Source organism: Lactuca serriola, chromosome 5 (genome assembly GCF_051521515.1).
Source record: "Lactuca serriola cultivar US96UC23 chromosome 5, Lser_US96UC23_V15, whole genome shotgun sequence".
NCBI lineage: Eukaryota > Viridiplantae > Streptophyta > Magnoliopsida > Asterales > Asteraceae > Lactuca > Lactuca serriola.
In genome coordinates, this window is record NC_136412.1 from 177,252,145 (window position 1) to 177,324,233 (window position 72,089).

A 72,089-nucleotide genomic window follows, 5' to 3' on the forward strand; every position below is an offset into this window, starting at 1 on the left:
GACACTTATGGTTATTAATATATTATAAGTTCTAGTATATTAATAATAAGTATAATAAGATTATTTAATTAGTATTGATCAAGAATTAATCTATGATTAATTAAGTGATCAAAAGAAGACTAATTAAATATATGGGTTGATTGTGTAAATCATCCATACTTATATAGTGGGCTATTCCTCCATGGATTATCTAGTTGAGCTAAAACTCATATGATGCTTCATGGATGCTCCATGGTGTTTTTGTACCCATGGATCATGGAAATGAAAGGCGATGTCAATTAGGGTTGACATGGTGTAACCCTAACTATATATGCATCTTATTCTTGACCAAAATCGGCCAGTAGTGTGTATAATAGAAGGGCTAGCCGATTTTAGGATTGTTCAAGTTTCTCTCAAGTTATTCCAAGTGTATGTGGTGTTGTGTGAACCATTTGAGGTGTCACACTTGAGGCACTGGGCACTCAAGCTTCATGAAGAAATTCTACATCAAAAAGGTATGTATTCTATCTTGTTATATTCATTGCTTTGTATGCTAGATTAGGATAATACCTTGGAAGTTCATATTTGCATGTATAATAGAGAAAACATAGATCCAAGGTATTTATGGTTGCATGTACACTTAGGAGTGTTAGAATGATCAAAACCCAACATATTGAACATGGCATGTTCTTGACATTTGAGTTCTCCTTTAAGACCCTAGAGGGGTCTTAGGTCATAAAAATGAGTTCCATGTGGTTAGTTTTGTTTCATGCATCTTGTAGAATGGCTTAATGGAATAAGACGTTGTGTTAAGCACTAATTGGACATGCTAGGTCATACAATTGGAGAATTTATGACTCCTAAGAGTATTTTGGCCGTGGATCTGAAGTTTGGACATAAGATCTTAAACCTTTAAGCTCTTAAAATTGATTTTTGGGCTTGTGAGGAAACGCCCCACATACTTGGAGTATGTTTAGCATACGAGGTCAACCACCTCGATGGTGGTCAACCTACGAGGCCTTATGTACGCCTAGCGTACCCCCATATTAGGCCCCACGTATGCAGTCTAGATTGACTCGATTGAGTTGATTCGGTTGGATTGACTCGGTTAACTTATGGAGTTTGACCAAGTTTGACCTTAAGGGTATTTTGGTATTTTGATGGATATTGGTCACTTGGATGGATAGGTGTTGGTTGGAGCCGAGATTCGGAGTTGGGACCTCATTAGCTATGGATCAAATCGAGAGGTGAGTTTTCCTCACTATACTTTCTTGTCGAAGGCACCACGGTCGACCCATTAGATTGTTATCCTGGTTTATCGCATGTTGGTATGCTTTAGTGATATGTTAGATCTGTATCCTGGTATATAGGATAATGCTATGCTTAGTGATCTGTAAAATTTGTTTGATTGTCTGTTGATTGGTTATATGTTGGTTGGTGGTTGAGGTTTTTACTGCTATGTGTGTGATCTAACAGATCATGGGCATTCCAACTCAATGGTTAATTAAGCCCAATGGTATTCCACCCCGAGGATGATTGTACTCGTTGTATATTGTCATTCCAACCCGATGGTTGATTGGGCCTAGGGTATTCCAACCCGATAGTTGATTGGACCCAATATGATAGTATGGCATATGGTGAAACTGGACTGTGTTATGCATCAGTCAATAGGCTAAGGGTATTCCAACCTGATGGTTGATTGATCCTGACATGTTTGGTTTTCCAACCCGATGGTTGAATGGATGGAATTATTTATGACGCAACGGTATTCCATCCCAAGAATGATTGGACCCATTGTAGACATGCCGGGTATTCTAGCCTGAGCTTGATTTGGCCAGTCATTAGTATTTGAGAAGCTAGTTGTATATGTTATCTGTTTGTGTGGTGGTATTTTGTAAGAAACTCACTAAGCTTCGCACTTACGATTTTGGTTTATGGTTTTAGGTACTTCAGTGGACTGTGGCAGGACGAAGGCGTGACCGTACACATCCTTGGTTTTTGACTGATTTGATCTTGGGATACTTTGATTTTAAATAATGTTTTGAAAACAAAGGTTTTTTAACACTTCTATTAGACATTATGGTTGTTTTGAAAAGTTTTAAATTTTTTGAATTCTTGGGATGTTACAAGTTGGTATCAGACTAAGGCCTTGGTTTGAGTGAATTAGAAGAACACTTGTGTGAATCTAGTCTCAAACTAAGGAAAAAGGGTTTTAAAAATGATTTTCAAATTGTTTTCAGAATAATCAAAGATGATGTGATGTGTACGATTAGTCGGAGCCAATAAGTTGACCCCAAGTTAGCAAACTATTATTTGATATTGTGATATGTTAGAGCAGCATGCTATTGATAAGCTAGGGATCTTCAGGAATTGCATGATAAAATTGCCTGATTATATGATGCCAGGTAGCCTAGGGTTCTTATTTTTATTTTTGTGAAATTGACATCATTACTATAGTTGCTTAGTGTATGCATCATAGTTGTACATAAATAAGATTTTATAGCCTAAGAATGTTTGGTTTAGCCTTATTTCTTGTTCCTGTTTGATTAAGGGATTATGGTAGGATCAAGTATCTGACTGTCTATACGATCATATGTTATGTATGACTAGCATACACGAGTGTTGCGGGGTTGATGGAAGTTTCATGAGTAAGGTGCAGTTCATAGCGGGTCAACGCAAGGAATGGTTAGCCACTCTTAAGAGAGAGTGAGGGCAGGTCGAAGGAGTACCCAAGATGCTGGGAGATGGAGATCAAGAATTTTGTACGACGATCTGTCTGATTTTATTGTTTCTTAGTTCCAGTAGACTCCACTGCTCGAATGTTGCTTGCTTTGTGCTTTGTGGGACTCATATTAATATGTGTTGACCATAAAATGAATACACTAATTTACATGCTATGAAGGTTAAATACTCTTAGAGTGACGGATTCGGCCCTATTACGCAACTCTTGTTTGAGTCTAACCGTTGTAGAGTTGGGTCCTTTAGTCGAAAGATTAATTAAGTTTTGTTGTATGTAATCGTATTCATGAAGTGGTTGGCTAACATTGATTGGAGTTATTTATCACCTGATGGAAAGGGGTGGGGGAATCCTAGGAGAGAGCCTAGGAAGTATTTTAGTGCAGTTGTTTCCCTGCTGAGTGCATTGTAACTTCCCAAATTTTGAGTCCAAAAAATTTGATTTTTATTAACTAATTATAAAAACATTCATAAGAAAACTACGTAACAATATATCATTTTGTAAATCAATGTATCATGTTTGAAAACTAAAATCATATAATAGCAACATGTCAGAGTACAATCCAAAAATATCTCAAGTGCGGAAAATCAATACGTGTGTGTATGATGTGCTGCTACCGTGCCAGCTCCTTCCCCTTCACTAAAGAGATACTTGAAACCAAAACTGTAAACTGTAAGCACGAAGCTTAGTGAGTTCCCACATCGTACCACATGCCATACAATCACATAGCATACATACTATAAGGCAATTCTGGGGTGCCCGACCTACCTGGTACTGCCATTCTAGGGTACCGACCTACCCGTACGACCGTTCTGGGGTGCCGACCTACCCGTGTCAAGCCATTCTGGGGTGCTGACCTACCCGTCGGTCTTAACAACCGACCCTCGGGGACTTTTCCACCCCCTACTTCTACTATCACATATATCATAACATAAGCATACTATCAAACATATATGGGGTGTCCAAACTACCCTTCGGTCCTAACAACTGAACTCGGGGACTATTCTCCTCCTACTACCACTATCACATATAACATATCATGTTAGCACATAACCATACCATCACATACTGTCAGACATATCTGGGGTGTCCGACCTACCCTTCGGTCCTAACAACCGAACTCTACTATTATCACATATAACATATCATGCCAACATTTAACATATCAGGTAGTAGCAAACCTAGATGATATCACAAAGATAATCATCTAACATACAAATCATACTGGTGGACCGACATTGTGTCCGTAGACCCACCTCTACTGGAAGGTAACTCACCTCGTACGAGTAGCTGCTGATAATCTGTGCGGGAAACCTCCGTCTGTTGTTGCTCCGAAAATCCTCGGACTATAATCCCCACAAAACACTCAGTCAGAATCTGATATCTATTCTTAGGGTAAAATGACTATTTTACCCCTAACCAAGTCCAAGTCAAAGTCAACTTCCAGTTGACCCGAATCGCCGAGTTGGGCCGTCAACTCGTCGAGTCCCTAACCCTTTACTTGTCCTTATCCACGACTCTACTCGTCGAGTTTAGCAACGACTCGACGAGTTCCCCTTCTATATGAACATCGAATGAACCTTCATCTGACTGGACGAGTTGTATGAATAACTCGTCAAGTTCACCTTCATCTGATAAACAAGTCTTGTCCTTGACTCGCTGAGTTGTATGAACAACTCGTTGGGTTCATCTTCAACTATTAGGAGATTGCCTTGGACTCGCCGAGTCTGTTCTAGCACTCGTCGAGTCCCATGAACTCCAGGTCTAAGGCTAAGTCCAATATGTTGGGTCACTCCTTTGGACCCTCTAACACCCTTCTAACAGTCAACTGGGTTCCTTGGAACCCAAACAGAAAAGGTGAGTCAAACCTTGGACTCGCCGAGTCCTAAGAACAACTCGTCGAGTCGAGGTTGTCCAAGTCTCATTTCTCAATTTCTGATGTACAACACTTGTCCAGAAGGTAGATCCAGGCTCCTACGATCGATATAGCATTTAAAGTTACAAACTTTATGTGCATGTATGGGACTTTGAGCTCCAAAAAGGTTCCATAGAAGCTCTTAGGTTGCATAGAGCCTTCCATGGGTGCAAAAGCAACCCTCTCCTGCCTTGTGACCCCTCAAAGGTCCTAGATCCGGAGTTTGACCCCCAACCATGCTTGCAATCATGGTTGGTTTCCACATATGGCTTATAAAAGCCCTAAATCTCCCCAAAAAGGGATCTAACAAATGAACAAGCAAGGTATAGACTTTATACCTTCTGGAAACTGCAAAGGAAGCACCAACTCGAACTCCTCTGGTCCTCCTTCGATCCTCTAAGCTTTTCCCTTCTTCCTTGACACCACAAAACACCAAGATCACTCAAAAGCTCTTAAATCTCTCTACACACAGTTAGGGTTCGCTATGAAGGGTTTTTGGAAGCTCTAGGGATGAATGGGGGTGGAGTGAGATGATTATATAGGGTGCAAGCCCTTAGATTAGGGTTTTGTACAGTCAGAGTCTACTCATCGAGTGTCGGCGCCGACTCTACGAGTCCAATACTTATGTCCCGCATCCCATCCTGCTCCTAATCGACGAGTTGGGCCTTCAACTCGCTGAGTCCCATGCCAAAATGCAAAATACTTAAATAAACATACGTACCAAGAAATAGGTGCTACATGCGTATTGGGAAGTATTATGAGTAGATCTTGGAGGACCCGAGATGATCATTAAGGAAAGTATGGATAGATGTGGAAGGTTGTATTGTGCCCGTACTACCGGAATCATAGGATCCATACTCGAATAAAGGAAAGTTTTAAGGATTCTAAAAGTTGGCCAGTGGAAAATAGCATGGTTGGATACCATGATTCATGGCAGTAGCTCCGTATCTGTCGATCTTTGGTTATGGTTGCTCGAGCATGACGTTGGTTCTAGTAATTGTTCGACCCTAGTAGTGATATCAGTTTGGATTGATGGGTGCAGACCTGGATGAGCTTGTTGGTTTCAAGGTCTCAAGGGAGTTGGCTTGAGGCCGTGAATTCGAGTTACATGACTCAAGAATGGAACAACCGTTATGAACGACTTGGAAATTGCAATTAGAAGTAGAATGGTTGATTAATGGTTTCGTATGTCGCTATCTTTAGTGGATTTTTCCAATTCAGTTTTATGAGTTTGGGGAAGGAGTGAGCAGGTTTTCGACCTTTAAAGTTGGGATGTAAGCCCAGCTTGGGGTCTGTTGGTTGTAGGGTTTTAGAGACAATATGTCAGTGCAGGAGTGCGTAGGTGTGTTGATATGTTATGAATGCTATGTGATGTGATTAAGGATCCGCGTTCTTGGGTTATTCTAGGACGAGTATGGGATCATCGGTTGGGATTGCAGGCAAGGAGGGTGCATTTTGGATCGTATGTCTGTAATTGCTTATGCTTTTGTGTGAAATCCTAAATGTTAAAATGGTTATGATTGGAAATTTCAGAGTTCTTCATCTAAAATTCATTATTCTCCTATGATTAATTTGATCCCTATCTGGAAGGTCATCTTGTGTGTGTTGTGCATTCCAGGGTCAAGAATAGTTGCACCTGGTTAAGCCAGTTTGAGTTAGTGTTTGGTTACAACACCAGTGAGTGGTAGTTCGAACCCTAAGTTGGGGAGAACTGGGTATTCTTCTTGGAAGATCATCGATCTGTTCGGATTCGTGGTTTGGAGGAAGGGTTTTAGGGATATGTGGTGCGAGTATGTGAGATATTAGCTCACGGTTTGGCCTAGGAAGGGGTATGTAGTAGGTGGTGATTTTATACATGTGTTCAAGAGACACATGGGTTGTTACTATACAAGAAGTGAGTAATCAAGGAGCAGGTTGCAACTATTATTTCCTTTTTGGGGTTCCAATGAATAAATGAGGATCCGTTGTGATTGATCAGGTTGAGAATTAGTGGCAGAGGGAAATTGTCAGTTGGTGGTATGGATTTCTAGTTATAGTCTAGCTTGGGCAGAGATAGATCAGGGAATCAGTTTCAAAACTTGGTACGTTCAACTCCGTGAGGGTCTAGGTTCATTAGATGTTATGGCAATGTGTCCTCGATGAATCCAAGGCAATCTCCCAACCCGTGAAGACGGGCTCGACGAGTTGTTTATATAACTCGGCGAGCCACATACTTGTAACACTTATGATGAAGATGAACTCAACGATTTCAAGGTTGAACTCGGCGAGTCAGTTGAAGATTGTCCCGATATTAGTTGAAGGAGAACTCGTCGAGTTCTTGCTAGACTCGACAAGTAGAGTCGGGTTGGGGGTAGGGAAAATAATAAGGACTCGACGAGTTGAGTCAACTGGATGTTGACTTTGACAATGATGATTGACTTTAGCCAGGGGTAAAATAGTCATTTTACCTTGAGATCAGTTATCAGTTATTGACTAAGTGTATTTATGGAATCTATAGCCGGGGAGTCGTCGGAGCAGCAGATAGAAATTTCTCACCGAGAGTGGCAGCAGTCAGTCACACGAGGTGAGTTTTCCTCCAGTAGGAATGAGTCTAAGGCACCAATGTCAGCCCGTTTAAGTAGTAGTGTATGATGGGGTAATCCCGATGCAGTTTATATGTTTTCGGACTTTGGTACGATGTCGAGTCGTTCCCGAGAAGTAGCTATGTATGCTTGATGTCTTTGTGATTCATGCATGTTTATGTGTTATGTGTTATATGTTCCGGACCTTGATCCGATCCCGGGAAAGCCCGATGCAGTATATGCGATTATGTTGTATGTTATTTTTTCCGAGGTAAGCCCGATGCCTGGGCAAGCCCGATGTATGTTAGTAATTATGCCATGTATTACATATTCGGGGCAAGCCCGATGTATGCTAGTTTATGTGTTATATGTTCCGGACTTCGGTCCGATGCCGGGGCAAGCACGATACAGTTTACGTGATTATGTTATGTGTTTATGGTATATATATGTGTTATGTTGAGTATGTGTCGGGGTAAGCCCGATGCCGGAGTGAGCCCGATGCCTGATGCGGTCGAACGCCGGGGTGAGCTTGATGCCGGACAGGAGTCCGATGTCGGGATTCATCCCGATGCAGTTAGGAAGAGTCCCAGAGTTATGTTATTTTTTATGTGTGCTTTGTATGGTATGTGGTAGTTTGGGGGAGCTCACTAAGCTTCGTGCTTACAGTTTCAGTTTTTGTTTCAGGTACTTCAGCTAGTAAATGGAAGGGCTCGAGCTGATAGCATGGCGCACACACACACACACCATAGTTGATTAGCCTGGCAGTTTACTTTGATATTTGTTATGAGACTGTATATGTTATCAAATTTTATGTGTTTTAATTTTGAGATACATGTTTTATGGTTTACACTATGGTAATGATACCTATGTTTGATAAATGATTTTCGAAAATGAAATTTTTGGCTTGTATTTTTGGGATGTTTCAAGTTGGTATCAGAGCCTTGGTTTGAGGGATTCGGGCACACTTTCGGGTTTGTGTGATCTCAAACTAAGGAAGTGGTATAAAAGCTTTCAAATGAAAATAGTTTTAGAAAAAAGCGAAAGAATTTTTAGAAAGAAAAGAACTTTGAAAAGAGGAAAAGGTGTGGTGCATGCAATCAGCTGAGCTCAAGTAAGTACTCCCAAATTACCTATACAAGTTATGCTATGATATGAGTACTAGATTATGACCCGCGTTAAACGCGGGGAACACATAAATAAAATGCAAATTTATACAGATATTACAAAATAGTTATAAAAAAAGTAGGGTTATTGGCATTATTGAAATGTGTTGAAATTACACTAAAATAGGTAAATATATATAGCGTTGAATGACCTCTTTATAGACAACATTTTTTGTTTTATTAGTTCAATGACCTTGTTTGTCACATATAAGTACCTTCAAACATTTTTACTTGTGACACGGAAAACAACTATATATAGCCAACCATGCATGAAAATGAGTCTACACAAGTATAATCCAACATTTAACAATGTACTTTCAAAATACATTGTTATTTTATGGCTATATTGCGAAATATAACTGTTAATTTCAAAAAATAGCAACTTGTTTATGTTCCTTCAAAATGTACCACATAAAACCCCCCACAATATTAAATATAAAGAAACTATAACCAATAAATCTGCAACGAAGCTAATCATCTCCCTCCACTTCATCTCTAATATCATATCTTTTTTTTCTTAATCTGAGTTATTGTCACTATCATCGACAATGTTAAGATTCATTGATGGCTTCTTTTTTATTTTAGGGATAATATGGCAAAAATCATTTATCAGGTCCATCATTTATGTTTATATCTTCGTTTTTTTTTGTTGATTTTGATATGTCTTCTTCGGTTTACCACCATCTTTTTTTTTTCAGGCTCCTTTTTTATGAAATAACATTTTTTTGTGAAATTCTTTCTACGGTTTTGAGTATGTGCAAGTATGTTGATTTTTTTTGAAGTAAAGAAAGTAGGGTTTTTGTTCGATGTTGGTTCCTAGGTTTGGTTCTTATTTTTTATGATTTCTCATAATCCATTGCGTTTTATTTTCCATATTTATCTACAATCTTTATGTATAGAACACTTTATCCATATAGTCAATCCCTATAGAGTTTAATGAAGGAAAAACGAAACACCCCTTTAGTTTTATTTACGTTGAAAATTATCGAGCCTCCATGCAAAACTTACAACATAATGAAAAAAACAAAAAACCATTATGAGGTAAATGCCAATTACGATTCTACCCCTTTTCCACTTGTAACAATTATCTCACTTCAAAACATCTACTTTTGTGTTTCAGCATATTATTGATAGCATGAAAGATCCAAGCATTGTTGTATTTTGGTTAATCACAATGCCTCAAATTATGGGACAATTTAAATATGGTGATGAGTTCAAACATAAAATATGGTGGTAATACAAGGCTCTTCTATTTCTTATTTATTTTTTTACATATTTTTTAATTCAACTTTATTACGAATTTAAATAGCTTCTTTTGTTGATATTAGTGTTTCTTATTTAGAAAAATATACGATATGATCAACTTCGTGATGCTATAGCAATGAGAAAACTTGGATGAGCAGGAAGTGAGATAAATTTATAATTTATTAACTTCAATGAAAAATTAATTAATTACAATTTTGTTATTGAATTTGAAATACAACAGGGATTATTTCAATGGATCCTGAACGTGCAATAAATGATCCAGTGGTAGTAAAGAACATTCCTTACTATAAAACAAAGAGCAAATTAAGGGCAGAAGTGATGAAGCTCAATCTACCACCATATTTTTATTGATTTACATATTTGGTCCTTGTGTTTAGTTGATTTTTTTTTTGTTTTGGTCCCTAAAAGAATTTGGTTGTAGTTTTTGGACCTTGTTTTAGTGTTTCATAAAACTTTTATGATTGCCTAAGTTAACAGCCTAACTATTAGTTTTTTTTTAAATCACCATTTTGCCTTTTAACCAAAACTAAAAAATATATAGCATAACAACAAAATTTATATTTTTTTTCTTACTTAAGTTTAGAGTAGATTACATTTTTGGTCCTTGAGTATACCTGATTTTTTTTTCAGAAGGTTCTGAGGGGCGTTTTTGGTATTTCAGGGTCAAATGCTGACTCTAGTTGAGTGCACACTTCTATTATACCGTGCATTCTTACCTGCCCATGTATGGTACCGATTCTTTTTGAAAAAAGAATACGGGAACCTATTTTCATCTTTCACAACATGCTTATATTTAACTTTAAAGCTCACATCAATTGTTGAGAAGATATATTTCTTATTCTTATTATGTTACTACCGGAGATATAAAAAAACTTTCTAATGAGGGCGTTCATGTCTTTTGTACAACCCGTCTGTTATATTATGTCATGTCATCTCTTGTCTTGTCTATTGATTTTTTTACAAAGGTATACACACACATGTAACATCATAATTTCATTATATATAACATCCAATTTTAACATTGAGTTTACTGTTTTCGAAAATAGGATCATAGTTACCGATTAAAAAGATGGAACCAAGAACCGAACACAACATCAAAAAATAATTTCAAAAACAACATTATACATCAAATTTATAAGTATTCAACAAAGAACCATACGAATGAGTAAAAACGTATAATTTCGAAAACAATATCAAACTTACAGATCAAAATGATTTAAGGGAGAAATACATACATTTATACGACTAATCAGATTGATGGGAAGGTTGAAGTTTTTTTTGCATTTCTTTTCTACGTGAGAATTATGACATAATGTTTGTATAAATCGATTATTAAAAAGGTTTAATATATATATACAAGTCAATATGATGAAAATTAGCAGGCAATCAATTGAAATCTCATTTAAACTTAAAATAGAAGATATCATGCTTGAAAGTGTATTGGTTCATAAAAATATCCGAAACTTTTGAAATTTGAAATTAATAGTTTCCAAAATTTCAACGTATAATGTATTTGGAAAGCAATTTTGAATGGAAATAGAGCCTAAATTTAAGGTTTACATTAATAAGGAACCAATTTTGTAGTTGTAAGTTCGGAAAGAATTCAAGTATCATTTTCATTCAATTCCGACATTTAATTTCCTAATATAACGGACTGACTTCTTGTTTGATCAAGGTGATGTAAGCAAATTGATCTAAGGGTGTAAAACCTATAAAGAAAACACAATCAACGGTCCAGATTGTTTTAGATGATGTCATAAGGTTTCTCTTTTAATAATATTTAGAGATTAGCTTATTTAGAACAACATGATAGATTAGGACCAAGGATCTAAGAAGATGCCTTATGTGCCTGTTATATTTGTTTCAGCTTTATGAGAACTACATGCTAGTACATAATTGTCAGTATGATAGCCAGAATAGTATGTGCTTGATTATGTGTACTTGATGCTCGAATGTTGCTTGCTTTGTGATTTTAGGAGTCTTAGTTATCTTTCACTAACTAGTAAATGAATATGTTACATTACATATTGCGAGGATTAAATAATTTCATAAGGTTAGGTCTAGCTCTATTTCGAAGCTCTTGTTTGAGTCCAACTGTTGTAGGGTAGGATCTCTCATTCAAAGAAAATTTTAGTACGAATAATATGTAATAGTATTCACGAGCTAGTTAGGGGAAGAAAACAGGGACTTCTTGTGCAACTGATGGCGGAGAGTGGTTTGGTGAATACCCTAGGGCAAGCCTAGGATGAGAGTAGCAGAGAGCAGTAGTGGTAGAAGGGACTTGGTGGAGTCAAGGCAATTCTTGAGGAAAGTATGGATAGATGTGGAAGGTAGTGTGGGACCGTACTACTGAAAGCAGAGGATTCGTACTCGAATTAATGAAGGCTGAGACAAGACCAGGAAACTTGTAAGATCCCTCGAGTTATAGTAGTATTCTGACGTTTGTCATTATGTGTTTTCAGAATGGTGGTTTTACGCCCGAGACCAGCAGTTGGCAGTTTAGGTGCCAGGGAGGGATCAGGATCAGACTCTGGAGTTGAGCACTTGGATGAGCAGACTAGGGAGTTTATCTCCTCAGAGATCACGCGTAGCATACTTGAGCAGACTCCTGTGATCTTCGGTTCGATTAAGGAGGGTATTCTAGAGCTTATGGATGAGAGGTTGGCTGTGTTTCGCACTAAGGTGGAGACCATGATGGGGTCGCGGACGCTTACATTCAGAGAGTTCAGAGCATGTGGAGCTCCTGATTATGAGGGGGCCCGAGACCCTATTGCTAGTACCCTATGGTTGGCAGATGTCGCCAATGCATTCTGCACCAGCAGATGTCCCGAGGGGGGCAAGGTTAGGCTCGCGTCCTGTTTTCTGAAGGGTCGGGCACGTGATTGGTAGGAGGAGGTCGGAAGAGCCATTAGAGATAAAGTTGTGTTGGATGCCATGACCTAGAGTGATTTTATGACCAGGTTCAGAGCCGAGTTCGCACCTGTTATTGAGGTGCAGCAGCTTGCCAGGGAGTTCCAGGATCTCCGGCAGACGACAGAGACTGTAGCGGAGATTACCACTATGACAACCTGAAATTTCTATCTTGTACAAACCATTCACTTCAATCAAAGTCAAAAAAAATTCTGCTAACTTTTAGCATTGTTTAGAGTCTGTTTGAGCATTCTGAGCTTAGTACACCAAAGGAATGAGTGAAAGAAAGTGCCAATTGAAGTTGTAAACTATCAAGCAAGCCATAAACCCTCAAATGAGGAGTTTACGACCATGAACCATGAGTTTACAACCGTAAACTCATGGTGGCCGTAAACTCCATGCTATATATATGGCGCTTAGTCATCTTCAATCACTTTTCACCCTTTCAAGCCTAGAAATCGGATTTCTCTCCCAAGGATCATAAGGTTTTTTGCTTCCAAACTTCAAAAAATGTAAGTGATTCCTTCCCACGATGAGTTTACGGTCGTAAACTCATGGTGGCCGTAAACTCCATGCTATATAAATGGCCCTTAGTCATTTTCAATCACTTTTCACCCTTTCAAGCCTAGAAATCGGATTTCTCTCCCAAGGATCATAAGGTTTTTTGCTTCCAAACTTCAAAAAATGTAAGTGATTCCTTCCCTTTGTGAGTTAATACATCACTTCTTCTTGATTCACTCTTGACTTCATCCATGGATTTCATCTTTAAGTCTAGATCTTCAAAGATTCTCAAGAACATCAAGAACACTTAAGTGTTTTGGGCCGAAAACACCCTCATTTGCCTTCAAATCGTAAGTACACTACCCTTAGCTTGTTATATACTTGAATCACATGTTAAACACCTTGAAAACATCAAGAAATCAAGAAGAAAAGGGTGTTTACGGCCAAGGCAATCTCCCTTGGCCGTAAACCCTAATTAGTGGTGCAATGTTGCCACTACTCCTTCCTAAGCCTTGGAACTAAGTCTAGAACACTTCCAAGAAGACCATAGGACCTTAACACACAAAATGGTACAAGATACCATGAGTTTACGATCATAAACCCATGGGCCGTAAACTCATGGGGGTCTTACCATTGGGCCGTAAACTCTTATGTGAGGCCCTACAACCCTTAGATGAAACCCTTTGTACTTCTAGCACTTGAATTAAAGTGTTTTCCATGTCCTAGGGTGTCTTTACTTGCTTAATTAGCTGTTTAATCACTAATTAGATGCATATATGTGTCATTATATGTTAAATAGGATCCGTGTATGCTCAAGTCTTCACTTGACACTTAGCATCCTATAGCAATCTTTCATTCTCATCACTCACTACACGTGAGTTCACACCCCTTAATCTACCTTTTAAATGATTTTATGGGGGGGGATACAAGTTGAAACATTATAGTTATTATATCAATCACATGTGATTAATAACTATCAAACAGATGGATTTACTATACTTTTAACTGTTTTATCAAACAAACTACTTCAAAATGTTTATAAAACTCTTTTACATACTAAACACTTTTAAAACTTGTTCTTATATGCCAAACCTTTTCTTTTAACTCTTTCAAACTTATATATTGTCAAAATCATGTGTAATGCATATATAGTTATATAAGTAAGGTTTGAAGGACTTAGGACTGATAACTCACTTTATTTCATGTTCCTTGTTTGGTTGTGGACTTAGAGTACCTTGTTGTTTGTCCGAGTGTCGTTTGATCCTTAGTTATATATTTTGTATATATGTATAGACATAAAAGCTTTTATCTCAGTTCAACGTACTCAGTCATACAAACAACTCTACTAGTAAACTATAATAGGTATAGTTTAGGAAATCACTACTCACTATTTTCTAGTACAATGAAACATACAAAGAGTCAGTTCATACATGAGTTAATACTTACTATAACAAGAAACAGATAAAGAATACTATAATGAGACACACTACTTACTATAACAAGAAAAAGATAGAGAATACTATAACGAGAAATAATACATACTATACACTATACAAGAGAACATACTATGATGAGAAACAAAGAGAACATACTACATATAAGACAGAGAGAACATACACTACACTAGTACATACAATACATATACAAGAATACTATAACATAAATGTGAGTCACTACTTCGGGGCATGGCATCACTGCTATGGCTCGTTTTGTAACCAGAGTCTCCTGGAGGGAGAGCGTGAATTTTTGTATAGATCTATACTGGACTGACCATCCTACACCTTGCTGCTAGCTACAGTGGAACCTGCAGGTCTAGGGGTGATGAATGTCATACCATTTCGACGTCTTCGAGCGTCATGTTTTACTAAGTCAATCAAGTATGGTTACAATGATATCACATTATACATTAATTAACAATTAGTTTAAGGTAGTTAGTACAACAGTAGTTACTATAATACAACAATACATTACTTTATTATTTTCCCATTGCATTCACATTGTGATCTTCTCACATGAGCGGTAATGTATAAAATATATTTTGTTAATGATAGTCACACTTGGGAAAAATACACACTTTTACAAGAACAAACATACAAAACATTGGATGCCTTGGTAGAAGGCTACTTTTAGTAGAAAATATAGGATTTTCTAGGAGATACAAACATTTATTACAAACTTATACATCAAACACTTACAAAAAAAATTTCCATACAAACAATGACACTAAAATGCTTATGAACTCACCAGCTTTAAAGCTGATAAACTCTTTCAAAATAACTTATATTCTCAGGACATCAGTAGACAGGTACCGATGCCAGCTTTTGAGAATATGGAGCACATTCAAGACTCATCTTTTATTTTGATTCATATTTTTGGTGTCTTATAAACTATACAAAACACATTGTATTAAATTATATTATTAATGCAATGGATGATGTTGTTGGTTGTTTACTATTATGCTTTGTTGTGATATTGTACATGACGTCCTCCGCCCCAGAACATTTCTGTCGTTCCGGTTTTGGGGTGTGACAAACGCCATGTTTAGGGAGAGGGCCCTCCTTGTTCTGTAGTATGCGGTGGACAAGGAGATGAAAAAGGCCCAATATGATGAGATGTTGCAGAGTGACATCCACCAGTTTGTGAGCCGATCCAGCTGCAAGACGCTGGAAGATATGATAGCGAGGGCTCGAGAGAGGGAGTTGGATTTAGAGATGGAGAGGAAGAGGAAGCCAGAGGGAGTTCAGAAGGGGAGTTCGGGCAAGAAGCTCAAGGTATCATATCACAGTTCTCGAAGTCAGCATGGCCATAGTCGTTGTGGCAAGTGTGGCAGGATGCACGAGGGGGCGTGCAAGGCAGGGAGTTCGGGCTGCTATAAGTGCGGCCGAACTAGTCACATGATCCGATATTGTACAACTACTACCACCACCATATCAGCATTAGATCTGATTTGCTTTCAGTGCAATCAGAGGGGACACAAGCGGTCCCAGTGCCCGAGCTTAGCAGCAGCAGGGAAGGTGGTAGCACCTTCTCCTACCACTTTTAGGATTACAGATGGCGATCAGGTTCGGGCTAAGGCGTCGACAGCACGGAGCAGGGCTTTTCAGCTTACTGCAGAGGAGGCACGATCAGCTCCTGACATGGTGACGCGTACGTATTTTCCTCCTATCTCTGTATTTGATATGGTTTATGTCTCATGTTTATGTGTTGTTTATAGGGTCGTTCTTAGTGAACGAAATTTCAGCTATGGTATTGTTTGATTCGGGGGCTACCTGATCATTCGGGTCGCTCGCACTTAGAAAGAGATATAGCAGAATTCTAGGGGAGCTGGATTGTCCACTCGATGTTGAGATAGCTCATGACAGGACCGTCAGGGTCACGAGAGTTCATAGAGGATGTACTTTGTGGTTATTTGATGAGCAGTTCCCAGTGGATTTGGTTCCTGTTCCCCTCCGACAGAACAAGGTTATAGTAGGTATGGACTAGTTGAGCCCTAATGGGGAAGTGATAGATTGTGAGCAGTAGTTGTTAGATTTCGCACTTCCAGTGGGGGAGAGTTAGTGATTCAGGGAGAGAGGCCACAACACAGACCGGTTTTCTGCTCTATCGGCAAGAGCAAGACGTCACATTCAGTAGGGTTGTGCGGGATATGTCGCGTATGTCATGGATTCCCGGGATAAGGATAAGGCGATAGTTGATGATGTACCGGTGGTATGAGAGTATCCAGACGTATTCCCGGAGGATTTTCCTGGGATACCTTCGGAGAGACAGGTTGAGTTCCGGATTGACCTGGTCCCTGGTGTGGCTTCGATAGCCAAGGCACCGTATCGGTTGGCTCCTCCCGAGATGCAGGATTTGTCTATGCAGCTGTAAGTGCTGCTAGACAAAGGTTTTATCAGGCTGAGCAGTTCGGCATGGGGAGCCCCAATCCTGTTTGTGAAGAAGAAGGACGGGAGGCACCGTATGTGCATAGATTACCGGGAGTCAAATAAGGTAACAGTGAAGAACCGTTACCCACACCCAAGGATAGATGATTTGTTCGACCAACTTCAGGGAGCATCTTGGTTTTCCAAGATTGATCTGTGGTTCGTATATCACCATATGCGGGTTAGAGATGATGATGTGCAGAAGACTGCTTTTATAACCCACTATGGTCATTATGACTTTGTGGTGATGCCGTTTGGTCTCACCAATGCTCCAGCCGCGTTCATGGATCTCATGAATCGCATGTGCAGACCGATGCTGGATCGGTCTGTAATAGTATTCATTGATGACATCTTGGTTTATTCCAAAACTGAAGAGTAGCATGAGGAACACCTGAGGGAGGTGCTAGAGACCTTGGGGAGGGAGAGACTTTTCGCATTGTTCTCGAAGTGCGAGTTCTGGTTGTGCGAGGTGCAATATCTGGGGCACCTTGTCAACCAAAAGGGTATATTAGTAGATCCGGCCAAGACAGAGAACGTGATGCAATGGGAGGTCCTGAGGTCTCCATCTAAGATTCGAAGTTTCCTGGGTTTGGCATGGTATTACAAGAGATTTATCTAGGATTTCTTCAAGATAGCAGTTCCGCTGACCCGACTGACGAAGAAGTTGGTAGTGTTTCACTGGGGTCCTGAGCAGCAGACAGCCTTTGAGACGCTCATGCAATGACTGTGCGAGGCACCGATTCTCACCCTGCCAAAGTGAATAGATGACTTTTGTAGTCTACTGTGACGCTTCGATCATAGGTATGGGAGTAGTATTAATGCAGCGGGGGCATGTGATAGCCCATGCCTCGAGACAGTTGAAGCCTCACGAGGCTAACTACACGATACATGATTTAGAGCTGGGGGTAGTGGTGTTCGCCCTCAAGATTTGGTGGCATTACCCTTATGGGGTCCGGTGTACTATCTACACGGACCACAAGATTCTGAGGTACCTCATGGATTAGCCGAGCTTGAACATGAGGTAGCGCTGGTGGTTAGATGTGGTAAAAGACTACGACTATGAGATCCTTTTACCACCCAGGTAAGGCCAACGTAGTGGCCGACGCCCTGAGCCACAAGGTGGTAGCGGCTCCGATCCGGGATATATGTCTGAGGATGACGGTGATCACTCCACTGCTGGAGCAGATTAGAGAGGCGCAGGTTGAGGGCCTGAAGGAGGAGCGTCAAAAGTGCGAAAGGATAGTAGGTCGAGTGGCTTCGTTTGATTACGACAACTGAGGATTGTTAACCCTGCATGGGAGGGTATGGGTGCCATACTGGGGCGGAGTACGACAAGTGTTGATGGATGATGCCCACAAGTCTCGGTTCTCCATCCATCCAGGGGCGAAGAAGATGTACATAGACCTTCGACCTGATTACTGGTGGCCCTGCATGAAGCGGGACGTAGCTTGGTATTTGGAGAGATGCCTGACCTGAAGGAAGGTCAAGGCAGAGCACCAGAGGCCTCACGTCAAGATGCAGCCGTTAGACATTCCCGTGTGAAAATGGGAATATATCACTATGGATTTAATTACTAAGCTTCCCAGGACTGCATGTCGGGTTGATTCGATATGGTTCATCTCGGATCGATTGACCAAGAGTGCCTACTTTATACCAATCCAGGAGAGCATCTTGGTCAAGAAGTAGGCCAAGATTTATGTGCGAGGGGTAGTGGCACATCATGGAGTTCTTGTCTCGGTGGAGTCAGACCGAGACGTCTGGTTCACTTCCAGGTTTTGGAAGAGGTTTCACGACGAGATGGGTACTCGTCTCCATTTCAGCACCGCTTTCCACTCTTAGATGGACGGGAAGAGCAAGAGAACGATTCAGACTCTAGGGGACATGCTTCAGGCATGTGTGGTAGATTTCGGTGGTAGTTGGGAAACATATCTTCCATTAGCAGAATTTTCGTATAAAAACAACTATCACTCCACTATAGACTGACCTCCCTTCGAGATGCTCTACAGATGGAAGTGTAGGACCCCAATTTATTGGGGTGAGGTCGGTCAGAGGGTCATGGGGAGTACGGAGGTAGTACCCTAGACCACGTAGTGGATTCAACAAGTTCGGAGCAGGCTCCAAACTGCTTAGAGCCGGCAGAAGAGTTACGCAGACAAGCGGCATTCGGACTTGGAGTTTCAGGTGGGCGACATGGTCCTCCTGAAAGTGTCACCCTGGAAGGGTGTTATCAAGTGTCGGAAACGGGGAAAGCTGGGCCCGAGGTGCATTGGTCCCTTTAGGGTTTTGGCCCGAGTGGTTCGGGTTGCATATCGTTTAGACCTTCCAGCAGAGCTCAGCCAGATCCACAACACGTTCCATGTTTCTCAGTTGCGGAAGTGCTTGGTGGATGATTAAACAGTGATACCTCTTGAGGACATTCAGGTTGATGATAACCTGAACTACATCGAGAGACCCGTGGCTATTCTAGATCACAAGATGAAGGAGCTGAGGAACAAGAGGGTAGAGTTAGTGAAGGTGCTGTGGCATCACCGCAAGGGTTCGGAGTGGACGTGGGAGCTTGAGGAGGAAATGAGGGAACACTACCCAGAGTTTTTTTTCCCAAGATAGAAGACTTCGAGGATGATGTCTAAGACAAGTAGGGGACAATTGTAACACCCGGTCTCAGGTACGCATTTAAATTCAAGTCAAATTCCATATTTTAATCTTGGACTCGGCGAGTTGAGGGCTCAACTCGTCGAGTAAGATCGACTCCAGATTGGGGGATTAATTGACCTACTCGGCAAGTCGGAAGACAGACTCGACGAGTAGGAGCTGTCTGGGTGAAACCCTAAATTGGAGGGTTTGCACCCTATTTAAACATCTTATGAGGCTTCCACCCCAGCCTCCATCACCTCAAGTGCATTTCACATGAAACCCTAATCCTCCATAAGAGAACTTGAGATTTCTTGGTTGTTTTGAGTGTTTATTGGTGTGTTTTGAAGCTAGATCAAGAAGTGGAAGATAGAAGACCCAAGGGGGAAGGAATAGATCCAGAAGCTACACCTCATTTTCCATCTTTTTTCGTAATCAATCTTACAACTTGGTCTTCTTCCTCTTAGATCTATTTGTCCCCATATTAATAGGGTTTTGGCTCAAAACCTTGGTCCTTGATGTTTGGGACATCCCAAGTGGTTCATATCTCATATCTAGGCTCTAGGGAGGAGTACATGGCATAAAGATGCAAGCTTTATGGCCATGATAGCCACATGCATCATATAGACCTCATTTTTGGGTCCTTTGAGCTAAAAGTCCCATGGATGTCGTAACTTTACGTGTTATATCAACTTCAGGAGCCCAGATCTACCTTTTGGATGAGAGTTGTACATCAGAAATCGAGTTATGGACATGGATATTAGTCGACTCGGCGAGTCGTTATTAGGACTCAGTGAGTCGGGGGTTTGGTTTCCCAACCTTTTATGAGTCGAAGGAATCCAGTTAGTCTAGAATGGATATAGATGAGCCCAGAGGAAAGACTCAGTGAAATAGACATAGTTATGCACCTGGAAACTATGGGACTCGGCGAGTGTATGAACATACTCGATGAATCCAAGGCAATCTCCCACCCGTGAAGACGGGCTCGACGATTTGTTTATATAACTCGGCGAGCCACATACTTGTAACACTTATGATGAAGATGAACTCAACGATTTCAAGGTTGAACTCGACGAGTCAGTTGAAGATTGTCCCGATATTAGTTGAAGGAGAACTCATCTATTTCTTGCTAGACTCGACAAGTAGAGTCGGGTTGGGGGTAGGGAAAAGAATAGGGACTCGGCGAGTCGAGTCAACTGGATGTTGACTTTGACCAGGATGATTGACTTTGGCCAGGGGTAAAATGGTCATTTTACCTTAAGATCAGTTATTAGTTTTTGACTAAGTGTTTTTATGGAATTTATAGTCTGGGAGTCGTCGGAGTAGCAGACAAAGATTTCTTACCGAGAGTTGCAGCAGTCAGTCACACGAGGTGAGTTTTCCTCCAGTAGGAACGGGTCTAAGGCACCAATGCCGACCCATTTAAGTAGTAGTGTATGCCTGTGTAAGCCCGATGTCGGGGTTAGCCCGATGTAGTTTATAAGTTTTCGGACTTCGGTCCGTTTGTGGGGAGGTCCTGAGAAGTAGCTATGTATGCTTGATGTCTTTGTGATTCATGCATGTTTATGTGTTATGTGTTATATGTTCTGGACCTTGGTCTGATGTCGGGCAAGCCCGATGCAGTATATGGGATTATGTTATATGTTATGTTTTCCGGGGTAAGCCCGATGTCGGGGCAAGCTCGATGTATGTTAGTCATTATACCATGTATTATGTGTTCGGGGCAAGCCTGAAATATGCTAGTTAATGTGTTATATGTGTCGGACTTCGGTCCGATGTCGGGGTAAGTCCGATGTTTGATAAATGATTTTCGAAAACGAAATTTTTGGCTTGTATTTTTTGGGATGTTTCATAAAGTGCATTGGATATGTCAACCTATCATCATGTTTAATATGTTTTATGTTCCTTTGGTCTCTGGGTATGTTCAACCTTGGTAGTGATGCGGAAGTTTGGTTCATAGCAAGCTTGGGTTGGGTGGCATTCCAGATCACCTTAGAAGATTTCTCGAGTTGGTTGTGCATTGGTGGAACCTGTTCAGTCTCAATCAAGTATGGGAACTTGTTCCGTACGTTCATGAGGATGTCTTCTGATTATGTTTGAGAATAGTTGTTTCATTGGAACTTTGATATTTCTGCTCTTTTGGATGGGTTTATGGGTTCCCTAAGGATGTACATTGTAGTAATTCAATGTGTGCATGTGGGCTGGACAAAATAGCATTGGGGCTTGGTTCGAATTATGCGCATGGTTCTTTTGGGTGATAGCCTTCAAATTGGATCAAGGGTGCGATTGTTGTCCTTTTCTCGGGTCGTGGGCGAGCATGATTCAATTTGGCTCTACATTGGTAGTAGCTAGCTCTTTGAAAGGAATTGGGTGTGGTATAGTACTGGCTTTGTTGTGCTCGGTTCTTGTTGGGGTGGGGGGGGGGGGCGTTTTTTAGGTCCCTACAAGTCAGTTGAAAGAGTTTGGGAGTCTTTTGGCCCGTGGTATGAGTTGTGAGTTCTAGATATATGTTTTGGGCTCATTGAATGATTTATTGATTCTTCTCTTCCGACTATGGTACTGTCAGTATTGGTACATTAGTGGAAGTTGGGTGGCTCGCCAATCAGTGGGTTTGGGTAAAGGGAACGGTTAAAGGTTGTTAGGTGTATGGGTCGTATACCAGAAAGTCTCCATGGATGGTTACAATATAACTCCCATTTGTTCACAAGCTATTTTAGGGGTTGATCATCAAGGTTTGGAATTGATCATGAAGTCTTGAATCAATAAGTATTTTGTTGATGTATCGGGTGTATGTTGCTAGTGGAGAGTTCGTGATTGATGGGGTTGGGTTCTTTTCTCGCATGGTTGGTAGTGATCATAATCTCAGGAAAAGGGCGGATTCAATGAATGGGTAAATGTCAGTCGTGGATTATGGGTTTCTGATCTCAGGAAGCATATTGATAGAGTCGATTCGGTGTTGTAGCTTTGAGGAAGTTCCTGACTTTTTTGGATCTCTCTCTCTCTCTCTCTCTAGACTTTCAGTCTTAGCTGGGAGGTTATGGATTATCCGGGCGTTGGTGGTGCCTCTCTGCAGAGGTTATCTACCTAAGGCTCATGTTTAGAGTCACTTTGTTTCTGGTTGGAGGGTTAAACAACAGAGGATGGTCAAGGGTCTTGAATCCCCATAGGATTCAATAAGGTAAATAAGTATCGAAAGAGTTCTATATGGTACGAATTATGAGGGATATCATATCATACGTGTTTCAAGGTGGTTGTGCTTGCTTAAGAATCAGTTGTGATAATGGATGTCTGAGTCGTGTGAAGTGATGGTGATTCTCCAGTAATCGAAGTTAGCAAGTCAAGGATGGTACGGGTAGGCGGCCGCCAGATTAAGCCAACTTTTTGTTTGGATTGGGTCCTGGGGAATAACCATCTTTGAGACCCGAGGCGGAGATTGTGGAAACACTACCCTGGGCTAGTTACGACAGCAGACTTCGAGGACGAAGTCTAATTCAATTGGGGGAGAATTGTAACATCTGGTTTGAAGTACTTCCATTGTTGCTTCTTATATTAAGGTGTATTGCGTTTTGGTACCTAAGTTCAAGAAAGTATGCAAAAGGAGCCCAAGTGTCATTGTTGTAATATTGGGTCTTCGGAGTACGCCATGCGTACGTGGTGTAAGCGGAGTGTGCTAGGGCGTGCCCTACTACTCTGGGCATACATCAGTGTATGTTGGGCGTACTTGCCTAATGAGGAAACCCTAATTTTTAGAGTTTGGCAGGTATTTAAGCACTCTTATGGCCTCATTTCACTCACTTTACCTACCTCCATCCCTTTCTTTCATTTGTGCAACCCTAGAACCACCTTAAGGAACCTTTTCAAGCTTATAAGTATTTTATTTGTGCCTTAGAAGAATAAGGAAGGAATCCAAGCTTATCTTGAAGTAGTAGAACACTTCGATCTAGGATTTCTACTATATTTGCAACCTTTATAAGGTAAAAAGCTTGCAAATTTATTCCTCTATCTCATGGATCTAGTTTTGGTTGTTTTATAGAGATTTTAGGGTCCCAAAATGTTAGATATTGAATATGGCATGTTCCTGACCTTTGAGTTGTCCTTTCAGACCCTAAAAGCGGTCTTAAGTCACAAAAATGAGTACCAAGTGGTTAGTTTTTCTTCATACATATTATAGAATGTCGTAATGGAGCAAGACCTTTGTTTAAGCATTTATTGAACATGCTAGGTCATAAAGTTGGAGACTTTATGAATCCTAAGAGTATTTTGGCCATGGATATGAAATTTGCACATGAGAGCTTAAAATGGACTTTTGGTCTTGCGAGGGTACGCCTCACGTACTCATAGTACGCCCTGCATACGAGGTCAACCACCCGAGTGGTGGTCAACCCACGAGTCCTTGTGTATGCCCTGCGTACCTCCAGAGTACACCCCACATATGAAGTCTAGGATGACTTGGTCAAGTTGGGTTGACTCAGTTGACTTATAGAGTTTGACAACATTTGACCATGTTCAACCAAGTTTGACCTCGAGGATATTTTAGTATTTTGGGATTTTGATTGATATTGGTTGCCTGGATGGATAGGTGTTGGTTGGAGCTGAGATTCGAAGCCGGGACCTCATCAGCTATGGATCAGGTCAAGAAGTGAGTTTTCCTAACTATAATTTTGGGTGGAAGGCAGCAAGGCTGGCTCATTGGAGCTCATTTGATTGCTATGCTTAGTGATCTGTAAGATCTGTCTGATTGTTTGTTGATTGGTTGTATGTTGGTTGGTGGTTGAGGCTCATCTGCTATGAGCGTGAGCCAACAGACTGGGGGCATTCCAATCTGATGTTTGATTGGGCCCGAGGGTATTCCATTCCGACGATGATTGGACCCGTTGTATATTGGCGTTCCAACCCGATGGTTTATTGAGTCTGGGGTATCCCAACCCGGTTGTTGATTGGACTTGATATGATTGTATGGTATGTGGTGAGACTGGACTGCTTTGTGCATCAGTCAATAGGCTTGGGGTATTCCAAACCGATGGTTGAATGGACCTGACATTTTGGTATACCAACGAGATGTTTTGTTGGACCAAATTGTTTATGACGCGACGGTATTCTATCCTGAGAATTTCTGGACCCATCGTAGACATGCATGGTATTCTAGCCCGAGGCTGATTGGCCAGGCATAAGTATTTGAGCATGCTAGTTTGTATACGTTATATGTTTGTATGGTGGTATTTTGGGGGAAACTCAATAAGCTTCACAATTTTGGTTTGTGGTTTTAGGTAATTCAGTGGACAATGGAGGGAGAAGGCGTGACCGTACACATCCTTGGTTTTCAACTGATTTGATCTTGGGAGACTCTTATTTTAAATAATGTTTTGAAAACAATGGTTTTTTTAACATTTCTATTAGACAACAGGGGTTTTTATTTGAAAATGTTTAGATTTGTTGAATTTTTGGGATGTTAGAGTTGCCCAACGACTAATTTTTGGATGTTTTTTAAATATGAAAGTTTTTACTATTTTTCAAAATACTTTGAAAATATGACAGTTTTATAACGGTTATACATATAATTTATTTTCTGAATGATATTACTTGATCAAAAAGTTCAACAAATATATAAATATTTGAAATAGTTAATGGTATTGCAAATACTACAAAATCTTTTTTGTTTTCTTCTTTCCAAAAAACTTATTTTTTAAATACAATTTCTATCGAAAGTCATATCTTGAAAGTAATTTTAACATCTTTCCCATGTGGTTGCAGTATCATTGATAAATCAAAGCTCTCTTTATGCAAAACCTAAGCTACGGTGACGTGTTTATGTGATAAAAGTAATTATTCTTTCCTGGATTTGTCCTCCTTCAAATAGCCTTTCCACTCTGTGTCTTCTCACTTCAAATTTACAACTTCCCAAAAGAAATTATGCCTGCCTACCGATTCCTTAAAACTATTTGTAGCTTTTAGAAGCTTAACGAATGATATCAAGTGTAACTTAAAATGATCTCTAAGGAAACGAAAATCAATATTTTATGTTATACTTTGAGGCCTGTGAGCATATACTTGTATAAAAAGAAACCAGATAATGCCATCATAATACACAACAAAGCAAAGCAATTGAGTGTTATGGCTACTAGAGAAACAAGTTCTTTTTAGGTCTTTCACTTGATTATCTGCAAAACCAGTTATCATGTGGCTAGCTAAATTTAATTTCTATTACTAAGCATATTTCGTAAATGATGGGATCCTTAACCATTTTTCAACTATCATTTGTATATAGACTTTCCTAGCAATTGCAATCGGTAAAGCAAAAAGATTGACCATATGCTTCTTTGTTAAGGTTTATCACAGAGTAAGAGTAGTGCTATAACAATTTAATTAATAATATAGTCTAATAGAATGATATGAAAGGAAAATTATTTTCCTTTAACTATCCGCTAAAATATATGATTAACAAATTTATGCATTCATTTTCCCATTCTTCCAATATTCCTTGAAGTTTTTTGATCACGAGAATTAGGACTATAATAACATATTCATGGAGAAACGGTCAAGAAAACATAACATAATTTCTTATTTTTGTAATGAATCTAATAATTTCTTATTTATTGATTCCGTAGATTTCATAATGTGCATTTTCTTATGATATGCTAAGTCATAATTGAACAAATGATTACGAAGGAATTTCAGGTACCTTGTCTAGGAATGAGAATGATTTGATGGATATGAGATTTCTTAGAATCGTAGCAAGCAATTAGGCAACAATGATCAATGAAAAGGCAACAACAATGAATGGTGAGGCAATAATGGTCATTGAAAAATGCACAAGTATAAGAAGGTGATAGCTGAGGGCAATACACAAAAAAAAAAATGTTGGTCAAGGAAACAGGGGAGAGAGTCACTCAAGGGGAGGGATATGGTAATAGTAGTTTGTATGAGTTGTTTTTCAATTTCTTTAAAATAATAAAGCACAACTATTAAGTAAGTATTTTTTAAACTACCATTAATGGATATATATATATATATATATATATATATATATATATATATATATATATATATATATATATATATATCCTTTTAAAGCACAACTCCTTAATCAAAAACTCTGTGTGTGAGGAGTCCCTAGAGTGCAAGGTCATCGGGGAAATCAGGTGGTGTCGGCTACATGATATATATTTTTTTAAACAAAAATTCTAACTACTTCAAAATTACTCCTTAATCCACCTATGTCACATACGAGACATGAAATCTCGACCTCGGGAGGAGGAAGTGTAACACATGATATCCCTGGGCTACAAGCCCTTTTACTACTCGACGGGAGAGTGAAGCTGCGTCCGTATGAAATACAATATATTTTTGAATTTTAATTTTAAATTATTACCATTTAGGGTTTCTTGTACACATGACAGGCCTCGATAACTACAAAAAACACAACTTCTATATTAATTAGTCCCCTCGTTATTCTTACTATAAACTATGAGCGTTACACATGGAATACCATACACATATCTTGATAGTTACAAGGTAATTAAGTCAAAAGTCCACACTTAATTAGTAGTCAATTGAAATTCAGACCATACAAAGATACATGATTTCATAATAGGAATTAGATCAATTACATTGGTTATAATATATTACAGATGTCCAAAAGGTTGAACTTAAGAAAATAGCAGCATCACTAGGAATAGAAAACGCCAACATATAATGATGAATTAAGCAAGTACAAAACGATCATTTGATGCTAACATTAATAAAACCTAAAAATCAGATAATGGACATGCTTTCAACGTAGAAGATACCTTAGGAAGGCAGTTCATAATAAATTCTCTACTGGTGATGTAATGTATATATCTTGGAAAAAACCACAAAGAATTTGAAACCATAAAACTTGACTCAATGTACCTTTGCAATGACAATTAGGCTTGATTAATTGAAGATATTGATAGACAATCTACATTTTTTGTAACCGCAATGAGCTACATCTACTGTGACAATAACGAGCTACGTCCAGTGTACGACCATTGAAGATTGATTGATCTATCCTTAACATCCTCATGGTTTAATAGTAAAGAAGATGATGTGAGATGAAATATGGTTAGAGAGGAAAGAGGATGGGGGTAATGGGATAGACCCGTTACGTTTAATTAAAATTATGTAGGCTAGAGACAAAAAGCTTTATATTACTTGCTTTTAGTGAAGAAAAAGATTAAAATGAAAGATGTTGATCATATTACATAAGTTTTACATAACCACTTCTACATTTTATGTGGTTTACCTTTTATAAAACAACAAAAAAGTAGTTATTGTATAATGAAGTTATTTTAGATATGTTGTCACATCATTGTCATTTACATCCATATCATTTACAAGTTGTTAGTCAAACAAATAAATATTTTACAATATACCTAATTTCACACATCAAACAAAAATGAAACTAGAGTTGGCAAGTCGTATAAAATTTCTCAAAAATATTTATAACTATATGGAGGAAAACCTAGAATGTAATTCATTTCTCATGACACTCATCATGTGAAATCCAACCTCAGGTTTCTAAAAAGGTGTAGCACCAATGAGAAATATAATAAATCTCTATTGATTTTCTTATTGAAGAAAAATTGTATTGTACAGTTTTCATAATCATATTAAAGTCATTCTTTTCTTTATTTAGAATGTATTATAAAAATATATAAATACATACATATAATATATTAATGTTATATTGTTGATAAATTAATTAAGAACATACCAATAGATATTCGTAAATTGTGTATACATAAAATGCCTATTTATATGTAAATATTGTAGGGGTTTGAGCATTCTAACACTCCTAGGGTGTACATGCAACCCTCGAAACCTTGGATATATGTTTTCTCTAAGATACATGCAAATAATAATTTTCCAAGGTTTACTTCCTTACTAGCATGTTATGGGGAACTTGAATCATAAAATACTAGTAGAATTACATAACTTTTAGTAGTGGCTGATTGCTTAAAGTTTGAGAGCCTAGCACCAATAATGTGGATGCCTCAAATGGAAGTCACAAATCACCACAGACTTTGGAAACCTTTAGAGAGAGTATGAACACTTGTAGAAATTGGTCACCTTTGCTCACACACACACACACACACTAGTGCCATTTCAAGTGCCAAGGACTCCTTTATATAGTGTGGTGGATTAGGGTTACATCCATATAAGCCCTAATACACATGAATTTTCATTTTCATGAGATCCATGGGTTAAAGCTCCATGGACTATCCATGTAAGCCTAGCCCATTCCAAATAAGCATTAGCCCACACTATATAAATACAAGAGTCCATATTTAATTAGTCACCTTTTTTATCACCAAATTAATTCTAAATTAATTCTAAATTAATTCTAGATCAATACTAATTAAATAATATGATTTCACATTAATATATTAGAACTTATAATATATTAATAAATCATGCCTTATACTATTCTCAAAAGATTATCCATATAAATTGTTCGGGTGAAGTGTAACCCAAATGGACAATGTCATGTCGGGTCAAGTACATCTCAAATATAGTTATGGACTTAGACACCTTATCCAACAGTCTCCCACTTGGATTAGTCTAATAACTATAGTCGCGAGCATGACTTCAGGAACCGACCGGAAATCGTAGCTCTTAAACTCTATTGAACTATGAAGCGTCATTTTAGATAAGGGATCATATAATCCTCTGTTCTAGATATCAGCCAGACAAATACATGGAACAATGTCGTACTTGTTGTCCAGCAGTTTGTTTCCCGATTTCCGATTTGTTTGACATAGAACTTAATTGAGCACATCAATTTAGTTTTGAATGGGCTCGGTACATAGGTCAAAACAAAATCATCGAGGGCCCATATATTGCTTCTAATCCAAGAAGGAACATATAAACTTCAACTCATATGCGTGTTTTACTACATGTTGAATTATACACAAAGGCACCTTTTATGACATCAAGTTACTGATGCGTTTTTGCACAATCAATGCATAACCAACTCATAGGCAACAACTCATATATCTAGGTTTGAAAATTTATATGATATTACCTTCTCACAATCACTTTAAATAAATTCCATGAAGTGATACAAGTGGGCATGGGTTGAATTTAATACTCAGAACTTATGAGCACTCATGAGTGTTGTAGCAACACTTTGCTATGTCCAACATCTTAGACATCTACAACCAACTACATGAAAATATTGAGTCATATCTACTTCCAACATATGAACGACTATGGAGAATTTGAATAATATGATATGTCATAACATAATTATTCTGGAAGTCAATACATGCAAAATGAAATAATAGTAAATGATTGAAAAAAGATAGAAACACTTTACTCATAAATAAACAACAACTATTATTCATCATCAAATGTCAATTACACTTTAAAATTTTCAAAACTATCTAATCTGTAAAACTAATATCGTCCTTTAGCCTGATGCGCCTCGCATGCTGCAAATGCCTAACCCTGGTCAGTCCCTTCGTGAGGGGATCTGATGGGTTCTCCTCCGACGACATCCTCTTTGCTACGAGGAGCCCTACTTCTATCTTGTGTCTTATGAAGTGATATTTTCTATCAACGTGTCTGGATCTGCCATGATCTCTCGGTTCCTTGGCCAAGGTAACCATACTATTGGTTTCACAGAAAATGTCCATAGGCTCCTTTATAGCTGGTACAAATCCAAGGTCTCCGATGAAGTTCGTCATCCATATCGCCTCCTGCTCCTATTCACTCGCTGCTATATACTCTGATTCACAAGTCGAATCAACTACTGTATCCTATTTAGAACATTTCCAAGTAATTGCTCCTCCATTCATGATAAAGACCCAACCCGACTGAGAGTGGAAATTATCCCTATCAGTCTGAAAGCTAGCGTCACTATACCCCACAACTCTCAAGTCATCACTCCCACCAAGGCTGAGAAACCAATCCTTAGTCCTTCGCAGCTACTTGAGAATGTTCTTTACCGCAGTCTAGTGAGCCTTTCCAGAATTCCCCTGATATCGGTTGACCATGCTCAAAGCGAAAGCCATATCAGGGCGAGTACAAGTCATAGAATACATGATCGAGCCAACAGCGGAAGCATATGGTAATCGACTCATCTCAACTATCTTATCCTATGTACTCGGGCTTCTAGCCTTGCTTAGTTTTGCATTATGATGGATCGGTAAGTAACCTTTCTTGGAATTCTACATGTTGAACCTTTTCAACACTTTATCCACATAGGTGCTTTGACTAAGTCCAATTAGTCTTTTTCTCCTTTCTCTCAATATCCTTATCCCTAGGATATAGGCAGCTTCTCCAAGGTCCTTCATAGCAAAACACTTCCCAAGCAAGGACTTAACCTTCTGCAAAGTTGGGATGTCATTTCCCATGAGTAGTATGTCATCAACATACAAAATCAAAAAGCTAATTGTACTCCCACTAGCTCTGACATACACGCAAGATTCATCTTCGTTTCTCGAAAGCCAAACTCTTTGACCTTCTCATCAAAACAAAGGTTCCAGCTACGAGATGATTGTTTCAATCCATAAATGGATTTTTCAAGCTTGCACACTCTATTAGGGAACACTGCATTAACAAAACCCTCTGGCTGACTCATGTAAACATCTTCAGCCAACTTTCCATTAAGGAAAGCGGTTTTGACATCCATTTGCCATATTTCATAATCATGAAATGCAGCAATGGCCAGCATAATCTTGATAGACTTAATCTTTGCTACTGGTGAGAAGGTTTAATCATAATCAACTCCAAGAGTTTGAGTGAAACCGTTTGCAACCAGTTGTGCCTTATAAGTGTGCACCTTTCCTTCCATTTCGGTCTTCTTCTTGAAGATCCATTTGCACCCGACCATCTTATAACCCAGTACATTGTTAACAAAGTTCCAAACTTGATTGTCATACATGGACTGAATCTCACTGTCCATAGCCTCTTTCCATTTAGCAGAATCAGGGCCTGCCATGGCTTCCCTAAAGTTGTTAGGTTCATCAAGATTTACCAGTGTGTTATCACTAATAAATGTATCACCTTCCGCAGTAATATGGAAACCATTGTAATGCTCAGGTGCATTCCTATCTCTCGTGAAATGCCTCAGAGGTACAGACTCGTCAGTTGGTTCAACAGGAGTTTCCTCCTCAGGTTGATTGCTAGGATTTGAGGTTCCTTCACCACTTGAATATTGAATTTCTTCAAGGTCAATTTGTCTCCCACTGTTTCCTTGGCTTATGAACTCTCTCTCGCGAAAGACTCATTTCCTTGCTACAAAGACCACATTATCACTAGGTCTTTAGAAGAGGTAACCAAAGGATTTCTGTGGGCAGCCGATGAAAATAAACCTCTCACTTTGAGGTTCAAGCTTATCGTGAGTCTCGCGCCTCACGAAAGCCTCGCAACCCCAAATCTTGATGTGGTCTAGATTGGGAACTTTTCTATTCCACATATTGTGATGTGTTTTGGCAACCTTCTTTCTAGGGACTAGATTAAGAATATGGGCGGCAGTCTCTAAAGCATACCCCCAAAATGAGATTGGTAGCGAAGCTCCACTCATCATGGAATGAACCATGTTTAACAAGGTTCGATTATGCCTCTCAGCCACACCATTAAGCTGCAGTGTCCTGGGAGGTGTCAATTGTGAGACAATCCCACATTCCTTAAGATAGTCAAGGAACTCTATACTAAGATACTCACCACCTCAATCGGATCAGTGCATCTTAATGTTCCTACCCAATTGATTCTCCACTTCCTGCTTAAACTCTTTGAGACGGTTAGCATCCCTTATGGCGGTTCTGAAGGGTCCACACACATCCGTGTGTACCAGATTCAACAAACCTTCACCACTAGCACAAGAACCAGTGAAGGGTGATTTTGTCATTTTTCCAAGCAGAAAAGATTCACAACTATCATCCGACTTTAGGTTAAATGATTCCAACACTCCATCTTTTTGGAGTTGGCCTATGCGTTTCTTGCTTACATGTCCAAGATGACGATGTCACAATGATGCTTTATCCAAGTTAGTGGAAGAATCAATATACAACACATTGTTTCCTAGATTATCTACAACCGACACAGCTTCATACACACCATCACAAGGTAATGCTTTAAAATAAAGAACATTATTAAAGAAAGCATTAATACCACCACATTCATTATCAAAAGAAAAGGTAAACCATTGTTTGTACAAAGCATGAAAGGAAATAATATTTCTCGCCATTTCAGATGAGTAACAACATTTATTCAAATCTAAAGTTAACCCACTACTTAGCAACAAAGTATAAAATCCAATCTTATGACAGGTGAAGCTTTCCTATTCCCCTTGATTAAGCTTATCCTCCCATGCTCCACATCCTCACTTCTTCTTAGTCCCTACAAATAAGAACAAATATGAATACCATAACCGGTATCAAGGACCCAAGAATTAGAATGGGGTGAGTTATTAGACAATATAGTGTAAATACCTTCAAGGTTGGGTTTTACTTTCCTATCCTTCACATATTGTAGGTACTTTGGGTAGTTTTTCTTCCAGTGCGATTTTTCGTGGCAATAGAAGCATTCAGCCTCTTTAGGGTTGGCAGAAGGAGTGACAGAATCTTTCTTGGTTCCACTTGAAAAGGATCCATCAAGGGAATTTCCATTGGTGCCCTTCGAAGGGCCTCCCTCTTCTTTCCTTTACCTTGCCCGATTTCCAAGACAGGGGTCGCAGTAGGAGTAGGAGTGGTAACAACCGATTTACCCTTAAGACCACTTTCGACGGTCTTCAAGAGTCCTTGAAGTTTGATGAGTGTAACTTCCTCCTTGTTCATGCGGTATGTCATTCAAAAATGATCAAAACAAGAAGGTAAGGAGTGCAAAATGATATCAATTGCCAACTCCTCGGGGAATTTCACACTTAGCTTCAGCAACCGGTCCACATACCTTTGCATTTTTTGTAAGTGGTGATGGGTTCACCATCCTTCATCCAGATTGTTATCATGGAGCGGATGATGTCATACCTCTCTTGACGAGCACTTTGATGGTAGCGGTCCATCAAATCCTAGTGCATCTCAAAAGGGTAGTAGTCCTCATAGGACTTCTAGAGCTCGGCTCTCATCGTGGCCAACATGATACATGCCACTTTCATGGCATCTCTCTCATGAGTCCGGAATTCAGCGATCTCCTTAGGAGTAGTAGACGACTCATCAAGTTCCTTCAGCTCCTTGTCGAGGACATATTCATTGTCCTCGTAACGAGTGACCATCCTGATGTTCCGGATCCAATCCATAAAGTTGGAACCATCGAACATGACTCTCCCACAAAGGTTCATGAGAAAGAAGGAGCCGGTAGGGTTTGAGCCAGAAGCAGCATTGTTAGAAGACATCTGAAAAAGAAGAAAGACAAGTTTAGATTAGATATAAAGATAGTCCTTAATAAGACACCCAAATGTAATATTAAGGCTAGGACCCAACACAATATTTTATAACTTAGAAGAGGGATGTCGTAATCCAAGCTATAAAATATTTGAAGGTAGGTGAATGACCATTCACCAATTTCCACCATGAAAAACGAAATAAAGTATTAGGTTTTAATTGGTTTTGAAACTCCTAGATTCTTTGAAATTCATTGAGATTTTCAATAACATGTTTAAATCTCGAGTGTGCCCTTCACGTTTTGTGACCAGGATGCCGAGGATCACAAAACAAGGTGTGAAATAACCATGCAAATTACTTGGTACCCTTGATGTTTATCACTTAATTGATGTGCCGGTTAACCACACGCGCTCCACCGACCTATGATAAACCTTAAGTCACCCTTTGCCTACCTTGTTAAGTCCATGTTAGTGTGTCGGTTAACCACACGTGCTCCACTAACGACTTAAACAAAGTGCAAAGTGTACTTTCATGGGTTAGCACCTTATTCACATTTTCCTAAAGTAACTAAGATTGGGAATTTATAAAAACATTTAGTTACTTTACATTCATCATACTTTTAATGAGGATTTAAAGTCATTGTCCTACCCATTCGGCTAACGACCATCCACCAGTCAAGGAAAAAGTGGGGGAGAGTGGACACCCATTAAGCTGTCATTTTATAGGCAACAACCTTATACCCCCCCCCCCCTAATAGACTGGCTTCATGAATGAGGCCTACTAACGGTAAGACGACTTGTTCTTATACATACACACACACACACACACACACACACATATATATATATATATATATATATATATTATTAACTTATAATATTATAAAGTATAAGGGTTGAATTTTATCTTTTAAAATTCTAGGGGTTGGAACTAAAGTTTTTTTAAAGTGACTTTACATGTTCCAAAACTTGAGGGCAAGTTTTGTAACTTTCAAAACTTTTCATCTTTCATAACTTATGAGTTAATGGTTTATTAAAATGAGAGACTTTTCATTTTATGTAACCTATGTGTTTCATAATGGACTTTAAAAGTGTGAATTTTGGTAATCCATAACTTGAGAACAAGTTATGGATTCCATTAAAACACATCAAGATCAAGAATTAAACTAACAAGCAAGTTCCAAATAATTCCTATGATCTTCTAAACTCATAAGTTCATGAATGTTCATATCAACAATTTCAAGAATTATAAATAAACCATACAAAACTTGAAATTTTGATATTAGCCATTGAAAATGGATTAGCATAACAATTACACCATCTAAACAAGTTTTATAACACCAAAACAGTTTAGGGTAATGTTTGTAGTCCATTTCCAGCAGCAAAACTCGAAAAACTGCATTCTGTGGCTCTTACTCATCGAGTGCATGAACCTACTCGACGAGTAGGATGATTTTACTCATAGACTCGTCGAGTCCCCCCATGGACTTGACGAGTTCACTCAGGCAGAAAGCAGTTTTGTCAATTTTCTTAACAAGTTTGCATCAAGTATCAAGAAAACAAGCCTAGACTCTGATACCACTGTAGGGTTTCGAGCATTCTAACACTCCTATGGTGTACATGCAACCCTAGAAACCTTGGATCTATGTTTTCTCTAAGATACATGCAAATAATAATTTTCCAAGGTTTACTTCCTAACTGGCATGTTATGGGGAACTTGAATCATAATATACTAGTAGAATTACATACCTTTTAGTAATGGCTGATTGCTTGGAGTAATGTGGATGCCTCACATGGAAGTCACAAATCACCACAAACTTTGGAAACCTTATTGAGAGTATGGACACTTGTATAAATTAGTCACCTTTGCTCATACACACACACACACACACACTAGTGACATTTCAAGTGCCAATGACTCCTTTATATAGTGTGGTGGATTAGGGTTACATCCATGTAAACCCTAATACCCATGACTTTTTATTTCCATGAGATCCATGGGTTAAAGCTCCATGGACTATCCATGGACTTTCCATGCAAGCCTAGCTCATTCCAAATAAACATTAGCCCACACTATATAAATACAAAAGTTCATATTTAATTAGTCACCATTTTTATCACCAAATTAATTCTAGATCAATACTAATTAAATAATATGGTTTCATATTTATACATTAGAACTTATAATATATTAATAAATAATGAATTATACTATTCTCAAAAGATTATCCATATAAATTGTTCGGGTGAAGTGCAATTCAAATGGACCATGTCGGGTTGGGTCAATTACATCCTAAATATAGTTATGGACTTAGACACCTTATCCAACAAATATGTGAACTAATATAATTTTAAGTTTTAGTTTTAATTTTATTTAAAAATATATGATTTTTATAAGGAAATAGATAAATGGTTTTAGAGGAAGTAGGTTGATGATATCCTCTTTGCTTATGGCCTTCATTTGAGGGAAGATAAAGAAAATGGTTACTTAAAATAAGGTAAAGCTATAATATTGTCTTTAGCAAGACTAAACTTTGAGATGACGTCACAAGTTACTCATATCATCTTCAATAATAAGGCTATTTGTAGATGTTATATTATATTATGAAGTATATGCATGGACATATTATGCAAAAACTAGAGGAGGAGGTTATCTATATTCTCACCTTTCTTTTGAGACTTTCTTAGCCTTGAAAATACTACCATTTTAGATGCTCTTAGCCTTGAAAATACTACCATTTTAGATGCTCTTAGCCTTGAAAATACTACCATTTTAGATCAAATTTTTACAAATATAAAATGAAAGAGCACTAATATGACATCGAGAAAAAAAGTATATATTGAAGCATTTTCTTTAAAATAATTTTAACATTTTCTTCACGTGGTTTTAGTGTCGTTGATAAATCAAATCTCTCTTTATGCAAAACCCAAGCTACTGTGATGAGTTTGTGTGATAAAACTAATTTTTATTTCTTGGATTTGTCCTCCTTCAAACAGCCTTTCCACTCTGTCTCTTCACACTTCAAAATTTTAACTTCCCATAAGAAATTATGTCTACTTACCAATTCCTCAAAATGATTTTAACTTTTAGAAGCTTATCGAATGATATCAGTTGTAACTTAAAATGATCTCTAAACAAATGAAAATCAATATTTTATTTATACTTTGAGGCATGTGAGCATATACTTGTATAAAACAAAACTAGAGAATGCCGTCATAATACACATCATAGCCAAGCAACCAAGTGTTATGGCTAGTAGAGAAACACGTTTTTTTAGTCTTTCACTTAATTATATGGAAAACCAGTTTTAATGTGGCTAGCTAATTTTAATTTCTATTACTAAGCATATTGCATAAATGATGGGATCCTTAACCATTTTTCAACTATCATCTGCATACAGACTTTCCTAGAAATTGCTATCGGTAAAGCAATAAGATGAAAGATCTAGTATGCTCAAGAAACAGTATTGAAGTGATATTGCTAATTAACATATGATACTAATGGGTCACACTAACAACTTGATATAATTGATTATTTATTAGAAATTGATTTTAATAAATATTCAATAAACTCTTATAATTAAATTGGAAATTATTTATTTCATGGAAATATTAATTTCCATTGGCAAGTAACATGTTATTTCATATGGTATGAATTAATAAGTCATGCACAAACTTTTGGTCTACTTGAATCCTTTTGTCTTTTACCTAAATAGAAAGTTTATATTTTATAAACTTTGAGTTTATGAAATTTAAACAATTCTTCTTCTTTTTTATGGCTTGTACGAAAATTAGAAAGGAGACAAAAGAAATGAGTTTTTGACTTGTTTAATCAAAAGTATTAAGCCTAGAAGCGTGCATGGGGACTCTTACGAAAATAGGGACAAAGTTGCTTAAAGTGATAAGACGTTGTGGTTAAGGACTTAACTTTATGACCTTTAAATGAGGCTTGCGTCTTTGGTTAAGGACTCTCTCCGTTTTGTCCATATTTCCTTGAAGATTACTTTCTTGTACATGCCCTCTTTAAATTTATATTGGTTATGAACTTAAAGCTTAAGGGTTTAAGAGTTTATGGTCTAACATTTACATCAAGTTAGCTTCGTGTTGGTGTCTTAAAGTTTCCACATTCTTCATCAACTTCCAACCTTATTAAGAGGACCCAAAGAACAACAAAGGTTGTTAGTTCTTCATCCTTTCTATGGTTGGTGTTTAAATCTTTCTATAACTTGAAAGATGATCCTTGGTGGGTATAAAATGTTTATGTTTTGTTCACACTACAAGAAAAAGACCCTTTTACGACGCAAAAACGACGACACTTATTGATTTATGTTATGCCAAAAAGAGTGACATTAAAAAGTGTCATCTCTTCAAAAAAAATTAAGGATTTAGGTCACGCATTATTGCGTGCCCTTAAATTGGTGTAAAAAAAAATTAAAAACACGGAGGGCGCTACATCTTAAATGTGCGTCCTCTATTGGTGTCGCTTTATAATTTAATGAATGCGTGTTTAGTATATACGGGGGAAATGAAATCCCCAAAAAATTAAAACTCCGCTTGTTGCGTCTCCTCCTTCTCCTTCTCATTCGTGTGTTCTCCTCCTTATCCTTCGTGTGCTTTCCATTTTGTTTATCTCAAACCCTGCTTGAATTTCATCTTATAATTTATCCTCTCCAGCAGCCGACAACCTTCACTATCTCCTTCTCCTTTTCTCTGAAAACCCTAATCCGCCTCCACCACTACTGAATCCCTTTTATTTATCCTTAAGGAATAACGCAACCAAGCTCGTATCTTAGATCAAGTACTCCGGCATGGAGTTAACCCCGACACGTTAGGTGCAGCTCGATACTCTCTCCAGAGCTCTCTGCAACGGCCTCAAACTCGTTGGAAAATTCCTTGTCTCCAGCCGTTGGAACGTCTACAAGAACCTATAGTTGTCGCGGAAGATGGAGAAGGTCGAGAAGAAGATATTGAGATTCTTGTAGTGCCCTCTTCGGGCTCAAGTCCTCGCTGATGTGCATCACGTGAGATTCGAGACCACCGAGTGGTTTGATCGACTTGAGGGCTCCGCTCAAAGGCTGGAGTAGCAGACCAGGTCCATGAAAATCGGAGGAGATTGTAAAGGATGGTGGTTGGAGGAGGCGATGAAGTTTGGCTAAAATTATCCTTGTAAACTGCACCGGCTCAAAGACCTAATGGTGTTGTAGGTATATGGAGTCCCATACTCTCAGAAGTTGGGAATGCATTCAAACTTCAGGTCAAATAATTGAACTCCGTGGATCCAGCCTCTCTATTTTGTAGTGGCATTATTTTACCAGTTTCTCACTATGCGTTCAAAGTATTATGCCATGCCAAACTATATCTTTCTACTTTTTTATATGACTATCACTTTGATTTATTAGCAGCAATGATTCCCCCTTGCAACCCGAAATGGAGTATCTTTCTAAGATTCATTTTAATCAACCTATACAGATGTGGGTATGTATGTTCTTGTGTCTTATATTCTTTTATTTTTATATATTTCTATATTTGAATGTTTTGAGAATCTATATAAACGCAAAAACCAGATAAATCAATTGGAGAAGGATAAAGATGTTGTGGCTCAAGCACAATCAATCACAGCACTAGAGTTGTTCCCTCAATTTCTTTCAATTATTAATACTTTAAGTTATCTCCTCTATGATTCTCATGTACTCTTTCCCTCTTGTGCACCAAATATCAACATACCTTTTGTTTATTTCTTCTACCTGTCCATTGAAAAAATCTACCTAGTTATAGAATTTTCAAAGTAAGAAATTCTTTTAAAGTACACTATTTAGTTTTCTGTAAGAAAATTATTAAAGTGCAACTGTGACCTTTTCTTCCTTTTTAAGGCCTTTGGGCGTGTTCGGATTGAGGCGGCTTTTGCTTTAGCTAGCACAGCATCCGAGGTATATACTTGTTTGTATAAATGACTGAAATACTCTTTCTAAGATTATTATTAGATTTTCTTGATATTGGTCATTGATGCATCATTTACTTTATTGCTCTTCTAGGAAACTGATTGGGCTGGTTTACTGCATCTAATTAAATTTTATAAAAGTCGAAGGTATGATGAGAAAATTGGACTCCCAAAGTAAGTGTTGCATCCTTTCTCAGTTTTAATAGACATCACATCCTTTCTCAGTTTTAATAGACATCAAAAGTTTTACTGACTGAAATACCCTTTCCTAAAGATTAATTTTCTTTTCATGCTTAGGCCAAATAAGTTTCATGATTTTGCAGAGTATTTTGTACTTGAGGTAATGCAATGAGGTAGGATGTGTATTGTCAACAATGTCCAAAGTTTTTTTTTTAAAAAACACAACATGCTTTTATAATCATATTTATACAAGCAACATATTGATATGACACTTCAGCTTTTTAATACAATTATATTTGTATTATTTATACAATATTATTTATCTAGGCAAAATCATTTATTGAATTTGTTTAATTTTTATTGATTGTGATGTCTTGACATGCTATTCCACATGTTGTAGCTTTGGTTAAAGCAACAGATAAGAAGAGCCCTCGTGAAGCTGTTAATTTCATTTTAAAACTTTTAAAAGTAAATGTTTCTTCCATTATTCCACTCCCACACATATTACCATTTGATTATCTGTTTTTTATATCTTCAATGCCGTTTTCTTTTTGGGGGTACTTTCAGTACAATGAGAACAATGAGAATCCGTATTCTGATGTTTTCTGGCTTGTTGCATTAGTCTAATCAGTCAGTGAGCTTGAGTTTGGATAACATGTTTGTTGGCAATTGGCATGCCTTTATATCGCATATATAAGTTTAAGTTTTATGAAAATATTTTGATAATGAATTTTTTTTATCTTTTGATTATGCGATATAAAGTACTCTACTTATATTTGAAAGCAAAGTTTGTTTCTTACTGTAATCTGCATATATTCAAATCAAAGTTAGACTACTGCATATACGTATGTGTTTATGATTGCATCATGCTATATCAAATCCAATGATATGAGAAAAGAAAACAAATAGTTCCTAACTTCTTATTAGAAACTCTATAAATCCCATAAACATGCTATATATCAAATCCAATGATATTATTGTTTCTTGATAATCATTGTAGTACTGATAATCAAAGTGTTGATAGAGCATATCATATTGTATACCATTTGATGACTTGTGGTACAGTTGAAGGTCTCTACCTTCTCAAGTTCATTAAAAAAAGGTCTCTACCTTTATAGATTATTGAGAGCAGGGATAAAGTTGAAGATGAATTTGTTGAGAGCTCATGTGATGCTATTTGTGTATCTGTTTTCGTATTATTTTGTAATCATTTCTTTAATATGTTTATTTATTTATTTGTTTTAGTGCTTTGGATACTCTTGTATCACCTATACCTACACCTGGCGCCTCCCCATGATGGATCTATTAGACGGATTTAGTCCAAATCCTACTATACCACCACCTCCACCTCCACCTAGTAAGTATTATATCTTTTTTTTCTATCCACTTTTAGGTAAATAAAAATGATGCTTAAAGAATAACAGCACACTTAGGGAACTGCTGGAAAAAATAAACTAAGTTTTGTAACTCGTTCTTGTTCTTTCTGTATATGGATAAGGTAGTTGAATGGGTAAATGATGTCTTCCTGGATAAAGGGTTGTCTGTATACATAAGTTTTTCCCTTTTTTTTCTTTTCTAGACCAAATAAACCATCTGAATGTGAATGATACTAAATTACCATTTTACCCTTATAATATTTAATGTGCCTTTTGCCCTTTTTTGTCGATATTTAGGTAGTTTTGTTTGAGGGTTGGATGCTTGGTTTCAAGCCTCTTCCTGCTTAAGTGGTCAAAGTTTTCGATCCACAGGTCAACACACATCAAGGTCCTTGAATTCAAAGTTAGGTTTTGTATAAGAGCAGGTGTGATAATTGATTGAATGAGATTAAAGAAAGGGTAGTTTGAGTTATATTCGGGTTTTACTTTTACAAATTTAAAACAAGAATACTCCATTTTTATATAACCTTGGGTGATGAGATTAAATTTGAGTTATATTCTTTAGGAAAAAAAGATGGAGATTTATTGAGCAATAGTGAAGCTTGATCAGGGTGGAAAAGCTTCAGGTATGGGGAAAAGCTTCTCAGCAATGTACCCCACAGGAGCTTAAGGTATTGGTTAAAGAATTCACACCATTTTATCAATTTAGCCACTGAATATATATATATATATATATATATATATATATATATATATATATATATATATATATATATTATAAGTTATAACAATACTGTAATCATTTAAGTGTTCACTAATTTTTTTAAACAGAATCAAGCAACTGTGAGATCATTTGTTTTGGATGTTCTTTTGGAGATAACAAAATTTCGTGCCCTTTATCTCATGGAAACAGTCTTAGATGATGAAAGTGAGGAATTATAACTTATATCTTTACTTATATTGTGGGTCCCATTTAAATACCAATCAAGAATAATCATAAATTTGGTAATTATTAATATTTTGTTATCTTGTTGGCTAATTGATACTAATATTTGTTGCAGAAAAAGGTTTTAATCACATTAAAAAATGTTGTGATTTTTACATCGAGTGATTTTTACATCCTTGTTTCATATATGTGCTTGTGTGTAGGATGGTGTCAAAAAGCTTGTAGATGTTCGCTTTTCCCTCAATTGACCACTCACATTTGGCACAAGTATTTACAACTAACATTCCTTGTTTGATTCTTCTATTAATTATATTAGCATATTAATTTTTTGACTTTTATTTGATCAGGTCACAAGAATTATCGAAGCAGGGGTTCATTGATCTTAAAGAATTATGAAAGGCAAGATGCAACTCTACTTAGTTGGAATTTGATGTTTATCATTTTTCTTATATCTTTTTAGTTTGTATAGCATTACTTTGCAGAAGGTGTTCCTTGATACGCAATGTAGGATTAGGTTATATAGTCAGGGAAAACCTCTTAATAACAATGTACAATTAGATTCCCTTAATATCAATGTATTGCTATTTTTTAACATGATGTTATTAGATGAAATTGATTGTTTAGGTATATAATTGTTTACATATTTTTGTATTATGTGTAAATGAGTATCGTAAAGACGCGTCGTAAATGCATATCGTAAATGGTTACTGAAGTTTATGACACGCAAATGTGTGTCATATACATTTATGACAGGGGCTTCCTTGATACGCATTGGGTGTGATAAACACGCGCGTCGTAAGGTTACGACACACAAATGTGTGTCGTCTTCCTTTATGACAGGGCCTTCCTTGATATGCATTGCGTGTCATAACCGTGCGTCGTAAATGTGTGTCATAAATGCACGTCGTAAATAGATGACGCGCAAAAGCGTGTCGTCTCTTATTATGACAGGGCCTTCCTTGACACGCATTTGCGTGTCGTAAAAGACTGTTTTTCTAGTAGAGTCAAAAATAGTTTTTGAAACTATTTTGAACTAAAACCCAATAATTGTATCAAGAGCCAGCTTGCAAGTTTGGTTATATTTTTTGATTTTTGGAAATCTTAGTTTTTGGAGAGTATGGATAACTTGTTTTTGTATAAAAATAAGTTCATACATATTTTCTATGACAACTTTATAATTGTTAATTTTTTTATGTAACAAAAGTTTTCATGCATCTTTTGTCATTTAAAGTTTTCTTAGAAAAACAAAGATTGTTTTATGCGTATGTTGATTTGTATGATGTGCATAAACTAGCGAAGGACCATTATGATTGTTATGTTGTGTTTGTTATAAAAATGGTTGTAATAATTTATTTATTCATATGGTATGTAATAATTAAATAGATTATTTTTCTTGGTTATTTTTGTAAAGTAATAGATTAGTTTTTAGAAATAATTTATTTGTACAAAGATGTAACATGAAATGAAGTTGGAACCATTTTTTGAAGACAAAAAGGCAATTTTCGTGTCTATATATGTACTGGGCAAAAATATAACATTTTCTGAAAAGTGTCATGAATGTTGTCAACAGTAGCCTTTTTTTAAAGGGCTATTGACCTAATGCAGCACGTTCTTTTTTTCTGAAAAGTGTTGCATGTGGCTGAAATTTGCCTTTAAAGAGGATTTTCCAATCTTTTGCAAGCTATGGGTGTTTACTCATGTGGGAGTTTCTACAAAAATATTACAAGAAGATTTTTGGTCCCCTTAAATGTCCCTTTAGGAATGCACTTGACATCTTTTGTTTTGGCTCACAAAAATGTCATTAGTTGGTTATCTTTATGCACATATCTTTTTATGCATGTGTGTGTTGTTTATTGTGTGCATTATTTTATGTTTTTGATAAACTAGTTTTTCACAAGCTAAAATAATTTTGGACAAAATAAACATCACAAGGAGCTTGGTTTTCAAAATTAAACATAAGATGTAGCAAGTTATTGTTTTAAAATAATACATGGTTTTATAAAAACGTTAATAATGACAAATTTTGAAATACTCAATTATAAGTTTTAAAATGGTGATTTTTGTAACTTATACAAACTCCAAATATATAATTAATAAAAGGAAGTTTTATTAAAGATAAAAAAGGTTCAAATACACTTAAAAATTAATACCAGTTATTAAAATCAAATCGCGTTAAATTATATAAAAACTAGCTTTTGATAATGAACCTTTAAAAGTAATTTTCTTTTGAAAATTGGTACCATGGTTTATTATATGCATGTAATAACCATGATATCATATGTTTTTAAAATTAGAATTATAAAACATATAAACAACCCTTTTACAAACCTCAAATCTGTACAATCCTTTTTGAAAGACACTCATACATCTCTTGTATGCACTGGTGGGATAAAGGATACCTAATCGCTTAGTGTTATCTTTTGATGGACGGGGTGTATTATCGATTTCTATAACCAAGTTATAGGTCGATTACACAAGTTTTTCAAATTGGACGATTTAATCAGAAATCTTTTGTGATAAAGGATACCTAAGCAAGAGAGTTTCGAGACATAGATGGGATCAAACATGTCTAATTAAATTTGTTATTAGCGATCCCATGAATCTAGGAATTATATAGGAAAATATAATTAATAATCGATATCTACTGGGTTTAATTCAAGTGAATGGGATAAAGGATACCTAACCATCTATTTGTTTTGCAACTTGGATCCTAGACTTTGATAATTAATGTTTTTGGAAACTAAAAGGGTATTAATTATTAAAGAGTTTAAATATTGAAAAATACTAAATGAATTTTGTTAAAATATTGTAGTTAAAATTTCCATTCTCATTACCATGAAATTGTCATTTTCTTTAATAACTTAATGAAACAATAACAATCAACAGATACAACTTTAATGAATGTGTTCATGTCTTAACAGACATTCTCATGAGAGATATGAAATTGTATACACTTAAAGGTCCAAATCCTAAACTATTTTCTTTGAGCAATAAACCTAAACATGATACATAGTAAAGGCATCACTGTGATGCTAAGGATGTTTCTAACTTCAAACTAGGAATAGTTCAAGTCCCAAAAGAGTCACCATGTGTGATCTAGGAGCCCCATATTTTATGGAATGAACACCTTTAAGCCTAAGAGAATATTGTTTCTTTTATAAAGAAACTAGACACCGGAAGAGAATATGCTCCTCTTATCTGGAAAGAAAGTCTATACGAGACTAGTACTTCAGGTATCTACTAGATAGAACTCATACTTTTCATATAAAAATTAGGTACTTGGTACTTAAATGTTAATCTATTATTTGCAAATGGTTTGCAGATATTTATAGAAGAGTAACTAGCTGAGCACAATCAAGTTGGAACTACACTCTTGGAAACATAATGTACTTGTAATATGAAACAATGTTTGTTTTGGAACAATGCATGTTTTAATTTAGCTTGCCTAAATATATGTCTTGGTTTAATTTATGAATGATTGACTATTTACTCAAATCATTTTTCATAATGATCACCATCATATTCGGAAATGATTATAATTCTTTCTAGGAGACTAGATCTCTTAATAAGAATTATAAAGTAAATATCCATATTTTATAAATAACAAGTTCTATTTGCAAAATACTTTTGACATAAACTTGTTTTAAATCAATTTCATCCTTGACATTGTTATCATTATTATATAAATGATATTAACATATTCCAACTTCAAGAAAGGGATCCTTGAAGGAAAATAATGTAGTTTATATGACATATGTAAATCTTATTTATATATAAAAGATTCTTAGTGATATTTTCACTAAAGTGTAGAGAAAATAATTATTAAGGAACTATACACCTTGGTGTATGACTTCCTTTCGAATGAATGTCTAAGATTTAACACAAGATACCAAATCAACTTTATTAACAACTATAGTAGTTTTAATTATTTTTTGTGTGGTAAGCATAATTGTAAAATCTTTGTTTAAGGTTTCAAATATAAAGTTGAGATACAACCAGTAAGAACTATCTAAGGCCTTAATGATAATAAAGATTGAATTAAATCTTACTTGGCATTACTTAATTTCTCATTGGTAGAAATGTCTGCCTTTTATTTCCTTAGGATAACACCTTGAATATTATGGATTGTACCTTGAGTACAAACACCAAATAATTAGTAGATATAATGTAACATCCTAATTCCTAGGTATGAGATTTAATTCTTTAAGCATGTTTTTCCTTTGGAACTCGATGAGTTGGAAGCCTCAACATGACGTGTTAAATGACTTTTGGGCTATGTGTTTTCATGAAGCAACACAACGATTTGGTGAGGGGGAATTCGATGTGTTGTTGGTTGGATGAGAAACCCTAAATTTTAGGGTTTTGTATCCTATATAATCCCCTTAAGTCCCTAGGGATGATCTTTTATTAGCCTCCAAGCCCTTATATCGACCCTTGTGAACCCTAATCATCATTCCCTCTCATTTGTGAGCCATTATGGTATTTTGGAGCAAAAGAAGAAGAAGGTTGGAAGAAGGAAGAAAGGATCTAGAAAGAAAAGCTCTCATCTTCAGTTTGACACTCTTCTAGACCTTAGTAAGTGTCCAAGATCTGATTTTTATTCCTCTATGTTGTTAGATCTTAAGTTTTGTCCCTTTTTCTCCTTATTCTTAGATGTTGCAATGGATGGATCTCATAAAGTTTGCAACTTTATGAATCTCTAGGTCAAGGTTACCTTGTAGTGGTTTGGATCTGGTCTTTAGCCAAGTTTTGATGCCATGCATGGGGTTTAGGTCATATTTACCCTTTTTTGACCCATTTTGGGTTCAAGACATGCATTGGACATGCACTTTTATAAAGCACCAACCTTTGGGTTGATTTTGGTGCTAGAATATCTTCTGGAAAGGGTGGGTTTCAGATCTCAAGGATTTTGTGCTTATTAGTTAAGCTCTTGAATCTTTAAACCTTTTGGTTGAGTTTTTGAGCACTTGGGGTAGCCCCAAAGGATAAAGTTGGAAACTTTATCCTTTTGATAGCATTTGAGGTTAGACCTGAGTCTTGGAGTTCCTGAAATCATAAGATCAGCTTAATGTATTAAGCTCGGGAAAACTCGGCGAGTTTGCAAGAAAACTCGACGCCTTGGTTGCGATTTCCCCGATCTTCTGATTACGGTAGGAACGCGACGAGTTTATTGTTGCACTCGATGAGTTGGGTCAACATGGACTGTTTACCTTGACTGTTAACTTTGACTTTGACCATGGTTGACCAAGTTTGACCTTGAGGGGTATTTTGGTATTTTGGGATTTTTGATGGTTATTGGTCATTTAGATGGGTAGGTATTGGTTGGAGCTGAGATTCGGAGTCGGGACCTCATCAACTATGGATCAGATCAAGAGGTGAGTTTTCCTCACTGTACTTGTGGATCGAAGGCACCAATTCTAGCCCTTTGGATTGTCATCCCGGTTTATCGTATGATGGTGTATTGTATTGGTCTGTTAGACATGTATCTTGGTACGTAGGATGGTAATATGCTTAGTGATCTGTTAGATCTACCTGTTATCTACTCTGGCTATATGTTTACCGGTTGCATATGTTGATGTAGCGTGGTTGGGTTGAGACTATACTGATTTGTGCCGCCAGTCAACAAATCCAGTAATATTTATATCGGTATGTGAAGTGTATGCTTATATGTTATGTATATGTCTACATGGTTTATGCGTGGTTGGGTTGAGGCAGACCTGCTTTGTTTAAAGGCCAACAGACCCAGGGCGTGGTGTACCAGTCAGGCCGAAGGCCCGAAGAATGTTCCAGATAGGCTGAAGGCCCGATGAGGCGTACCAGTTATGCTGAAGGTTTTGTGAGTGTACCAGATAGAATGTAGGCCAGTGGGGCGTTCCAGTCAGACTGAAGGCTCTATGTTCGTACTAGATAGACTGTAGGCCGGTGGGGCATTCCAGTCATGCTGAAGGCCTTGTATGTATGCTATTTGTCGTATATGTCATTTGTTGTGTGTTGGTACTCTGAGGGAACTCACTAAGCTTCGTGCTTACAGTTTTTGTTTTATGGTTTCAGGTACTTCAACGGACCGCGGCAAGGTGAAGGCGTGATCATACACATCCTCGTGTTTTGGGGACTTATGATTCTGGGAAACTCTGGTAATGAAAATGTTTTATAAACTATGTTGTAAACGATTCCGATTTTTAAATAATGTTTTAGAAACAATGGTTTTTGTAACTACCTCTTTAGTGAATGGGTTGTTTTGAAAAGTTAAATATTTGTTGAAATTTCCTGAATGTTACATATAACATTTGTTCATAAGATTTTGTATGGTAATGCTCCATCCTTATCTTATTAAATTTTTTATGGATTTAAAGCCTATGTTAGACTAAAGCTTTTAAACCCAAAATCTACTAGATACATATTTGTATAGTAATCTAAATGTGGCTTAGATTATTGTGAACAAACCCAGTAAGAATAAGTTCTCTTGTTCCCTTGATAGTTAAGTTAGTAGAAAGCAAGATCCTAATGACAAAGCAAGTGGAAGGTACATGGAACTTGAAGCAGCTCAAGAACCATTACCTGATGTAGTAATAGTTGGCACTAGTTTTAACAAGGAATTGTTAAACTTTGAATGATAGCTATTCACTAACACAAATTGTTCGCATTAGTGGTAGAAATCATCTATGACTTGATAAATGTGGAATCTCTCATTGATGAGATTTTATTGATGGTTTCTCGAAAATCCATCAAATACCAAGATGCTATGTCAAATGTCGAATATGATAAATAACTTAGAGTCATGAACATGAGATTTAATCCATGTATGAGATTCAAGTATGGGCTTGATTAAAATTTCTCCCTAGAGCAAGGCTAGAAGGAGTAAATAATTCCTCTAGAAAGAATAAATTACATAGATAACCATACACATTTAAAGCAAGACATGTAGTAAAGGGATTTTCTCATACTAATGTCATTGACTATGGTCATCATCATACTCATGACATTGACTGTGATCAAACCTTTTTCACATGTTGTTATGATTAGATCAACAAGGATATTATTTACTATAAATTCTTATTCTTAATATGAGATATAGTAAATAGATTTCAAGAAAGACTGCTTTTTCTAATAGACACGGGAAGATATCTATACAGATTAGCCTGGAGATTTTCTTAATCCATGTTATCATAACAAAATGTGTAGAGCTTGAGATCCACTTGTGGATATAAAGCAAACATCTCAATGTCACAATCATCATTTTATGTAAAACCACAAGCTATGTTTTTATATCAAAGTGAATAGAACATGTGTGTTTACTAAGAACTAGTAGGAGCATAGTGAAATTCCTAATATTGTATGAATGATACATACTTAATCATTTGAAATCACATTCTGACTAAGCAAGGTCGTTTTCAGCTTGACTCGAAAAGTGTTTCTAAATTGAGAGACTTAGGAAGGAGAAGATACATTCTTGGAAAGTGAAATATATAAAAGATAGATAAAATGAGTTTTAAAAGTTTTATGTCTTCATACATGTATTGGCAATATCTTGAAAGGGATCAAGGCACGAGATTCTTTTGGAGAATTATTGGCTTTGTCATATGGCACCATTTTGAGCTAGCCTCAAAATTACGTAGCTCATAGGTTTGAACTATATGTAATTATTTATATTCCATTTGCTTGGCAAATGAATTCATCATTTATGCCATATTATGCATAGGACATGGTATATGATCATGGTGTAAGTATATCATAGGATACTAATTGAGTACATGGTTAAGTCACTTAATGACTAAGAGAGCATTCTAAGAGAATGTATATGAGACAATCAATATAGAAAGGATCTTTATGGAAAGTGCTACACAAGATGTTGATTTCTAAATATATATAAATAATTATGAATTATAATTGGATTTTGACTTCATTATGGAATGAAGGGTAAGTCTTGTTGGAATGAGGTCCAAGCAAAACATAATGAAACAATCTACTACATGATAATAATACACTACTTTCGAAGTTAAGTTCAAATATGATTAGATGAATGAGATCATTGAAAAACTATGTTGATCTCTGCCATTCAAGGATCACATAGAAATCTTTGTGACTTTGAGAGTATACTTAGTCAATCTAAGATACTCTTTGTCACAAAAGAGCATCGATCATATTCTCCAAGAAATTTAACTATACTTAGGGTAATGTTAAGTATGGAGATGATAATACTCACAGAATTCACACAAATTAAATTTTTTCAGATCCATTGATAAAGTCATTCTTTTGAGCTAAGTATGAATGGTCACACTTTAGCTATAAGACTTTATTATTATAGAAATGGGTTTTCGATTTGGAGTTAGTATTTGGATGTTGGAACATTATAACAACAACTATTAGATAATGTTATGATATATTGGTATATAGTCATCACAATAATACTTGTTGTGTTCTATATTAACATGTTTAATAATTGAATAATGTTATTATTCTAAAGGCTCATAGTCAGTTATAATTGTGGGAGAAATTATAAAGTAAGACTAATATGAATTGGATTGTTTGACTCTCACTAGATGAAAGTAGGCAAATGGTTGTAACCAAGTTTCATAGGTACTTGCAAGAGAACTAGTATTGAACTGACCCACATCAAGATTATCTCATGGATCGCTATCATGAATGAGACTTTATTAAAAGGTATTATCTTTGTATCCTTAAAACCTAAGATACATAGTGGGGCTTAAGTGTATGGAGTACTATGCTTTGATATGGTCAAACACTGTTCCTTAATTGGGCAGTTATAAAATCCATTTTCAAGTATGGTGTGAACTATGCAAGAGGCTTATGTAGTTAAGATGGGATTTGTTCCTCTTATGTTTTAAAAGTTAGACATCTAAGGCGCCTTACTAAAAGTTGAACAACTAATGAGATTGCTCTAATATGTATCTCATGTTCAACATGATGTCTGTAGCAAAGGATAACTGATAAACTTACCTTATACACCAATTGTAGCCTTAGGCTTTTGGTAATTGGGCATTGATAGAATGGCACAAAGTTTTATGTTGATGGGGCAATGAAATGTTGCTAGACGTTCACCACTGTCTATATTAGTCTAATATGAGTCTTGTGCAAGTGGGAGATTGAAAGATCTAGTATGCTCAAGAATCATATGAAAGTGGTATTGCTAACTAACATATGATACTAATGGGTCACACTAAAAACAAATTGATATAATTGATTATTTACTAGAAATTGATTTTCATAAGTATTCAATAAACTCTTATAATTAAACTGGAAATTATTTATTTGATGGAAATATTAATTTTCATTAGCCAGTAACATGTTATTTCAGATGGTATGAATTAATAAGTCATGCACAAACTTTTGGTCTAGTTGAATCCTTTTGTCTTAAGAAAAATTTTATATTTTATAAACTTTGAGTTTATAAAATTCAAACAATTCTTCTTCTTTTTTATAGCTTGGCCGAAATTAGACAGGAGACAAAAGGAATGGGGTTTTGACTTGTTTAATTAAAAGTAGGGAAATCTTCAGAAAAGTCTCAATATTTACGGAAAAGTTACACTTTAGTCCCAAGATTTACTTTTGAACGAAAAAGTCTTGAAAACCGGTTGAAACCGGTACCAAATTCATTTGGAACTATTTCGTAAACTAACTCAAAATATTAGGACTTTTCTATAAAAAAATTAGGACTTTTCTACAAACAAACCCCTTATTATTATTATTATTATTTAAAATATAAAAAAGAATATTGTTTTTTGAATTTGTTATTATTAATATTGTTACTAATACATATAAATGCATTTAAATGAAAAAATAATATTAAAGACATTGTTTAAGGGTGGAGGTGGAGGAGATGGTGATGCTTTTAGCATTGAAATCGTGAATGTCTGCTTGTATATTTTTACTTTGTATATAGTCATTTCATATTTGTTATTATTGTTTTCAATTCAGAATATTAATACTTAACAATTTAAAAGAAGTTGCATATTTGTAAAATTGTTTATAAATAATTTAAGGTAGAAGGGTTTCTCACTTCGTATATAAAATTGTTTAAGGTAGAAGAATTACTTTCCAAATCCAAACAATCCATTACAAATATCTACATAGGTAACCCATATCAAAATTCAAAAGTATTAATTATAATATCTTGTTTAGTAAAAAGTAATAGAAATAATTCAAAAGTATTAATCCAAAAACATGTCCTATTGCTTTTTATTAAAACAGATATTGTAACTAATACTTTTGAATTTTTATATGTGCTAGCTATGTAGATGTTTGCAATAGATCTGTTGGATTTGGAAAGTAATCCTTCTACCTTAAACATTTTTATATACAAAGTGAGAAATCATTCTACCTTAAACTGTTTATAAACAATTTTACAAATATGCAACTTCTTTTAAATTGTTAAGTATTATTATTCTGAATTGAAAACAATAATAACAAATGTGAAATAACCATATATAAAGTAAAAACATACAAGCAAACATTCATGATTTCAATGCTAAAAGCATCACTATCTCCTCTACCTCTACCCTTAAATATTGTCATTAATATTATTTTTTCATTTAAATAAATTTATATGTATTAGTAACAATATTAATAATAACAAGTTCAAAAAATAGTTTTATTATTTATATTTTAAATAATAATAATAATAATAATAATAATAATAATAATAATAATAATAATAATAATAATAATGATTTTGTTTGTAGAAAAGTCCTAATATTTTTGTTTACAGAAAAATCCTAATATTTTTTGTTTACAGAAAAGTCCCAATATTTTGGGTTAATTTACCAAATAGTCCCAAATTAATTTGGTACCGGTTTCAACCGGTCAAAAAGGGTCAAACTGCAAATTTTTGCCGGTTTTTAGGAGTTTTTCGTTCAAAAAAAATCTTGGGACTAAAGTGTAACTTTTCCGTAAATATTGAGTCTTTTCTGAAGATTTCCCTCAAAAGTATTAAGCCTAGAAGCATGCATGGACACTCTTATGACAATAAGGACAAGGTTGCTTGAAGTGCTAAGACCTTGTGGTTAAGGACTTAAATTTATGACCTTTAAATGAGGCTTGCATCTTTGGTGTTCCTTAATGCTTCTCCAAACTGTAACATCCAAAGAGGAGGTTACTCTCTCCCTTTTGTTCATCTTTCCTTGAAAATTACTTGCTTTTACATGCAATCTTTAAGTTTATATTGGTTATGAACTTAAAGCATAAGGGTTTAAGAGTTTATGGACTAGCATCTACATCAAGTTGGCCTCATGTTGGTGTCTTAAAAGTTCCACATTGTTCATCAACATCTAAGCCTCCCAAGAGGACCTAAAGAACAACATAGTTTATTAGTTATTCATCATTTCTATGGTTGGTGTTTAAATCTTTCTATAACTTGCAAGAGGATCCCTGGTGGGTATAAAATGTTTATGCTATGTTCAAAAATCATAAGTCTTCTGTTCTCCATTTTTGTAGTTTTTGAAACTATTTTGAACTAAAACCCAACATATGACTAACCACATGCTTCCTTGTTAAGGTTTATCACTGAGTAAGAGTAGTGCTCTAACAATCTAATTATTAATATAGATAGAATGATATGAAAGGAAAATTATTTCCTATTAACTATCCACTAAAATATATGATTAACAAATTTCTTCATTCATATTCCCTTTCTTCCAATATTTCTTCAAGTTTTAAGATCACGAAAATTAGGACTTTAATAACTGATTCATGGAGAAACGATCAAGAAAACATAACATAATTTTTTTATTTTTTGTAACGAACCCAATAATTTCATATATATTGATTCCATAGATTTCATAATGTGCGTTTTCTTATGATATGTTAAGTCATAACTGAAAAAAATGATTAAGAAGGAATTTCAGGTACTTTGTCTAGGAAGGAGACTGATTTAAGGGACATGAGGTTTCTTAGAATCATATTTATCAATGAGGCAACAATGATCAATGAAAAGGAAACAACAATGAATGGTGAGGCAATAGTGGTCATTGAAAAATGCACAATCATACGAAGGAGATAAGTAAGGGCAATACATGAAAAAAAATGTTGGTCAAGGAAATAGGGGAGAAAGTAATGCAAGGGGAAGGATATGGTAATGGTAGTTTCTATGAACTGTATTTCAATTTCTTTAAAATAATAAAGCACAACTATTAAGTAAGTATTTTTTTTAAACTATCATTAATGGATATATAAATCCTTTAAAAACACAACCCCTTAATCAAAAACTCTGTGTGCGAGGAGTCACTAGAATGAAAGGTCATTGGGGAAATCAGGTGGTGTCGGCTACATGATATATATATTTTTAAACGAAAAATCTAACTACTCCTTAATCCACCTATGTCACAAACGAGACGTGAATTCTCGAAATCATGAGGAGGAAGGGTAACACCTGATATCCCTTGGCTACATGATATATAAATTATAAATAAGAATTTGATATATATATATATATATATATATATATATATATATATATATATGTATATATATAATTTCAACTCGTTACGTTTAATTAAATTATGTAGGCTAGAGACATAAATATATATATTTCTTGCTTTTAGAGAAGAAAAAGATTAAAATGAAAGATGTTGATCATATTATATAAATTTTACATAGACACATCGACATTTTATGTAGTTTACGTTTTATAGAACAATAAAAAAATAGTTATTGTATAATGAAGTTATTTTAGATATGTTGTCACATCATTGTCATTCACATGTATATCATTCACATGTTATTAGTCAAACAAATAAATATGTTACAATCTACCTAAATTCACACAATAAACAAAAATGAAACTAGAATTGGCAAGCCATATAAATTTTCTCAAAAAATATATAAATATATTGAAGAAAATCTAGAATGTAATTCACTTTTCATGGTAGATATCTTGTGGATTCAAACCTTAGGCTCCTAAGAAGGTGTCGGAGCAATGAAAAGTATAATAAATCTCAATTGATTTTCTTATTGAAGAAAAAATTTATTGAAAAGTATTCATAATCATGTTAGAGTCATTTTTTTCTTTACCTAGAATGTGTTATAAAAATATATAAATACATACATCTAAGTTATTAATGTTATATTGTTGATAAATTCATTAAGAACACACCAATAGATATGCGTAAATTTTGTATACATAAAACGTCTACTCATAAATATGTGAACTAATATAAACTTAAGTTTTAGTTTTAATTTTATGTAAAGATGTATGATTTTTGTAATAAGTAGATGAATGGTTTTAGAGAAAATAGGTTGATGATATCCTCTTTGCTTATGGCCTTCACATGGGGGAAGATAAACAAAATGGTTACTAAATATAAGGTAAAGCTATAACATTGTTTTTAGCAAAACTTAAACTTTGAGATGACATTACAAGTTACTCATATCATCTTCAATAATATGGTAATTTGTAGATGTTATATTATATTATGAAGTATATGCATGGACACTTTATGCAAACAACTAGAGGGGAGGTTATTTATATTCTCACTTTAGAGACTTTCTTAGCCTCGAAAATACTTTCATTTTAAATGTTTTTCAGCAAGTGTTGAAACACCAATCATATATAATAGTAAGATATACATATGATGCAAATGGTGGCAATGAATAACAAAAACAAAACTTTTACAAATATAAAATTAAAGAGCATTGATATGACATTGACAAAAAAAAGTATATATGGAAACATTTCTTGACCGTTGCCCAACGACTCTCTTTTAGATAATTTTGAAATATGAAGGTTGTTACTATTTCTAAAAATACAATGAAAATATGACCGTTTTGTAACGGTTATACATATAATTTCTTTTTTGAACGATATTCCTTGATCCAAAAGTTCAACAAATATTTGTACTCATCAAAAATACAATGAAAATATGACCGTTTTATAACGGTTATACATATAATTTCTTTTTTGAACGATATTCCTTGATCAAAAAGTTCAACAAATATTTGTATTCATCAATCTAAAAAAGTTATTTTTGAACTATAATTTCTATAGGAAGCCATATCAAAAAATTAAGACAAAATTTCATAATTGCTCCTGTGGTTTGGGAAATATCTCACTTTGAGGACTTTCAAGGAAAACGTCACGCTACCGTTAAATCAAACTTTTTAGCTGTTAGATTTTAATGAAAAATGTTATTTTGCCCATGTACCAAATTTTCAATATACTACAAACCTCAAGGACCATTTGTATAATTTTATAAATTTGAAATTTTGTTTATATATAAATTATAAATATAAATTTTGTATATATATAATTATAAATATCAATTATATATATATATATATATATATATATATATATATATATATATATATATATATATATATATATATATATATATATATATATAAAGCATCAATTGTTGTGTACAAATCATCTCCCTTTTATCTATATTGATTCAAGTAAATAAATTTAAATTCGATAAACAACATCGAAACTGCGTTTTTTTTATAATTTTCTAATATTTGAACTGGAAATATAATAAATATTTTTTTTTGAAGTTACGTTTCGTGTTTTTTATTTGGATGCTCCATAGTTAATATTGTTATCAACTTTATGTTTGCATTTATCGTTATCATTATTGCACATTTTGTTTTCTATTTTTCTATATATAATTTTAGTTATTTGTTATTCTTCTATTGTTTTTATTTATTTTAATTCAAGTAATGAAAAATAGGAAAACAAAAAGAAAAAAAAACACTCAAACACCAAAATTGTAATATACTCTAATATATTAATACATTTTATAGTTTTCATCTTTTTTTTTTTTTTTAATTTTTCATATTATTTTATTGATTTTTTCGTACTAACTTTTAGTTTTTTCCTATTTTTATTCTTTTCGTTGTTTCGTTTTATTTTTCATCAATTTGATAAAATATTTTTGACCTTTTTTCTAAAAGTGTAAAATGTATGAATATATTATTGTATATTACAAATGATTACGAAAGAATGTTAGGTACTTTGTCTGGGAAGGAGAATGATTTAAGGGATATGAGGTTTCTTACAATCATAGCAAGCAACGAGGCAATAATGATCAATGAAAAGGCAACAACAATGAACGGAGAGGCAATATTAGTCATTGAAAAATACATACTTATAAGAAGGAGAAGGTGAGGGCAATACATGAAAAAATGTTGCTCAAGGAAAGAGGGCAGAAAGTCACGCAAGGGGAAGGATATGGTAATGGTAGTTATCATGAAATGTTTTACAATTTCTTTAAAATACTAAAGCACAACTATTAAGTAAGTATTTTTTAAACTACCAACAATGGATATATATATATATATATATATATATATATATATATATATATATATATATATATATATCCTTTTTAAACACAACCCCTTAATAAAAAACTTTGTGTGCTGGGACTCGCTAGAGTGGAAGGTCGTCGGGAAATCAGGTGGAGTCGGCTACATGATATGTATTTTTTTAAACGAAGAAACTAACTACTCCTAACTTACTCCTTAATCCACCTATGTCACAAATGCGACATGAACTTTCGACATTATGAGGACGAAGGGTAACACATGATATGATATCCCTGGGCTACAAGCCTTTTGACTACTCGATCGGAGAGTGAATCAACGTTTATATGAAATACAATACAATTGTGAATTTGAATTTTAACTTATTATCATTTAGGGTCTCTTGTACATATTACATGCCTCGATAACTACAAAAACTCACTTTTATTTTATTATTACTCCCCCCGTTATTCTTACCATAAACCATGAGAGTTATGCATGGAATACCATACACATATATATGTAGTTAGAAGTTAATTAAGCCAAAAATCCACACTTAATATAGTACTAAATTGAAATCTAGACCATACAAAGATGCAGGAGTTCATAATAAGATTCAGATCAATTACATTGGTTATAATATTATTACAGATGTCAAGAAGGTTGAACTTAACAAAATAGCAACATCACTAGGAATAGACAACTCCAACACATAATGATGATTTAACCAAGTACAAAATATTCATTTGACTCTAACATGAATGAAACCAAAAAGTTACATAATAGACGTTATTTCAACATAGAAGATACCCTAGGAAGGCACTTCTTAACGAATTCTTTACTCATCTTGGAAAAACCCCAAAGAATTTGAAAACATAAATCTTGATTCAATTTTCCTTTGAAATGGAAAATAGGCTTGATTGACTGAGGATATTGATAGACAATATACATTCGTTGCAACGACAACGAGCTACGTCTGCTGTGACGACAACGAACTACCTCCGGTGTACGCCCATTGAAGATTGATTGATCTGTCATGAACATCCTCAAGGTTTATTAGTAAATAGGATGATGCGAGAAGAAAAATGGTTAGAGAAGAGGGGTGGGGGTTATTGGATTGACCAGTTACGTTTAAATAAATTATGTAGGCTAGAGATAGAAAGATTTACATTACTTGCTTTTAGTGAAGAAAAAGATTAAAATGAAAGACGCTGATCATATTACATAAATTTTACATAAACATTTCTACATTTTATGTAGTTAGCCTTTTATAGAGCAATAAAAAAATAGTTATGGTATAATGAAGTTATTTTAGATATGTTGTCACATCATTGTCATTTACATGTATATCATTCACATGTTGTTAGTCAAACAAATAAATATGTTACAATCTACCTAATTTGACACAACAAACAAAAATGAAACTAGAGTTGGCAAGTCATATAAATTTTCTAAAAAATAATTATAAATATATTGAAGAAAATCTAGAATGTTATTCATTTTTCATGGTACATATCTTGTGGATTTCAACCTTAGGCTCCTATGAAGGTGTCGGAGCAATGAGAAATATAATAAATCTCAAATGATTTTATTATTGAAGAAAAAATTTATTGAAAAGTATTCATAATCATGTTAGAGTCATTCTTTTCTTTACCTAGAATTTATTATAAAAATATTTAAATACATACATCTAAGTTATTAATGTTATATTGTTGATAAATTCATTAAGAACATACCAATAGATATGCGTAAATTTTGTATACATAAAACGTCTACTCATAAATATGTGAACTAATATAAACTTAAGTTTTAGTTTTAATTTTATGTAAAGATATATGATTTTTATAATAAATAGATAAATGGTTTTAGAGAAAATAGGTTGATGATATCCTCTTTGCTTATGGCCTTCACATGGGGGAAGATAAACAAAATGGTTACTAAATATAAGATAAAACTATGACATTGTTTTTAGCAAGACTTAAAGTTTGAGAGGACATTACAACTTACTCAGATCATCTTCAATAATATAACAATTTGTAGATGTTATATTATATTATGAAGTATATGCATGGACACTTTATGCAAAAAAAACTAGAGGGGGAGGTTATCTACATTCTCACCTTTCATTAGAGACTTTCTTAGCCTCGAAAATACTTTCATTTGAAATGCTTTTCAGCTAGTGTTGAAACACCAATCATGTATAATAGTAAGATATACATATGATGCAAATGGTGGCAATGAATAACAAAAACAAAATTTTTACAAATATAAAATGAAAGAGCATTCATATGACATTGACAAAAAAAACTATATATAGAAGCATTTGTTGACCGTTTCCCAACGACTCTCTTTTAGATAATTTTAATATGAACGTTGTTACTATTTTTCAAAATACATTGAAAATATGATCGTTTTGTAACGGTTATACATATAATATCTTTTTTGAACGATATTCCTTGATCAAAAATTTCAACAAATATTTGTATTCATCAATCTAAAAAAGTTATTTTTGAACTACAATTTTTATAGGAAGTCATATCTAAAAATTAAGACAAAATTTCATAATTGGTCCCTGTGGTTTGGGAAATATCTCACTTTGAGGACTTTCAAAGAAAACGTCACGCTGTCGTTAAATCAAACTTTTTAGCTGTTAGATTTTAACGAAAAATGTTATTTTGCCCATGTACCAAATTTTCAATATACTACAAACCTGAAGGACCATTTGTGAAATTTTGTAAATTTGAAATTTTGTTTATATATAAATTATAAATATAAATTTTGTATATATATAAATATAAATTATATATATATATATATATATATATATATATATATATATATATATATATATATATATATATATATATAAAGCATCAATTATTGTGTATGAAGAAAAAAAATGTTGTGTACAAATCATTTCCCTTTTATTTATATTGATTCAAGTAAATAAACATAAATTCGATAAACAATATCAAAGCTGCGTTTTTTTTTATAATTTTCTTATTTTTGAACCAAAAAATTAATTAATATTTTTTTTTTGAAATTACGTTTCATGTTTTTTGCTTAGATGCTCCATAGTTAATATCGTTATGAACTTTATGTTTGCATTTATCGTTATCATTATTGCACATTTTGTTTTCTATTTTTCTATATATAATTTTAGTTATTTATTATTCTTCTATTGTTTTTATTTATTTTGATTCAAGTAATGAAAAATAGGAAAACAAAAAGAAAAAAAAAACTCAAACACCAAAATTGTAATATACTCTAATATATTAATACATTTTATAGTTTTCATCTTTTTTTGTTTTTTTTTTATTTTTTCATATTATTTTATTGATTTTTTCGTATTAACTTTTAGTTTTTTCCTATTTTTATTCTTTTCATTGTTTCGTTTTATTTTTCATCAATTTGATAAAATATTTTTAACCTTTTTTTAAAAGTGTAAAATGTATGAATATATTATTGTACTAGGCGAATGCCCGCGCGTTGCGCATAAACACCTATATAGTTGAAGTGTTTACAAATATATGTTTTTTTTAAATATAACAATAATGCTGTTAAATTTGATATAATAATTCGAATACTAAATTGATATAATATATTGATTATTTTTAATTATATGATAATATATATACATCTGTTATAACTGCATTATCTCAATCGTTTCAATGACCTCTACCCGCGAATTACACGTGAATAAAATTAAATATAATATATGGTTTAATGTTATTTATAGTTATTGTTATTGTTAATAAAGTTTTTAAAATTTATTTGTTTAATGTTTTAATTTCTATCATTATAATTATTTAAAATATCGAACATTGTTTTTTGATTTTAAAGGTAACAATATAAACATTTACATATAGTTATTTTTAACTATTGTTAATGTAAGTTATTTTCAGTTACTTATTTGAAAACTTTTAATGACTATAAAAATATCTTTAGGAAATATTTTAGTTAAATTGATATTACAATTTAGTTTTGTATTTATCACTACAATTTATCACTTTTAACTATTTACAAAATATTATTTGGTTTTTTTAAGTGGAACTGGAATTTATATTTAAGTTGACACAATAATGTTATATTTAAATTAACAATTTAAGTATTTTGTCTAAACTGTTCAAAAGTTGTAGCTTTAAACTGATAATGATTTACATACAACAATATTTTGAATCTAATAAATTAAATATAATATGTTAAAAGTTAAATACATAACTTTATAAGTAGAAGTAAAGATATTATTTTAAAAATGAAATTTAGTTTATTTATGATTATACTTTATGTTTGGATATTTATTTAACCTTATTAACCAACTTATAATCATTATTAGAAAGACACTACAATTTATCACTTTTAACTATTTACAAAATATTTTTTGGTTTTTTTAAGATAAACTAAAATTTATATTTAAGTTGACCCTATAATATTATATTTAAATTAATAATTTAACTATTTTATATAAATTGACTTGAACATTAAAAATGGACCAAAAGACAAACTACTTTGCATAGCCAAGAGATCTAGCTCCAAGATGCCACCATTCTTAGTAAGAATAGTCCAAAAAACAACTCTAGGTGCTTAGAAAGAGATGAAGTTATCACTACTCCAAGCTCATCACCAAAATAGGACTAAAACAATAAGAAGGAACCAAAAGATACATCTATCATATGAGAAGAAAAGTTAGGAGCCTTATACTTACAAAGGTCCAAAAGTTTTTTTTAAATATAACAATAATGTTATTGTTAAATTTGATACAATAATTCGTATAATAAGGAGATATAATATATTGATTATTTTAAAGAGTAAATTACACGAATGGTCCCTATGGTTTGGGGTGATTTTGCGCTTGGTCCCTAACTTATTTTTTTAACTTGGAAGGTCCATACTATTTGTTTTTGTTGCGCGCTTTGTCCCTACTATTTGTTTTTGTTACGCGTTTGGTCTCTATCTTATCTAAAAAGACTATTATTTAAATAGGGAGAAATTATGGGATAGGTAAGGTATGGTGAATGGGTGGGGTTGGGGGTGTGTTTATTTAAATAAATTAGAAAATCAAGGGAAAAAAGTAGTATTTTTAGGTAAGACAGAGACCAAGTGCGTAACAAAAACAAATAGTAGGGACCTTCCGAGTTAAGAAAATAAGTCAGGGACCAAACACACAAATTACTCTAAACCATAGGGAGCATTCATGTAATTTACTCTATTTTGAATTATATGATAATATATACATCTATTAAAACTGCATAATCTCAATCTTTTGAAGGACCTCTACCTGCGGGTTACTCATGAATAAAATAAAATATAATATATAATTTCATTTTATTTATAGATGTAGTTATTACTAATTAATTTTTTAAAATTTATTTGTTTAACGTTTTAATTTCTATCATTGTAATTATTGAAAACATGAAACAATTTTTTTTTTTATTTTAAAGGTAACTATATAATCATCTATATAGAATTATTTTTAACTATTGTTATTATAAGTTATTTTAAGCTAATTATTTGAAAACTTTTAACGATTATAAAAATATTTTTAGGAAATATTTTAGTTAAATTGATATTACAATTTAGTTTTTGTATTAAGCACTACAACTTATCATTTTTAACTATTCGCAAAATATTCTTTGGGTTTTTTAAGTGGAACTGAAATATATATTGAAGTTGACCATATAATGTTATATTTAAATTAACAACTTACGTATTTTGTCCAAATTGTTCAAAAGTTGTAGCTTTAAATTGATAATGGTTTACATACAAAAACATATAAATCTAATAACTTTAGTATAATATGTTAAAAGTTAAAGAAATAACTTTATAAGTAGAAGTAAAAATATTATTTTAATATTGAAATTTAGTTTCTTTATGATTACACTTTAGGTTTGATACTTATTTAACATTATTAACCAACTTATAGTCATTATTAGAAAGACACTACAATTTATCACTTTTAACTATTTTACAAAATATTTTTTAGGTTGTTTAAGTTGAACTAAAATTTATATTTAAGTTGATCTTGTAAGGTTATATTTAAATTAACAATTTAAGTATTTTATACAAATTGTTCAAAACTTGTAGCTTTAAAATGATAATGGTGTATATACAACAACATATTAGACCTAATAAATTAAGTATAATATGTTAAAAGTTAAAAACATAATTTTATAAGTAGAAGAAAATCTATTCTTTTAATATTAAAATTTAGTTTATATATAATTACGCTTTAGGTTTTATATTCATTTAACCATATTAACCAACTTATAATCATTATTAGAAAGAAATTAGAAAAGTCATGGGAGTTTCAAATGAATGTGGTGAAAGGAAAAATGCTAGCTTTATAAGTATATAATGATAATGATAATGATAATGATATTGCAAATGATTACGAAAGAATGTGAGGTACTTTGTCTAGGAAGGAGAATGATTTAAGGGATATGAGGTTTCTTACAATCGTAGCAAGCAACGAGGCAAGAATGATCAATGAAAAGGCAACAACAATGAATAGTGAGGCAATATTAGTCATTGAAAATACACAATTATAAGAAGGAGAAGGTGAGGGCAATACATGAAAAAATGTTGGTCAAGGAAAGAGGGCAGAAAATCACGCAAGGGGATGAATATGGTAATGGTAGTTTCTATGAAATGTTTTTCAATTTCTTTAAAATACTAAAGCACAACTATTAAGTAAGTATTTTTTAAACTACCAGTAATGGATATATATATATATATATATATATATATATATATATATATATATATATATATATATATATATATATATATATATATATATCCTTTTAAAACACAACCCCTTAATCAAAAACTTTGTGTGCGGGGAGTCGCTAGAGTGGAAGGTCGTCGGGGAAATCAGGTGGTGTCGGCTACATGATATATATTTTTTTAAACGAAAAATCTAACTACTCCTAACTTACTACTTAATCCACCTATGTTACAAACGCGACATGAACTCTCGACATCAGGAGGACGAAGGGTAACACCTGATATCCCTGGGATACAAGCACTTTGACTACTCGATGGGAGAGTGAATCAACGTCTATATGAAATACAATACAATTTTTAATTTGAATTTTAACTTATTATCATTTAGGGTCTCTTGTACACATTACATGCCTCGATAACTACAAAAACTCAACTTCTGTTTTATTAATACTCCCCCCGTTATTCTTACTATAAACCATGAGAGTTATGCACAGAATACCATACACATATCTAGATAGTTAGGAGGTAATTAAGCCAAAAATCCACACTTAATATAGTATTAAATTGAAATCCAGACAATACAAAGATACAGGATTTCATAATAAGATTCAAATCAATTACATTGATTATAATATTACTATGAATAGACAACTCCAACACATAATGATGATTTAACCAAGTACAAAACATTCATTTGACTCTAACATGAATGAAACCAAAAAGTCACATAATAGACGTTATTTGAACGTAGAAGATACCCTAGGAAGGCACTTCTTAATGAATTCTTTACTCATCTTGGAAAAACCCCAAAGAATTTGAAAACATAAATCATGATTCAATTTTCCTTTGAAATGGAAATTAGGCTTGATTGATTGAGGATATTGATAGACAATCTACATTCATTGCAACGACAGCGAGCTACGTCTGCTGTCACGACAACGAGCTACCTCCAGTGTACGCCCATTGAAGATTGATTGATCTGTCATGAACATCCTAAAGGTTTATTAGTAAATAGGATGATGTGAGAAGAAAAATGGTTAGAGAAGAGGGGTGGGGGTTATTGGATTGACTAGTTACGTTTAAATAAATTATGTAGGCTAGAGACAGAAAGATTTACATTACTTGCTTTTAGTGAAGAAAAAGACTAAAATGAAAGATGCTGATCATATTACATAAATTTTACATAAACATTTCTATATTTTATGTAGTTAACCTTTTATAGAGCAATAAAAAAATAGTTATTGTATAATGAAGTTATTTTAGATATCTTGTCACATCATTGTCATTTACATGTATATCATTCACATGTTGTTAGTCAAACAAATAAATATGTTACAATCTACCTAATTTCACACAACAAACAAAAATGAAACTAGAGTTGGCAAGTCATATAAATTTTCTGAAAAATATTTATAAATATATTGAAAAAAATCTAGAATGTGATTCATTTTTCATGGTACATATCTTGTGGATTTCAACCTTAGGCTCCTAAAAAGGTGTCGGAGCAATGAGAATATAATAAATCTCAAATGATTTTCTTATTGAAGAAAAAATTTATTGAAAAGTATTCATAATCATGTTAGAGTCATTCTTTTCTTTACCTAGAATTTATTATAAAAATATTTAAATACATACATCTAAGTTATTAATGTTATATTGTTGATAAATTCATTAAGAACATACCAATAGATATGCGTAAATTTTGTATACATAAAACGTCTACTCATAAATATGTGAACTAATATAAACTTAAGTTTTAGTTTTAATTTTATGTAAATATATATGATTTTTATAATAAATAGATAAATGGTTTTAGAGAAAATAGGTTGATGATATCCTCTTTGCTTATGGCCTTCACATGGGGGAAGATAAACAAAATGGTTACTAAATATAAGGTAAAGCTATAACATTGTTTTTAGCAAGACTTAAACTTTGAGATGTCATTACAAGTTACTCATATCATCTTCAATAATATGACAATTTGTAGATGTTATATTATATTATGAAGTATATGCATTGACACTTTATGCAAAAAACAAGAGGGGAGGTTATCTATATTCTCACCTTTGTTTAGAGACTTTCTTAGCCTCGAAAGTACTTTCATTTGAAATGCTTTTCAGCTAGTGTTGAAACACCAATCATGTATAATAGTAAGATATACATATGATGCAAATGGTGGAAATTAATAACAAAAACAAAATTTTTACAAATATAAAATGAAAGAGCATTGATATGACATTGACAAAAAAAAATGTATATATAGAATCATTTCTTGACCGTTGCCCAACAACTCTCTTTTAAATAATTTTTAAATATGAACTTTGTTACTATTTTTAAAAATACATTGAACATATGACCGTTTTGTAACGGTTATACATATAATTTATTTTTTGAACGAGATTCCTTGATCAAAAAGTTCAACAAATATTTGTATTCATCAATCTAAAAAAGTTATTTTTGAACTACAATTTCTATACGAAGTCATATCTGAAAATTAAGACAAAATTTCATAATTGGTCGTTGTGGTTTGGGAAATATCTCACTTTGAGGACTTTCAAGGAAAATGTCACGCTGTCGTTAAATCAAACTTTTTAGCTGTTAGATTTTAATGAAAAAAGCTATTTTGCCCATGTACCAAATTTTCAATATACTACCAACCTCAAGGACCATTTGTGTAATTTTGTAAATTTGAAATTTTGTTTATATATAAATTATAAATATAAATTATATATATATATATATATATATATATATATATATATATATATATATATATATATATATATATATATATAAAACATCAATTGTTGTGTATGGAGAAAAAATTGTTGAGTACAAATCATCTCCCATTTATTTATATTGATTCAAGTAAATAAACATAAATTCGATAAACAATATCAAAGCTGCGTTTTTTTTTATAATTTTCTTATTTTTGAACCGAAAAATTAATTAATATTTTTTTTTTGAAATTACGTTTCATGTTTTTTACTTAGATGCTCCATAGTTAATATCGTTATGAACTTTATGTTTGCATTTATCGTTATTATTATTGCACATTTTGTTTTCTATTTTTCTATATATAATTTTAGTTATTTATTATTCTTCTATTGTTTTTCTTTATTTTGATTTAAGTCAAGAAAAATAGGAAACCAAAAAGAAAAAAAAAAACTCAAACACAAAAATTGAAATATACTCTAATATATTAATACATTTTATACTTTTCATCTTTTTTTGTTTTTTTTTATTTTTTCATATTATTTTATTGATTTTTCGTATTAATTTTTAGTTTTTTCCTATTTTTATTCTTTTCGTTGTTTCTTTTTATTTTTCATCAATTCGATAAAATATTTTTGACCTTTTTATAAAAGTGTAAAATGTATGAATATATTATTGTATATTACAAATGATAACGAAAGAATGCCAGGTACTTTGTCTAGGAAGGAGAATGATTTAAGGGATATGAGGTTTCTTACAATCGTAGCATGCAACGAGGCAACAATGATCAATGAAAAGGTGACAACAATGAATGGTGAGGCAATATTAGTCATTGAAAAATACACCTTTATAAGAAGGAGAAAGGTGAGGGCAATACATGAAAAAATGTTGGTCAAGGAAAGAGGGTAGAAAGTCACGTAAGGGGAAGGATATGGTAATGGTAGTTTCTATGAAATGTTTTTCAATTTCTTTAAAATATTAACGCACTACTATTAAGTAAGTATTTTTTAAACTGCCAATAATGGATATATATATATATATATATATATATATATATATATATATATATATATATATATACACACACACATCCTTTTAAAACACAACCCCTTAATCAAAAACTCTATGTGCGAGGAGTCGCTAGAGTGGAACGTCGTCGGGGAAATCAGGTGGTGTCGGCTACATGATATATATTTTTTTAAACGAAAAATCTAACTACTCCTAACTTACTCCTTAATCCACCTATGTCACAAACGCGACATGAACTCTCGACATCAGGAGGACGAAGGGTAGCACCTGATATCCCTGGGCTACAAGCCCTTTGACTACTCGATGGGAGAGTGAATCAACGTCTATATGAAATACAATACAATTATGAATTTTAATTTTAACTTATTATCATTTAGGGTCTCTTGTACATATTACATGCCTCAATAACTATAAACACTCAACTTCTATTTTATTATTACTCCCCCCGTTATTCTTAATATAACCCATGTGAGTTATGCATGGAATACCATACACATATCTAGATAGTTAGAAGGTAATTAAGCCAAAAATCCACACTTAATATAGTACTAAATTGAAATCCAGACCATACAAAGATACAGGATTTCATAATAAGATTCAGATCAATTACATTAGTTATAATATTATTACAGATGTCAAGAAGGTTGAACTTAACAAAATAGCAACATTACTAGGAATAGACAACTCCAACACATAATGATGATTTAACCAAGTACAAAACATTCATTGAATCTAACATGAATGAAACCAAAAAGGCACATAATAGACGTTATTTCAACGTAGAAGATACCCTAGGAAGGCACTTCTTAACGAATTCTTTACTCATCTTGGAAAAACCCCAAAGAATTTGAAACCATAAATATTGATTCAATTTTCCTTTGAAATGGAAATTAGGCTTGATTGACTGAGGATATTGATAGACAATCTACATTCGTTGTAACGACAACGAGCTACGTCTGCTGTGACGACTATGAGCTACCTCCGGTGTATGCCCAACTAAGATTGATTGATTTGTCATGAACATCCTTAAGGTTTATTAGTAAATAGGATGATGTGAGAAGAAAAATGGTTAGAGAAGAGGGGTGGGGGTTATTGGATGGACCAGTTATGTTTAAATAAATTATGTAGGCTCGAGATTGAAAGATTTACATTACTTGCTTTTAGTGAAGAAAAAGATTAAAATGAAAGATGTTGATCATATTACATAAATTTTACATAAACAATTCTACATTTTATGTAGTTTACCTTTTATAGAACAACAAAAAAATAGTTATTGTATAGTGAAGTTATATTAAATATGTTGTCACACCATTGTCATTTACATGAATATCATTCACATGTTGTAAGTCAAAAAAATAAATATGTTAAAATCTGCCTAATTTCACACAGTAAACAAAAATGAAACTAGAGTTGGCAAGCCATATAAATTTTCTCGAAAATATATATAAATATATTGAAGAAAATCTAGAATGTAATTCATTTCACATGGTACATATCTTGTGGATTCCAACCTTAGGCTCCAAAGAAGGTGTCAGAGCAATGAGAAATATAATAAATCTAAATTGATTTTCTTAGTGAAGAAAAAATTTATTGAAAAGTATTCATAATCTTGTTAGAGTCATTCTTTTCTTTACCTAGAATTTATTATAAAAATATTTAAATACATACATCTAAGTTATTAATGTTATATTGTTGATAAATTCATTAAGAACATACCAATAGATATGCATAAATTTTGTATACATAAAACGTCTACTCATAAATATGTGAACTAATATAAACTTAAGTTTTAGTTTTAACTTAATGTAAAGATATATGATTTTTATAAATATAAGGTAAAGCTATAACATTGAATTTAGCAAGACTTAAACTTTGAGGTGACATTAGAAGTTACTCATATCATCTTCAATAATATGGCAATTTGTAGATGTTATATTATATTATGAAGTATATGCATGGACACTTTATGCAAAAAACTAGAGGGGGAGGTTATCTATATTCTCACCTTTCTTTAGAGACTTTCTTAACCTCGAAAATACTTTCATTTAAAATGCTTTTCAGCTAGTATTGAAACACCATTCATGTATAATAGTAAGATATACATATGATGCAAATGGTGGCAATGAGTAACAAAAACAAAATTTTTACAAATATAAAATGAAAGAGCACTGATATGAAATTGACAATATATATATATATATATATATATATATATATATATATATATATATATATATATATATATAGAAGCATTTCTTGACCATTGACCAACGACTCTCTCTTAGATAATTTTTAAATATGAAGGTTATTACTATTTTTCAAAATACATTGAAAATATGACCGTTTTGTAACGGTTATATAAATAATTTCTTTTTTGAACCATATTCCTTGATCAAAAAGTTCAACAAATATTTGTATTCATCAATCTACAAAAGTTATTTTTGAACTACAACTTTTATAGGAAGTCATATCTTAAAATTAAGACAAAATTTCATAATTGGTCCGTGTGGTTTGAGAAATAACTCCCTTTGAGGAGTTTCAAGGAAAACGTCACGTTGCCGTTAAATCAAACTTTTCAGCTGTTAGATTTTAATGAAAAATGGTATTTTTCCAATGTACCAAATTTTCAATATACTACAAACCTCAAGGACCATTTGTTTAATTTTGTAAATTTGAAATTTTGTTTATATATAAATTATAAATATAAATTTTGTAAATATATAAATTATATATATATATATATATATATATATATATATATATATATATAAATTATATATATATATATATATATATATATATATATATATATATATATACATATATTTAACATCAATTGTTGTGTATGGAGAAAAAATTGTTGTGTACAAATCATCTTCCATTTATTTATATTGATTCAAGGAAATAAACTTAAATTCGATAAACAATATCGAAGCTGCGGTTTTTTATAATTTTCTTATTTTTGAACTGAAAAATTAATTAATATATATTTTTTGAAATTACGTTTCATTTTTTTACTTAGATGCGCCATAGTTAATATCTTTATCAACTTTATGTTTGTATTTATCGTTATCATTATTGCACATTTTTTTCTATTTTTCTATATGTAATTTTAGTTATTTATTATTAGTATATTGTTTTTATTTATTTTGATTCAAGTAATGAAAAATAGGAAAACAAAAAGAAAAAAAAACTCAAACACCATAATTATAATATATTCTAATAAAATAATACATTTTATACTTTTCATCTATTTTTTGTTTTTTTTTCATATTATTTTATTGATTGTTTAGTATTAATTTTTAGTTTTTTCCTATTTTTATTCTTTTCGATGGTTCGTTTTATTTTCATCAATTTGATAAAATATTTTTGACCTTTTTCTAAAAGTGTAAAATGGATGAATATATTATTGTATATTACAAATGATTATCAAAGAATGACAGGTACTTTGTCTAGGAAGGAGAATGATTTAAGGGATATGAGGTTTCTTACGACAATAGCAATCAACGAGGCAACAATGATCAATGAAAAGGCGACAACAATGAATGGTGAGACAACATTAGTCATTGAAAAATACATAATTATAAGAAGGAGAAAGGTGAGGGCAATACATGAAAAAATGTTGGTCAAGGAAAGAGAGCAGAAAGTCACGCAAGGGGAATGATATGGTAATGGTAGTTTCTATGAAATGTTTTTCAATTTCTTAAAAATACTAAAGCGCAACCCCTTAATCAAAAACTCTGTGTGCGAGGAGTCGCTAGAGTGGAAGGTCGTCAGGGAAATCAGGTGGTGTCGGGTACATGATATATATTTTTTTAAACGAAAAATCTAACTACTCCTAACTTACTCCTTAATCCACCTATGTCACAAATGCTACATGAACTCTCGACATCAGGAGGACGTAGGGTAACACCTGATATCCCTGGGCTACAAGCCCTTTGACTACTCGATGGGGCAGTGAATCAACGTCTATATGAAATACATTAAAATT